Source organism: Colletotrichum orchidophilum, assembly GCF_001831195.1.
Source record: "Colletotrichum orchidophilum strain IMI 309357 chromosome Unknown Scaffold_92.1, whole genome shotgun sequence".
Classification (NCBI taxonomy): domain Eukaryota; kingdom Fungi; phylum Ascomycota; class Sordariomycetes; order Glomerellales; family Glomerellaceae; genus Colletotrichum; species Colletotrichum orchidophilum.
The window spans coordinates 7,940-80,028 of record NW_019173048.1 but is presented as its reverse complement, the minus strand read 5'-3'; the positions used below and the strand labels follow the sequence as shown (position 1 = coordinate 80,028).

General features: G+C 29.7%; 12 protein-coding genes across 12 annotated transcripts; 4 read left to right on the top strand and 8 right to left on the bottom strand.

Annotated features, from left to right (window-relative positions):
- Nucleotides 1-10,047: 10,047 nt before the first annotated feature.
- On the bottom strand, nt 10,048-18,156 carry CORC01_09853 (uncharacterized protein; the record flags this gene model as incomplete). The annotated part of the gene is made up of 3 exons (XM_022621482.1): nt 10,048-10,063; nt 17,909-18,053; nt 18,141-18,156. 3 exons carry the CDS (start codon nt 18,154-18,156, stop codon nt 10,048-10,050), a joined length of 177 nt encoding a protein of 58 aa, XP_022471997.1.
- Nucleotides 18,157-19,331: 1,175 nt separating this feature from the next.
- CORC01_09852 (uncharacterized protein) lies at nt 19,332-19,700 on the bottom strand (the record flags this gene model as incomplete). The annotated part of the gene is made up of 1 exon (XM_022621481.1): nt 19,332-19,700. One exon carries the CDS (start codon nt 19,698-19,700, stop codon nt 19,332-19,334), a length of 369 nt encoding a protein of 122 aa, XP_022471996.1.
- A 2,598-nt stretch (nt 19,701-22,298) lies between these two features.
- On the bottom strand, nt 22,299-22,604 carry CORC01_09851 (uncharacterized protein; the record flags this gene model as incomplete). The annotated part of the gene is made up of 1 exon (XM_022621480.1): nt 22,299-22,604. The coding sequence occupies one exon, from the start codon at nt 22,602-22,604 to the stop codon at nt 22,299-22,301; it is 306 nt and encodes a 101-aa protein (XP_022471995.1).
- A 659-nt stretch (nt 22,605-23,263) lies between these two features.
- On the top strand, nt 23,264-25,439 carry CORC01_09850 (uncharacterized protein; the record flags this gene model as incomplete). The annotated part of the gene is made up of 6 exons (XM_022621479.1): nt 23,264-23,290; nt 23,581-23,633; nt 23,679-23,853; nt 24,049-24,326; nt 24,616-25,087; nt 25,311-25,439. The coding sequence occupies 6 exons, from the start codon at nt 23,264-23,266 to the stop codon at nt 25,437-25,439; spliced, it is 1,134 nt and encodes a 377-aa protein (XP_022471994.1).
- A 15,192-nt stretch (nt 25,440-40,631) lies between these two features.
- On the bottom strand, nt 40,632-41,798 carry CORC01_09849 (uncharacterized protein; the record flags this gene model as incomplete). Its single annotated transcript, XM_022621478.1, has 4 exons — nt 40,632-40,658; nt 40,747-40,812; nt 41,095-41,222; nt 41,546-41,798. The coding sequence occupies 4 exons, from the start codon at nt 41,796-41,798 to the stop codon at nt 40,632-40,634; spliced, it is 474 nt and encodes a 157-aa protein (XP_022471993.1).
- A 3,279-nt stretch (nt 41,799-45,077) lies between these two features.
- Nucleotides 45,078-46,426, bottom strand: CORC01_09848 (uncharacterized protein; the record flags this gene model as incomplete). Its single annotated transcript, XM_022621477.1, has 4 exons — nt 45,078-45,153; nt 45,264-45,442; nt 45,702-45,827; nt 46,412-46,426. 4 exons carry the CDS (start codon nt 46,424-46,426, stop codon nt 45,078-45,080), a joined length of 396 nt encoding a protein of 131 aa, XP_022471992.1.
- A 576-nt stretch (nt 46,427-47,002) lies between these two features.
- CORC01_09847 (uncharacterized protein) lies at nt 47,003-47,869 on the top strand (the record flags this gene model as incomplete). Its single annotated transcript, XM_022621476.1, has 2 exons — nt 47,003-47,268; nt 47,332-47,869. 2 exons carry the CDS (start codon nt 47,003-47,005, stop codon nt 47,867-47,869), a joined length of 804 nt encoding a protein of 267 aa, XP_022471991.1.
- Nucleotides 47,870-48,346: 477 nt separating this feature from the next.
- CORC01_09846 (uncharacterized protein) lies at nt 48,347-48,496 on the top strand (the record flags this gene model as incomplete). The annotated part of the gene is made up of 1 exon (XM_022621475.1): nt 48,347-48,496. The coding sequence occupies one exon, from the start codon at nt 48,347-48,349 to the stop codon at nt 48,494-48,496; it is 150 nt and encodes a 49-aa protein (XP_022471990.1).
- Nucleotides 48,497-49,995: 1,499 nt separating this feature from the next.
- Nucleotides 49,996-50,789, bottom strand: CORC01_09845 (uncharacterized protein; the record flags this gene model as incomplete). Its single annotated transcript, XM_022621474.1, has 3 exons — nt 49,996-50,356; nt 50,445-50,510; nt 50,587-50,789. The coding sequence occupies 3 exons, from the start codon at nt 50,787-50,789 to the stop codon at nt 49,996-49,998; spliced, it is 630 nt and encodes a 209-aa protein (XP_022471989.1).
- An 8,035-nt stretch (nt 50,790-58,824) lies between these two features.
- On the top strand, nt 58,825-58,995 carry CORC01_09844 (zinc knuckle; the record flags this gene model as incomplete). The annotated part of the gene is made up of 1 exon (XM_022621473.1): nt 58,825-58,995. The coding sequence occupies one exon, from the start codon at nt 58,825-58,827 to the stop codon at nt 58,993-58,995; it is 171 nt and encodes a 56-aa protein (XP_022471988.1).
- A 1,393-nt stretch (nt 58,996-60,388) lies between these two features.
- On the bottom strand, nt 60,389-60,553 carry CORC01_09843 (uncharacterized protein; the record flags this gene model as incomplete). The annotated part of the gene is made up of 1 exon (XM_022621472.1): nt 60,389-60,553. One exon carries the CDS (start codon nt 60,551-60,553, stop codon nt 60,389-60,391), a length of 165 nt encoding a protein of 54 aa, XP_022471987.1.
- A 542-nt stretch (nt 60,554-61,095) lies between these two features.
- Nucleotides 61,096-61,245, bottom strand: CORC01_09842 (uncharacterized protein; the record flags this gene model as incomplete). The annotated part of the gene is made up of 1 exon (XM_022621471.1): nt 61,096-61,245. A coding segment is annotated over one exon (150 nt), but the record flags the coding sequence as incomplete, so codon positions are not given.
- Between the last annotated feature and the right edge of the window lie 10,844 nt (nt 61,246-72,089).

Sequence of the window (72,089 nt, the reverse complement as noted above, 5' to 3'; positions counted from 1 at the left end):
ATTAATTTTAATTACGAATTTAATATATTAAAAGAAATCGTCTAGTTCGTCGATTTTAATAAGTTCGTCCTTAACCTTATCCTTTAGTCCTCAATAAAATATAAAAATCTTAATATCGTTAATAAAATTAAATTAAATATTAAAATGTTTAAACTTAGCTAAATAGTCCTTTATTAATTTAATTTATTAGAGTTATAATATATTACGCTCGGCTTATCGTTTCTTATTTAGATTTTAAAAAAGTAATTTAAAAGCTTTTTTAAACCTATTAAAATTATAATAAATATCTTATATTTCAATAAAATATTCATTAAAAGTTTTTTTTTTAAAATACTTTTTTTAAAAAAGTTCGAATTATTTAAAAGCTCGTTTTTTAAAAAAGCTAGTGGTATATATAACTTTCTTAATTTGGTTATTAAAATCTTTTTAATAAAAGTTTTAAAAGTTTTTAATTTAAATTAAAAATCTTTTTAAGGTTTTAAAAATCTTATTAAAAGTAATAAATATATTAAATTTAAATTTTTATTATCCTTTATTAAAAAAGGTAATAACGATATTAACGGCATTTTAAAGCCTATTTACTTAGTCGGCGAGGTTTAAGGCCTTTTAATATTCGTTTTTAAATCTTTTAAACGTAATATTAAATATTTTTTATATTTTAGTAATATTACGGTCGTTTTTAATTTAAACTTTTCTTAATTAAGTAATAATAATATTAAAAAAGTCTATTAGTTTTTTATTATATTAAGTACCTTAATTAACGATACGGCGTATTTAAATATATATTATTTTATTAAGGACCGTGTCCTTATTAAAGTTATATTTAACGTTAAGTATCTTTACGTCTTTTTCGGCTTAGGCTAGCTCGGCGTTTAAAACTTAAGGCTTTTTATTTTTATTAAAAAAGGATTCGATAAATATCGTTTATATTATTTAGTAAGTTTTCATAAAATCGATTTATTAAATAAGAGTAATTAAAATATTATAGTTAATTAATCGTAATAAAGTTTATATTAATAAAAGTCAGGGCTACGATATTTATAAATAATAATCGTCTTAAAAATAGTTTTAATAAAACTATTATTTATAAATTATAAAATAAGTAAAACTTTAGTAATTAATCATAGTTTTATTAAATAAGTTTTTAATAAAAATAGTTAAAAGCGATTATTAAACCTAATATAAGAATTAATTATTAAAAAAGCTATAGAAATCTATCCTCAAGCTTAGCTTAGGCTATCTTATATATAAATTCTAATTATAAATATATTTTTTATAATATTTTATTTATTATTATTTAACCGTTTATTAAATAGTCGTTCGTTTTATATTTTTATAATCGCCTGTTTTATTTATTTATAAACGTTCGTTTTTTATTTTATTATATAATCGTAGTTATATAATTTATTTATAGTTCTTTTATCCTAAGGGAGGCCGTTTAAATTTTTATTATTATATATATAGTATAGTAGCCGCCGTAGGTCTTGTGGGGCAGGGCCCTGGTTTGGCAATGCGAGTTGGGTCGTAACACGACGATATTATCTATTTCTTTTAGGATTTTAATATTATTTTTTTATTTAAGGATACCGATTAAGCTATTTAATTAATTAATTATTATATTTAGAATTATTACCGGCTTAAGGTATTTAACTAATTAACCGCCTTTATTATTTTAATTTTATATATCGTTAAAATAGCTATCGAATTTAAAAAGAGTATTTAAATATATTAAAAAAAATTTATATATAAACATAGGGTATATACTTATCGAGATTTAAAGTTACGTTTTTTAAACATTTTAAAAATAAAAACGAATATTAAAACGAAATATATTTTTATTTATAATAACGTAAAGCGCTTTTATTTTTTTTATTATAAATATTATAAATATTATAAAAGAAATTTTATTTAGTTTATTTTTATATAAACTAAAGCTATTATTAAAACGAATAAAAGAGATTCCCTTAGCGTTAAAAATAAATATTAATCTATTTATCCTTTTTATTATAAAGTAGCTAGAAACCTTAGTATTATTATTTTTTATTAATTAAAAAAAAAGTATTTAAAAAAGAATATTTTTTATTTTAAATTAATTTAATAAAGAAAAAGTTATAAAGTTCGATATAAGGTTTTATTTAACTTATTAATTTCATATTAAATATAACGTATTTATTTAATAACTTTTTATTTTTATAAATAGAAAATAAATTACGTTCCTTTTTACCGAACTAAAGAATTTTAATTTAAAAAAGAAAAAGATCGTTTATTTTTTAAAAAACTTTATATTAAATTATACTTAATTATATTAAAATTTATATGAAAAAAAAACGTGAAAGATAATAAAGTTATAACCGTTACGACTTTTTATATTACGTAATATTAAATAAATTATCTAAGTAAATTAATTAAAAATAATACTAAAATAATTTAAATTAATAAGTTTAATAAGAAACAGATTATAAATAATTAAAAAACTTTAATATTAAGTTCGATTATAAATACGACTTTTTATATTATAAAATAAAATACTTATTTTTTTTTAATAATAAAATAAAACTTTTAAAACCCGTTATTTCGTTATTTATTATAAAATTTTAGAAACTTTTTTAATAATAACCTAAATAATAATAAGAATTTATAATTTTTTTTAATAACAAAAAGTTTTATAATAAATTTCCGTTTTTAAATGAAAAATATTAAATAATTTAAATTTATAATTAAATATAATAATACCCGTAATATAAAAATAGAAAATATAAAAATGATTTAAATTAATATTAATTATTTTATTAACGTTTTTCAATAATATGTAAAATAATTTCCTGTTTATATAAAAGTTATTATTTTTAACTTAAATAAATATTTATTAAAAATTATAAATAAATAATATACCGGTAATTTAAAAATATAATAAGAAAAAGAATTTAAAAACGTTAAATATAATCTTAAAACCTAAGCTTTTTTCTTTTATTAACGTTTTAAAATATTAAAAACTATCGTTATATAATAACTTAACCGGCTATATTATAGCTTAAAAAATAATTAAAAATAATATAAATATTAAATATTTCTCGGCTAAAGTTAATTAACTAACTTAAAATACGGAATATTTATTTAATTATTTTTTAAAATTAGTTTATAATAAAATAAATATTAATTTTATTATTAATAAACTTCGTTCGAACAAAATAATCGATTAAAATAAATAGTTTTAAAAAATAATAAATTATTAAAAAGGATAAAAGGGAAATATATATTAAAAATAAAAATTATAATCAAAAGTTAGAATTAACTTTTCTACCGAATCTAAAAATTAATATCTTAAATCTACTTATTTTTAATTATTAAAAGCTTTAAAAGAAATTATAAATTAAATAAAAAACCCTTTTTATCGACTACGACCGTTTATAAATTAATTTAATTAATAAATATAACGGCTATAATAAAAATCTATTTATTAATAAAAAACCTATCTATAACTTTTAAAAAATAACCTAAATTATTTAAAATAAAAACAATTTATTTATAAATATTAAAAAAAAAGAATATAAATTATTTAAGATGTATATATTTAAAATAAAGACGGTATAATAAATATAACTATTTAAAAATAAATATAAAATAAAAGTTTTTATATAATTAATATATTTTATATTAATTTATAAATAAACGTTATAAACTTATTAAATTAAAAGGATTTAATTATTAAAGATAAAGAGCCTAAAAACGTAAATATTTTTAATAACGTTATTATTTTATTAAATTATTAATATATTTTAAAATATAATAATATTTATTTCCTTTTTTTAAATTATAAATCTTATAATATCGTTTTAAATAAAAAGAAAGAATATTAATAAAATTATTATTTAATTTATTAAAATACGATTAAAATCAACCTATAATTAAAAGTAATAAAAAGTTTATTATAATAAACCGCTAACCCGTATTTAATATTATATAATTATATTTATATGAAAATTATAATTAACCTCGGCTTTTACGACTTATAAAAATAAGCCTACATAAATTTAAAAATAAAACAATTAATTATTTATAAAAATACCTTATTTTATATATTAAATTATATAATTAACCGTATTTTTAATTAATTTTTTATTAATATTAAATAAATAAAAACCCTAGGATAAGGATTATTTAATTTACATATTATAAACTAATTTAAAAGAAAAACCGTTATTATAAAATTATACTTCGGAGCCTAAGTATTTAAGAATTTATAAATAAAAATCCTTATTAGCTAAAAGTTTAATATCTTTAATTAAATAAATATTTTTAATTTAAAGAATAATCCGTATTAAAAGTTATAATAATCTTAAAATATTAATAATAATTTTTACTAAGCGATCTTTAAGAACTTACGTTATTAAAACGATATAAAACTAAATTATCCCGCCCTTTTTTAATACATTTATATTAATACGAATAATAAAAAGTTTAAAATAAATTTATTATTATTTAAACCTAATTATAGTAACGAAATATATTACGTAATAAGTTATTAATTAGTAATATATATTAAAAACTATTTATTATACTTTTTAAAGCTTTATTATAACTAACGATTTAGTTTTTTATAATAAATAAAAGCCGATATTATAATCCGGCCTCTATTTTATATTAACTATTTAGCTAATATATTAATATTTTTATAATTTATAACTTAGCACTAAATAAAAGTATTTTTAACAAATATTTTAATTAAAATTTAAAAATAAAAATTAAATAAAATAAAAAAAACGATTTTATTAAAACTTAAGAAAACGTTATTATATCTAATTAAAATGAATAATTTGTATATTAAATAATAATAATCGTTTCCGATTTCTTTTTTATATAAAGATTTATTAAGTTTATATAAGTTAAATTAAAAAAAAATAATTATTCTATTTATTTTAAATTATTATAAATATAAAATAAACTAATAAGTTTTTTTATAAAATATTAAAAATTAATAATTTATTAATAATAAAATAAACGATATATATATAAAAAAATAAGCTAAATAAGTTAATTTTTTTATACTATATAGAACTCTTTTTTTTATAATATAAAAACAAATAAATAAAAAACGTAAAAAATATATAATAATAGATTTTTAAATATTTAATAAAATTTTAATTCCGGACGTATACTTATTACTATTATAATCTAAAATTATAAAAAATTAAAAAAAAAGCTTTTATTATTAAAATCGATATAAAAATATTCTTTTACTAATTTTTAATTAAAGAAAAATATTACAAATAATTAATAATAATTAATTATTATAAATAAGAAATTTTAATAATTATATTAATAAGTTTTTATAATTCGCTAGCTTATACCTAAAAGTTTATTAATAATCTTTTTTTTAAATATTAAAAATATACTTAAGTATTTATAAATAATATTATTATCGTTTTAAATATAAAAAAAAAGTATATATTTATTTATAATAAATATTTTTTATTTTAAAAAAAAGAGATATTATATTTTTTTAATAAGTTACTTATCGGTTTTTTATTTATTAAACTCTTAAGTTTTAATATAAACGTATTTAAATTTTAAAATATTAAAAATCGTATGAAAATATTTAAGCTTATATATTTTTTTAAAAACCTTTTAATTTTAAAAAAATAAGTAAATTTTATAAATTATTTTTAATATTTTATCCTTTATTATATTATAAAAATTAACTTTTTTTAATAATAAAAAACTAATTTATTAATAAAAGCCTAAATAAAAAAGAAATATTAAAAATCGATTAGGAAATATTTTTATAATATAATAATTATTAACTTAATTAATGTCCTTTTTAAGTATTAAATAAGCTTTTATAAAATCTATTATTTTATTTTATTATAATCCTTTTTATATATTATTTATATAATTAAATACTTTTTATAAAAAAGGATATAATATAATACTTTTTTATTTTAAACCCGGTATAAAATAGAGTTTAAAAACCTTGATTTTTTATATATTAATTTAATTTATTATATATTTTAATAAAGTATTTTTAAATATTAAAAAGAAATACTAATTTATAAAACTCGAGGTAATATACCTTATATAAATTATTTATAAAACGAGAATAATAGTTTAATTAATTAAAAAGAATTTAATTATTATTTTTACCAACTACGCTTTTATATATAAAGCTAAGTAGTAAATAATTTTATTTATAACTAATTATAAATGTATTAATTTTTAATTCGTTTTAGCTATTAAATATCTTTTATAATTTTAATTTATATATATTTATATCCTAAAAGTAAATAATATTATCCTAAATATATTTTTAAAAATACTTTTAAATAATAAATATTTAAACTTAAATAATGAAAGATAATTAAATAAAATTTAAATCGAATTATTAATATATTAATTTACAAACGTATTAATTTCTTTTAATATAAAAAAACGGATTTATTAAAAATATAAAAAAACTTTTAGATAAAAATAATATTATAAAATATTATAATAAATAGATTTAAATTTTTATTTATTATTTAATTTAAATTAAAGATTTTTTATTATTTAAATTATAATAAAAAGTAAAAATTATATATTTTAAACGATATAGTTACGGAACTTATTATTATAACTTATAATAAAAATTCATATTATAAAAATAAACGAGTTTAATATAAATTATAAAATAAATTCGTTATTAAAAACTTAATAATAAAAATTAAAAAGTATTATCGATATTATTTAATTTATAAATTTATAAAAAGGGATTACGGAAAATTAATTAAAGCTTTATAACTTATTTTAATACCGGCGATTCTTTTTTATATTATTATTATAAGTTTTATTATAAGTTTATTTAAAATATCCGTAAATAATATTTTATAAAAATTATTAAATTAATTTTTTTTAACTTAATAATAACTATTATAAATAAATTTCTAAAATCTATTATTATTATTTTTAGCTATATGACATATATTTTAATAAACTAAACTATTATATTTATATAAATATTTTAATTTTATAATTAAAGAATTTTTAAAAATATTATTTTAGATTAAGATTTAAAATTCTTATTTAAATTTTAATAAACTTTATAGAAAAACTTAATATAAATTTTAAGTTCTTAATAATTTATTACTTTTAAATAAATAAATAATTAAAATAAAAGAATTTAATCGTCGAAACCGTATTATAAATATAATATATATTATATTTAAATATAAATTAATTTAAAAGTATTATTATTATATAATTTAGCCTTAATAACGGATACGTTATGATAATAAAATATTGATTAAACGAATTATTTTATAAATTTAAAATTAACGGCTTATTAAACTTATTAAATAATATAAATACTATTTTTAATAAAAATATATTTTGAAAAAAAACTAAGACTTTTATTATAAAGGGGTAAATATAAATGGAAATAATATTTGGTTAGGAATATTATTGTATTATATTCGTTTTAAAAGATTTCGTTTACTTTTAATTAAAAAAAAGTTATAAACTATTTAAAAACCTATAGAAAAAAAATATCCTTTTAATATATTAAATTAATATAAATAATAAAACGAATTAATCCCTTAGTATATAACCTTAACTTTTTACTAATTATAAATATTCACTTAATAATATTAATAACCTATTTAATATTAATTTAAAATTTAAAAAAAAATCTTTTTTATTAAATAATACTACCGGCCGTATTAATAAACGTAAACGATTTATAATATATAAAATAAAAAGATTAATTTAGTTATTATAAAATAAAAATAATTTTAAATAAACGTATTTTAATTAAAAACTAAAAGCCATAAAAGATTTAATATTTTATTAAATAAAAGAATTACTCTTATATTTATAATATTTAAATAAATATAAATATAATAAAAATATTAAATTTAATAAGAATTTATAATCGATAATTAACCGACGTTAAAAATAAATATATATATAATATATTATAATAAAGTTAAAAGCTATTTAATTAATATTAAAAAAACTTAACAAATTATTATTTAATATATAAAAAAAAGATAAAAATTACGACGGTTAAAAAGAATAATATAATAAGAAGTCTTTAAAAAAATTTCTTTAAAAATTAATAAAAATAAAAAAATAATAGTTTTTTAATTTCTTTAAGAAATTAAAAAAATATTAAAATATTATTTTTACCTTTTAATAAAGTAATTATTAAAAACTAGCCCCGCTATTTATATAAACTAGCCGTTAATTAATAAAAAAGCTTAAATAATAATTTACTTTTTAAAACTTTATTATTAAATAATAACGTAATAATACTATTATTTATTATTACGAAATCTTAAAAGATTTTTTAAAAAAAAGGTTATTAAAATTTATATTTATAAAAACTTACGATTTTTTATATAATCTTTTTTGTATATTTTTATTTATTATTTATTTATTTTTTCTTTTTTTTAATTTTTAATTTATTATTATTATTATTTTTATTTAGTAATATATTATTTAATATATAAAAAGATTTCTTTTTATAACCCCTTTTTTAATTATAAAATATAAATATAATATTTTATTTTTAATATTATATATTAATATTTTTTAAAAAATTACGATTTTAAAAGATGTCTTTATATATTTTATAAGAACGGCCGGTATTTAAAAGATTTTAAATTTCGTAACTATTTTTATATATTATATATTTATAATAAAAAGATTTTTTATTAAAAGTATTAAATTAAATAAATATATAAGCGAATATTTTTATAAAAACAAAGCTTTTATTTATTATTTATAAAGCTAAGCTATTAAATATAAATATATATAATTAAATATTTTTATTATGTAATATATTATTTTTTAAAATCGTTTAGATTTTAATATTAATTTTAATAAAAAGTATATTTAATAAGTTTTTTTTAAAGACCTTTAGCTATTTTATATTATTAAGCTCGGCTAAGATAATATTTTTATATATAAAAATTAAATATTATTAAATTATATTTAGAAACTGGTAATTTTTATAAATCTCGACCCTTTTTTTTAAAAACTTAATAACGATAAGGAATTATTAAACGTATTAAATACCGATATCGATATTAAAATAATTTTATAAACTTTTAATTTTTTTATTATTTTTATTAAAATACCGGTTATAATTATAATTAATTAAAACCGTAACGTTAATAATATATATATTACCCTTTTTTAATATATTAATAAGAATAATTTTAAACAAATTAACGGCGGAGGTATATAAATTATTTTATTTCTTTAAAGTAATATAAAACTTAATTAAGACCTTAATTATTAATAATATAATTAAAAAAGACTTCGTTATTATTATATTAAACTTATAAAATAATAACCTAAGAATAGGAAATATATTCCGAGAATCTTTTAATAAAGCTATCGCTATTAAACTTTTAAGACTAAAATTCGTTAATTAATTATTTAATAGCTCTTATTAAACTTTCTATAAGCGTATCGCTATTAATTTTATTAATAAATTTATAAATAACAATTTATTTTAAAATATTTAATAATAACTCTTTATTAATATTTTTACCCTTTATTTTTTAAAAATAAATATTATATTTACGGGCATAAGTATTATTATAGCCGTAAAGAAAGCTCGTATTTTAATAATTAAAAAAGTTTTTTATAAGTTTTTATCTAAGGAAATAACTTATAAATTCGAGCCTAAGCCGGATATAATCGATTAAAAAAATAATAAATATATATTATTTTTTATAATAAAAGTATTATTAATATAATTATTATATATTATATAATTTATATGATTTTTATAAACTTTATTATAAACGAATTCGCTATTTTATACTTTTATTTAATAAAAGTCTTTATTATATTTAAATTCATAATAAATATAGTTAAATTTATTTATTTTATAAATAAAACCGTTTAAAAAAAATACTATTATAATTAAGACTTTGTTTTAATTTCTTACATTAATAAATACGAAACTATTATTATAATAATTATAATAGTCGGAAGTTATTTTTATAATATTAAGTTTAATTAACGTATATACATAGCGAGTCGCCTATCATAGCGAGTCGCCTACTTTCCTTTCTTTCTATACCTTCTATTTTAATAACTATTTTTCTTTACATACGATTATAAATTCTTTTTTAAATAAAAATCGTATTATCTTTATACTTTAAACTATTAAAAAAGACTTAAATTTATCTATACGAAAAATAGCTTTTATTTATAATATTTTAAAAATAATACTTCGCGACCGACGTGCTAACTTATTATTTTAATATAAAATTTATACGAATTTAAAAAAAATAACTTTTTTAAAAAAAACCGTAATTCTTAAACGAGTTATTAATTTAATTAATTAAGGATTTTTATTACGATTTAATAACGTACGAGATATAACCGATTACCTCTTTACTAAACGCAACATAATATATATCGAACCGCGATAAATAGAGAACTTTATACCATATTAATTATAATTAAAAACGTATTTTCGATATAGAATCGATTATTAAAAAGTATTAGTTAAGGATTTTATAATTATTTAAGCTTAGTTTACTTTCGTACGAAATACGATTACGAAGTACGGAATATATAATTATAATATTTATAATTTTAATAAGACGGGCTTTTTAATAAAAATATTTTTATATATAAAGGTTATTATAATTTTTAATTATTATAAAAGGCTTCGTACGAAACAGCTTAGTAATTAAGAATAGGTTTCTATTATTTAAAATATATATACGGATAGCTAAGCGCTACCTCCGTACGTTATTATAAAAAGTAAATATTATTTCTTTTCGTAATATATTAATAGCTAATTCCCCCCTAAATAACGTATTTACCTTAGCGAAAATAAATAGATTATAAATAAAATCGGCCTAGATTAATTAAAGTATTTTAAAAAATATATAAAGTCTTATACGAAGAGTATTAAACGGCTTTTAATCCTTAATAACTATAATAGTTATAAATCGACTAAATTTAATAATTATTATAAAAAGCATAGTATTATCGCTCTTTATATACCTCCCTATTTATTATACGAATTTTAGTTTTTTAATATTAATTATTTTAACCTACTAAAGGCTTCGTATAATAAAAAAATTAAAAAAATAATACGGATATAAATTACGTATATTACTAAGGACGACTTCTTTTTTATTTTTAAAATAGCCTTTTTTATTTTAATAAGTAAAGAAAATATACGAGTTAGTTTTAAATAAGTTAGAATTATATTTTTTAACTTAAAAGTAGTTATTTCCCGCCTAGATTTTAAACTCAAAACGTTAATACTATCTAACTTACGCCTAAATAGCTAGGGCTCTTAGGACCTAAAAATACTAACTATAATATATAACGCCGTACAAAGCTTTATTTCACTTAAGAAACGGATCCATAGCTATTAATATAGCTTATTAATATATTTATATAAAATTATTAATTTATAAATTAAAAATATTAATAAGTTAATATATAAATTAGCTTTTATTAAAGCTAAGTACCGCGGGCTTTATATAGTAAATAAAATATTAAGTAAATACCGGAGGGCTAAAAAAACATAATTACGTCTTAAAGGCTTATTTAATATTACTAAGGCCGAGGTAATCCAAATAAAAAAAGGGGTTATTAATATTAAAAGCGAAAATATATATTAAAAAGATGCTCGTACGGAGGGGGTTAAATCGCGCAGGCGGTAATATAATAACTACAGAAAGACTAGATATAATATATAAATATATTAAGTAGTTTAAGAGATTTTTAAAAAAGAGGCTAATAAATAGTTTTAATTAATTTCATATGATATAGCTTAATTAATTTATATAAATAATAAGAGGGTATTTAGAAGTAAGCGACTCGCTATAATAAGCGACTCGCTATGTATATACGTTGAGCTAATTTTTATTATATAACTACGGTCGAGCTAAACGTTTAGATTATAAATAATATATTTTTTAATAATATTACTATTTTATTTTTTTATATTATTAATAAAATAACCGAAATATTAAAAAATACTATAATAAAAAAGCCTATAAATAAAAATTTAAATTAAAAGTTTCAATACTATTTAAAATTTTATACGTAATAAATATTAATATAAAATAAAATAAAAATTATTTTTATATTTAAAAGCGATATTTTTAAAAAGAATAAATTAATATATATATATTTATTGTTTTTATATTTTTTATAAAGTTATATATTTATTATTATATTATTATATTAATTTCTTTATATATCTATTTATTTTATATATTAAACCCTATTTTATAATAAAGCTTTTTAAAATATAGTTTTTATAATAATATAAATTATTATATTTATAAAGATTTTATAATCGAAATTAATTTTTATATAATAATAATTATTATAATTTATAATTAAATTTCTTATTTTTTTATATATAATTATTTAAAAAAAAGGGTTATAAAATTTTTAAAATTCTTTAAAAAATCCTTTTAAAAAAGACATTTAAAAAAGCTTAAGATTTTTTTAAAAAACTTTTAAAAACTTTTTAAAAAAAATTATAAAAAAACTTTTAAATCTTTTTTTATTTTTTATAAAAGAAATTATAAAGAAATCCTTAAAAAAATTTAAAAGCTTTTTTTAAAATTTTTATAATATATTTAAAAGATTTTATTAAGAAATTTATAAGAAAATATTAAGAAAGATTATTAATATATTATTTTATTCTTATTATATAAAAAGCGTATAATATAACTTTATTATTTATTATTTACGCTTTAGTTATTATAAATAATATAAGCTTAATTAATTAATTAGCCTTTTTTAAATAAAGCTAATTATAATAAAATAAGCTATATTATATTTTTTAACTTATTATAAAGGGATATAATAATTTTAAAATTAAAAATCCGCCGATATAAATTTAAAAAAAACGTCTTTTAGAAATATTATTAAAAATATATTTTTTATTTATTAAAAATAATTAAATTTATTATTTTAAAATAGATTTTATAATAATAAAAAATACTTAGTTTAATTAAAATAATATAATTAAAATTATAATTTTTAAAAAAGCTAAAAATAGTTTTTTATTAAATAGTATTACTTTTTATATTAATCGATATTATTTTTTAATTAATATGAAATATTTTAAAAAAGGGATTATTAAAAGTTCGTTTAAATATTTAAAAGAAAGATTATATACTCTTAGCTTATAAATATTTTGTTTTTAATATAAGCTTATTTAAAACGTATTTTTTAATTATTAATTATATCTTATATAATATTAATAAATTAATATAAATAATTAAAACTGTTTAAAAAATAACTCTTAATATTAGTATTATTTAATTTAATATTAAAAATAATATATATATTAAAATTTAAATATTTTTAAATAGAATAGCGGGCTTATTATATTTTTAAAAATAAGTATATAATATAAAGGTATTAAAAAATTAAATATTAATGATTAAACTTTTTATAAAGCTTAGTTTAAGTTTTTTTAAAAACGTATTTAATATTAATAAAAATAATAAGTTTTTATATTATAAAAACCCTATAATATATATAAAAAAGGGGCTTATTAATAAGTATATTAATATAAGCTTCATCTTTATTATTTAATATAGCTATTATTTATTTTAATAGTTAATATCTTTTATTATTAAACCTATTATTATTATTATTATAGTTACGTTTTTTAACCTATTTTTATTTAGCCTTATGTATAATATTAAAATTAATATAATAAATATAGAGTTATTATTAAATGTTTAAGAACTATTAATTTAATATAGCCTTTATTTATTTATTATTATTTATAATAATCATAATAAAGTAACGGACTAAATATTAGTTTATAAATTAGCGGATACTTATTAAAAGAAATTGAAAACCTTTTAATCTTTTATTATTAATAAAACTCAACGTAATATTATAAATAAATTTAAAATAGGTTTATTTAATAATTTAAAAAAAAGAGCTTAAAATAATTAATATTATAAATATTTTTAAAACTAATTACCTTAAAAAATCGCTTTTATATTTAAAAATAATAAAAAAAAGTCTAGATAAGGTTAATAAAACGGTTTAACTTATCGTTTATTTATTTTATTATATATAAGATATTTTATTTATTAACTCGCTTAATTAATATTATAATTAATAAATATTTAATTATTTTTTTTTAATTTATATAAGCCTTAACGTTATAAATATCTTATTAAATAAATAAAAACTTTAAAAACTATTTTTAAATAATAATACGTATATTATAAACTTAAATCCTAATTTATTAACTTATAATTTTAATAATATCTTAAATTATTTAAATAAGCTTACGATATAGAAAATATATAAAGATTTTTAAAATTAAAACTATAATTATATTAATTATATTAAAAGTCTAAATAATAATATAAAAGCTATTTATTTTCTTTTTAAACCTCGATAATAATTTACTATTTATAACTATATTTATAAAATTTATATTATTAAATATTAATATTTTATATAAGCTTAAGCTTATTAAACCGATTATATTAAAAAGTATATTAAATAATTCAGCCTTAAGCTTTATACTTATTCCGCTTTATAATACTAAATCTATTAACTTTTATAAAAATATTAATTTAGTTAAAAAAGAATATTATAAATTTATTTAAATTATAAAAAATCAATAAATTTAAAGTTTTAATTATAAAAATTAAAACAAATCGGTTATTTAAAATATAATAAAAAGTTATAATTTAAAAAAACGCTTTATTTTAAAAAAAAAGATTAATATAAAAATAAATAAAATAATAAATTAATTTAAAAACCTTATATTTTTTATTATTAATAAATATATTTTTATTATTAAAAGAGTACTATTATTAATTATTAATTAATTTTAATAACTTATAAAATAAACTAAAAAGCACTATTAAACTACTTTATTATAAAATAAAAAAGTTATTAAAACTATTTATTAAAAAAAAAAACTATATTTTAAAAAAAAATCGTAAAAAAATAATCCGTTACGTTTTTATTTTTCTTTTCAAAAAATAATAAATAAAGTATAATATAAGTTTTATATTAGGATAATTATTTATAAAACGTCGCGTATTTTATAATATATTAATTAAAAGTTCGATAATAAAATTATATTATTTTTAAAAATTATTAATTTTATAAAATTAATTAACGTTTAGGCGGTTATTTTTTAAAAAAAGAGATAATAGCGATTAATTAAATAATAATAAAAAGCCGTAATTAATTAATAATTACTTTTATAAAAAAGGAGGTTAATTAATATAAATTCTATTTTAAAATTAGCTTTATAAAACATTTTTAATTTTAATTAAAAAAGCTATTATAAATTAATAATATAAATTAAATTTAAAATCTTAATAATATAACTTTAAATTAAAGGGATTAATAAAATAAAAAGGTTAAAATATTTTATAAATATTTAATAAAATTTTATTATATTAATAATATTTTTTTAAATTAATTAAAAATTTAAATAGCGATGTCGGTATAAAAGCGACGCCGGTATATTAATTTACGACGCCGGTATATTAATTCTTTTATTTAAATTTAGAAAGCCTTAGGCTTTTTATTAATTCTTAAGGCTTAAAATTCTATGATCGGACTTTTAGATTACTTTTTTATTATTAAAATTTTTATTATATTAATTACTTATAAAGAAGTTTTTTTTAAAATAAGTTATAAATTTTATAATAGTATTTATAACAATAAGAACGCTACATTAATTTAATATTGCAATATAAATCGTAAAAATAAACATTATTAAATAATTTATAAGATAAAGAAAATAGCTTTTCTTTTTATAAAAGCAATAAAAAATGTTTATTATTTATTATACCGTTTTAAATTATTATATTTATTAATAAAGATTAAATAAATTATAAATATTTATTTAAGTATAACGGTAAAAATAGTCTTATTAATACAAAATCTTTTTTACCGACTTATAAGGAATATATTAATATTAAATTAAATATAATAATCGAGCGAAAAGAACTTTTATTATTAAATATTAATTATGATAATTTAAAATTTAAAAAGGTTAAGCGAATTTATTAAGTTTAATTAAGATAAAATTAAAAAAAGAATATTAATATTAAAAAAGACGGAGGCCGCTTATAATAAAATTGAAAGCTATTACCTATACGAATAAAATAGTATAATATATATAATCGCTAGGTTATCTAAGGTTTATTAATTAGCCGCACCTTTTAACCGCGAGGATGGATCTTTTTTAACGTTTACTCCCTGTATAATAGGTATGGCTCCAGGGGCTGATACCTTGATCTGGCTCTGACATGGCCAAAGGTGGCCTGATAAGCAAATCCAGAAGGAGCTCTCTTTTACACACATACCGAACAGGAGAGCAGCTTCTGGGTCAGAGAACGATCCACTGGTCCAGCAACGGCTTCGACGAGAGCTCCCAATAGGAGAGTTGTAGATATGAGCTAGACATCGGTGTTCCAGTGCTCCGTGTAAATACTATCTAACAACGGCATTTTCACTTCCAAAGCGTTGCCAGCCAACCATAATGTCCCCAAAAACTTTACATTCTTTCGACGTCGTGAGTAAATAGGTTTCTTCCATGTCGCCCCACGTAGAGAGGCCTCAGCCAACGCCCCTTACATCTAGCCCCCCAAAGACGTCTCGCTCTACGCCGGTCTCAAAGGCACCATCAAGGCAATTTCAACACCACGTCATCCACAGCAACCGACCTTTGTCTCGTCAATCTACGTTGGAGGCTCGCCAGGCTTCACCCGCCGTATTCCGTAACAAGAAACGCCAAACACGGCGTCCCACGGAAACTACCAGAGTAGAAATTGAGCACGATACTTCTGGTCGCACTCTCAATATATACTCTATTATCAACGTAGATGAAATGGCAGAATGCGAGGACTCCTGCGAAGCCAGCAAGCCAGCTATAGAACCTCTTTAGTTTGTCCGTCGCGTGGACTTGGACGGCACGGCGGCCGGTCATTCTTTAATTAGAAGCATATTAGAGAGGTTCTGAGTTGATTAAGATAGGAACACGGCTGCGAGCGCGGGATAAAAGACAAGAGCATTAGTATAAACACTGACGTCACGTCGTCGCGAGTTATGGCACGCACGGAAAGACATAGGAGGTGCATTACAATGGCTTATGTCTAGTCAAAACGAACGGAAAGAAGAACAACAAGGTCTATAAACGGAGTGAAATTCGCCAGATAATACACGTGACAGACGTTTCGTAGAGTGTTGACACTATTCCCGGTTCTTGCCGGATGTTGATTTTGAAACTACTTGTGAATTCAGAAAATCGCTTTGACATGGAAGGGAAAGGGTTTTTAAATCGCCGCTCTTAGAAAAATCTAGCCATTATTTGTAGTCTTATTCCAAATTCAAATACCACCGCCTATATGGTATAGTATGGCACAGAACCGTACGTAGACAAAATAGGGCAAGAAAGATAAAGCCTCTCAACCGTTTAAGGCGGTTATCTACCCTAGAAAGGTCGATGATGGAACAGTAGTAGGCCCGAGACCCTCCCCAGCTACACCCCAATCGCCGCCGTTTTCTAAAACAAATTCCTGTTGCGGGATAGGTTAACCATCAAAGCCATAGACCCACGGGTAGAGCGGCTCGTCTGCTACAGCATGGGCAGAGTCAGCAGCATCTGTCAAATATCCATTCGTGTATCCGGTTTTGAGATACGTAGTCTCCGCGCAATAGCCGCTCGGTATACTATGCTCTACTAGCTTGAACAAATAACTACCACATCCAGCATACCATCAGCAATAGCAGTTGTGAGCTAGATAAAGGAAGACCAGGTCGCAGCCGCCTGAGCTAAGAGCGTCGAAACATTGTTGACTATATAGCGATCTGAGAACACAAGGACTTGGACGTATTAGTAGTTATCCACCGCTTCACCGTATCCGGGTTGACTTACTTCATGAACACAGTATGTAAACAATTAGGGCACATCTGAGCTGAATGGCCGGCGGAGCCCTTGTTACCACAACCGCTGAACATCTGTTCCTGGAGAGCCATACTCGAAGATATGACGTCCGAGGACTGCCGCGTATATACCGAGACTATATCGTTGAAGGTGGGTTGTCTAAAGGACGTCAGCTTTGCGGGGGATAATAACGAGCACTCCGCCGTAGCAAGGCTTGTCGTACCATAGTACGATTTCATGTCCGCTTGTTAGTACTATACATCTACCGATAGTGACATAGCATCTGCTGGCGGGGTGTGCGGTCCGGCCAATTCTTCTCGGAAAGCCTCGGTCTGGTCAAAGGCCTGCGTGGCCGAACTGGACGACACTAGACGCCGTATTAAGATTCGAAAAGGCATTGCCGTCGGAGGGTTCGCTGAGTATGTTGTCGAGCGTTAGGGTATACTAGAGCAGGATGTGAAGTATATAACTGGGGAGGTTGCCGCGCTATTTATATCGATTCAATAGGCATTTATAGACCTTTGTCAAATTACACAACCCGGGCCTACGCAGGGGGTGCTCTGTTCTGGTCGCAACAGCTATGGAGGTACTCTCTATTCTTAATGCCAGCTCGCAGAGACCTAGGAAGCTAACAAGCGTTCGGGCAAGCGAAAAGCAAGCGCCGTAGGCGATGGAAGGTCAAATACAGGGTAATAATAACTAACGAGCAGCTAGCAGGTTAGGCTGCCCTACTACGACGACGATAAGTGCCCGGGTAAAGGGGTTGGCCGACATTTGGCACGAATCGACGCTAACCAGCGTCTGAAGCGCAGTCGAGTACGCCATCGTACGGGGGCTTTCTACCCGTCTTACTTCTTCACAGCCATTTCTAGATGAGTAGTCCGTTTGTTAAAAATAATTCGGCGCGGCACGCCCCTGTAACTATACACCATACAATATTAAACGAAAAGGCTCTCTTACGCAATTCTCGCCTTTCATCTCCAAAAAGAAACAGCAGCCGATGCGCGCCGAGGTCTGTCGCAGCAGCTACCAAGACGCCGTTTAAAGATGTTTCTATGTTATGGCCTGAAAGCACAAGGGCCAACCGCTCTTAATAGTCACCAACTACAAAAAGACATTATGACGGTAAAAAAATAAACGTGCCCCCTCCGGATATCTCATAGAACCGCAGTAGAATAGGATCTCTTCGGAAACAGTGCCTTCTAGCCGTACCGGGTCAAAAGTCTCTACAACGCTACCGACCGTTTATAGGTTAAGCGCGACGGCGGCCCGGTAGCAGCCGCCGCTTTCCCAGTCTCATCCAGCTTTTACGAAGAACGGCCTTCTATTATTAACCTAGACCCAATGGCGGCGCCACCCTAGCGAACGTAGGCGATAATAGCATCCCAGACATCAGAAGACCCCTCCCTCAGGGCTACATAGATAATACCCACAGTAGTCTCAGGCGGCCGGACCCTAACAGAAACAATACTTTTGGCCAACGTTTCCGCGCCGGCGGCGAAGGCGTTAACCATAATAGGTCCCGGAACGGGCTAGGAAGGACAAGGGCGTGCGTCAACTGCGGCCTATGCGCCAAGAGAATAGACGCCTTGTCATTAATAGGGTCCCGTACCGCACGTAGAAGACCTTTATCATAAACCTCGGCCACGACACCGATATGACGTACGTATACGTATCCATAGTAACGATAAGAGGAGTTGATATTAGCGACCTTAAGCTTAGGAAGGATGTCGTTAAGGGTGGGGAGCACGAAGGCTACAAGTTTAAAGGTAAAAGTGCTCATTAGTGGCGTTATAGGTATTGCAAACCAATAGCCAGGCAGCGGGAGTCTTTATTCTCATAAAGGGGTATTTATTTATCGAATTACTTCATTTTAATCTCTTCGCTAACCCATAATGGTTGGAAGGCTTTCAGAGCCCTGCATCTAGCTTAGCTGAACTTAGCCTCAATCGTCTCGCGTATTTATTTCATCATACTATCCTTGACTGATTCGGGCTTGTCCTCTTCCAATTCCTCTCTACGGTCCTTTAACTTCTTTTTAAGATCCGCCATCTCATCATAGACGTCCGGTATCTACATCTCGAGCGTATCGCACTTAGCTTAAAATTCGTCCACCGCAATATCGAGATTGCCGACAGCCTCCACGCTTTCAAATTAACTATCTTCTACCTCACTACATTTTTTCTCCAAGTCATCGCACCGCGCTTCGAGCTCCTTATTATATTCCTATAGTTCCTTTACCGTTTATCGTAAATTATCGATCTATTATTGCTACTATTGCTGCTGCTCAAATACACGTATTAATAGACTGTCGGGGTCGGCTGACGGTAACCGTTACGATTTATTCCGATAAGTGGCGTCTCGTGTAGGCGTCGTTACGGTGTATACGGTAGTAAGTAAACGTTTTCGTTTCAAAGGTTGTATATAGATATCTGCGTTTCCTAAAGGGAAGACGCCCTAAAAGGAATCCGACTAATCATTCTACCGGTCAGCATCGCTATAACCCGGCGGGTCGCGGTCGTAATTATAATCGTAATCGCGTCTGAAGCTTTCGGCCACAATAGCTACGGCGTTTAAGATAGCCTTCGGCGACTATTCCTCGCTTAAACATTCATCGTACGGCGGGGGTAAGCCTCGCTCGGGTAGCACATCCTCAAAAGGAAGAGTGCTACCACACGATATAGGCATGGCCGGGCCGGGGGAATTGAGATATTCTTTTATGGACGGAGAATCCTCCTGGTCATAAGGCCTATCCACCTTGCCGCCAGCGCTATAATACAGCCTACCCACGTCCACCATATACTCATACGCATTCTTATCCCTTTCTATCAAAAAAAAGAAACCTAAAATAGCCTTTTAATAAATCGCAAACGTCTTTCGCTATAAAATATTATACCAGAAATATATAAAAAACCGCAAGGCTGTCGCAAGGGACACTAATAATACCTAAATATCCAAAATAAGTTCGTTAGGCGTATTTTTATTATTAAAGTCGATTAGCGTAACTAAGTCGATCTTACCCTCGCTATATAATTAAAATTAAAAATAAACTACCGATTATATACCGTGGAGGAGCTAGCGAATAATTTTAAAGTAAAATAGAACTAAGCCGTTAATACCGGTTTTATTGTAAAGCGTTTTGTTTAATAACTTAATACAATTCGCTCAGATCTATAGCTAAGTCGTAATATTAATTAATATACCGTTAGGTATTAAAAAAAATCGGAAATAAATAAGGCCGGGGGAATAGTATCGGGCGCGGAGTTATAGACGCTGCTCAATCACTTCAAGTAATTAGCCCTCATCTTCACACACCGCGATAACTTCGTGGACATCAAAATCGGGATCGTCCGGGTCACAAGGCGGTATATTAAAACCTTTCTCGACTGCTTTTATAAGGTTAAAAGAACACGGAGAAGCGCAATAGCCGACACCGAGCAAGAGAGGAGCCGGTACTTACCTATAGTCATACTAGCATCGTCCTTTCTCGCCCTTCGCAGCATTTCCTCAGCGCGGTCCTCCTAAACGAGACGCATCCGGCAAGGCTCCGACCCGGCTCAAAGTGCATGTATAGCTATTATGCGAACAGTAAAATGACCGGGGTGTCTAGTCACGAACTCAAACGTGAAGCTGCGAATGCTGCGCTCTAAATTAATTCCGACGAGTACCCGATCCCGCTCGCACAATAAGTCACGCCAGCAAATAAACGGTCGGAACGGTTAGGACAGGCCTCGTCAACAAGGACGCGCAGGAGAGATAAAAAGCTAAAAAGGGGAGGCTAACGTTAAAAATAAAGTTGCTAAGGTCGTCAATTTACAAAGGATGAGAAACGGAAAAGGCTAGGATTCAGCAAGCAAGAAGAAGACAGCCCAAAAAAAGGGCAGGACGCGGTAGGTTTTTATTCCGCGAATGAATCCACTAACAAAAAGGCGATCGATTAGCTGGTTTTGCTTCAATTTACCCAGTGCCTAAGTAGGGCTAATTGCGGACGTCGTTGGCGCGCTGGAGCCTGGGACACACCGGCCCACCACACCGGAACACCACGGCTAGAGCGACCCCAGAAACGCCAGTCAAGACGATACGCGTCGTCTGGTTACCAAGGAGGCATCGCTCTTCGCTTCCCAATCAATTTGATCTATCGACACGAAGCTATTTGGACCTGGCGTTCACGGCCGGCCACCTACTTGCGTCACTGGCTACGCCGAGCTCCGAGGGGTAACCCTAAAACATCTCATTTAGCGCGTGCGGCAACGGTCTATTAGCCGGGGACCAAACGAGAAGCCTACAACTCTCGATTACAGAAGTGTCCCACGACAATGACAGCGATGATGCATTTGTAAGCATGGGCATGAAGGCTCAATCTCATTCTATGGCATCACGGTCAGAGCCAACCTCCAGGGTTGTATGGTGGCCTGGTCCGCTTGATCTCCGGCTTGACAGCCTCGAATTCATACCCTTCTCGGCCCCGCCTGACTAGAGCAAAGAGTACACCAAGATCATCCTCTGCTACTAGCAAGTCTAGCTCGTCTAAAGCCTGTCCCTCCACCCCTTTGCTCGACCCAGATCCAAACGGATAACCATCACCTATACTTTCCTCTGCAGACACAGCGTTTGTCTCATTCATGACGCTCTCGAAACGGCTGACAATATCTCGAAGCCGCACCACAGCTTGTTCGACGTCGGACATGAAGGCGGTCCCTGTGAGGGCCACACCTTTCCAATAACCAAGCTCTTGCCTGAGGCGGCCGGAATCTCTCACGAGTTCTTCTAGACGTTCCTCCTTACTGACCGGTGCCTTCTGAGACTATATGGTACTGTCCGTAAGGTCGGTTGCATAGGTTCTCCCGCCCAAGGCCGCGACGGCGTTATCTATATCGGTTAGTAGGCGCGGCAAGCCGTTTGACCGACGAGGGCGCTTTAAAGGTCTAGCTACTATAGTATTACCATCGCAATGCGGCGGGGTGCCGGTGCGTTACCGAAGCAGGTGGGCGTCGTGGATCGTTTTATATAAGGACAACTGCTGAGCGCGAAATGGAAGCCAGATATAGATGAGATATACTTCTCGTAAGCCGTGACAAGATTCTAAACGCCATATCGGGCTATTTCCGTCGCCAACTCGATAAGTGGAGAAATAAGCTAGAGCTTTCACGGGTGAATAAGCCGCGAGGTAATCTCATTTCGACACAGCAGACTCCATTAATATCGTGCGGTTCAGTATCAACTTCGAGACTACCTCTATAGTCCTGGCGTCGTTGCGGAAACGGCCATCAACGCCAACCGCTGCCCGCCGAGCCGATAATGGCTTCTCAAAGTCCGGTCGCGTGGAGATACGCTTCTTGGGAGACAATGTCGGACGTCAACATGGGACGACACGTACGAAAAGCACAATGTGCCTTGTTCAAAGAGAAAGGTAGTCTGGAGCCACGGTGCTGACGATATAAATCTCGTTATTAGCAAAGGCGTAAGCTGGGCTGCTAAGTCGCCATGGACGCGCTAGGAGGAGTCATGGATTCTATATAGTGAGCGGCGCTCTATCACAATGCCACAGGAGTATCCTGCTAATGGGACCTAGGACCAACCTGCTGAGACAAAATGAGCGGTGCTGCCTCGCCATCTGCCTAGCGGTCAATTACCCTCACAACGGGCTAACCGACGACACGTAGTACCCGCCGCTAAACAGGGTCAGAGAGGATATGAACAGCACCGCGGGAAACCGGTTCATCGCCTACATCATAAGCTGTCTTTGTGGGCCCTTATAAAGCAAAAAGTTTGTTATCAAGGTCGCCGCGCTTCTAGCGTGCCTAAAAGTCCGGGAGTCACCCGATGAAGGTGACGACGGCCCGTCGGATAATAGGACCAACCTGTTGTTCGAGTTCGACAAGGCACTGAACTTTGAATTTGGAAACATGCCTATTGCCACCAAAGTGCTGGAGCAGGTCTTGATGTTTGCCGCGCGCATCTAGGAAATCGATGCGCCGGAAGACGCTGTTCACCCCGGGATCTTACCGGCGACTTTCGATCTTTGCGACGATTCAATATTAAGAAAAATGCTTAATATGTACTGCTGCGTGCGAATCTTGTTTCCCGACACCTATAAGTCGACCATGCACCGGACATGAGCAATCTTCCAGATAAGCTCTGTAGACCCGGCGGAGCTACTCCTCGACACGCTCAGCGACGATGAGCTAGAGTCGGCGGGCCACTCCATGTGTGACGTGGATGATGATCTGTTCAACGACAAGGACGACGAGCCTTCCCGTTCTGACATTGAATCTGGCGAAGGCTCAGACCTATCGGATACGGGGCGGTTAGACGACGAGCACGGCGGTGCCGAATCCGACTTTGCGGAGGGCTCAGACGTGTCGGATAAAAGCTATGCGTCTGACGCAGAGGATGACAGCGACACAGAGTAGTTGTTGAGTTTATTACGTAGGAGGGTGTGTTGTTTTATACATGTAATTTGCTCGTGACTATTCCTGGAAAAAGATTTCGTCTTCCTTCCATCCCGCTCACGCGTGAGGAGCCGACCTGCCCCAGTATCTATCAAACGTCCAGGGAGTGGTCTACATGCAATGTCCTATGCTCTTTACTGAGCGACGCAAGCTCTACCTTTACGACGATGACAGAAGCGACACATTAGTGATGCCGGCGATGGCTTGCATGGAGTCCCAGAGCACCTCGCTCACCTTTACTTAAAGCCAAGCGGCGAAGCACGAAGCATCGAAAGACGGAGCCCAACGCTACCGTAAAACTCCCGGCGAAGGAGCGGAAGCAAAAAATGAGGGATTCGTCCGCAAAGTGCCCACCAGCGGCGTAAATAGCTCCTTATCATTCTCGCGCCTCAGCGCAAGAAACAAGTTTCGTCGACTGTACTACGATCAAAACCAGAAACGTCTTCTCGTACCGTACTATACGCATCCCATCTATTTCATTAAGTCTCTCCCGCAGCGGATCGACCACCAGCTGCAGGATGCCAACTCGACCAGCGTCGAAACACCGGTGGTACCACCGGCAACGTCTGCACCAGCATTCTCGCGCCCTCCCGTCGGACTTCCCTATATAATGTCTCGTCGATCGTCGGCTCTCGCAGTGCTGGTCCTCCAGCTTGCTGTTGCCGCCGTGAAAGCAACATCGGCCGCCGAGATCCTCTCGCAAGTTCCGTCGTGCGCCGTAAGTACTCGTAGCATCGGCCGGGCTTTCGTCACGCTAACGGGCCATCTATCATCCACTCTAAGTACATCAGCAAAACATTCATCACGTCCGCCTACGATCCAAAAGACGCGACTACGTACATCTGTCCCAACATTGCTATCCAATCGCAGCTTTCGACATATGTACAGACAAACTGCCCGTTCGACGATCAACTAAGTTGGCCCCGCCGTTTCCTATTTAGTCTGGAAGCCCATCTAACCTTATAAAGCTGCAACGACGGTGGAGGGAGCCCTATACAAAGCGTATCCAAAAGCATCGCGAAGGACGGAAGTCCAACGGGCGCTTATCATCAGCTGCAGCCTCGTCTTAGTCATTGTGACACTTCGTCTATTCACAAGCAAACAATACGCCGGTGGGCTTTAGAAGGACGACTACATGACCATTTTTGCAGTAGTACTTAGCCCCGAACCCGTAGGCGTAGGTGAACCTCGCTGATGTTAGCTTCCAAGCACTTCTCATTGCTCTTGCTGCGGTCTATCTATACCGGCAGGTGAATTGGGAAATACCAATCCAGCAATCTAGTTAGACTAGAGGATGATACCGTTGGGAGGGCTAATAAACAAAGACAGTCTATCTCTAATAATGACCTTTTTGAGTCTTAGCGAGTGGATGATACTTTTGTTTATAAATTTAGCTCCGTTTACGACCTTGAGAATTAACTACTTATTCTCGTTGATTATTATTAGTATGCTTTCTACTTATGAGGATATCTTAGCCGCCTTAGTTTCCTTTAATCTCTTAGTAGAATAGCTATTTTTTTTTTTGCCGTAGTTGCATCCGCGATTCTTATTTATGTTTCGATAGATAGATGGATAACTTCCGGCCGGTAGCTGCGCTATATGCTAGAGCTGTATGTAGTGTAAGATTTTATCTGTGCCGTTGTGCCGGTTAAGGGGTGTAACGGCCCGCTTTGCCCCGTTTGTTTGACTGCCTTTGTTACGAGTATGTAAGGTCTAAGTCGTAGTGGGGGTGGCGCTCTTTAGTTATATGGAGGGGGTGGCGTTGATTATTAGCCGATATAATTATCCCTTCGATTGCGAATTTTTAGGGTATATCGGTACCGCTATGAGTTAGGTAGGTATTTATTTTATGTGTCTATTGTTTAAAGTGATCTCGTTGTTTAAATATTAGTGAAAGTTAGATAGGTAATAGCCTGCGTTTTGGAATTTAGATATTTTGAAACGTTACGGCCGCTCTTGCCTTCTCCGTATTATACCTGTCGATTAGTAGGACTTAAATAGGGATCCGAAAGCCCGTCTTCCGAAGGTCTTGGAAAACTTTGCCTAGGTCGTATTTTAACGAAGTGTTCTTTATGAAGTGGACTGTTTTTTTGTTATAGTGTAAAATTGGCGTTTGATTAAGGCCGCTGTAGTTTAGGAACTCTTAGTCTTCTTGAAGTCCCTCTTTATTAGTATACTTGTTGATGATACGCTTAAGTTCGAGTAAGAGAGGTAAGATTAATTTTTGGTTTTCTGCGGTATTTACCGTGAGTGTTAGGAGCTATATGAGAGCCGGACCGTTTGTGACTACTTTTTTAAGGCCGAGGACGTTGCCGCCTCGTTCGTTGCTATGGGCTATTATCGATTTGGTTATAGGTTGGAATTGAGTGAGAAGCTCGAAGTCGGAGACTAGAGCTGCGAGCTGTATTTTCTTTATGTATTTGGGTACGGTATGAAGAATAAAGTTTATAATAGGGGCGTCGTATAAGGTTATACCGGTTTTTTAATCGGCGTTGTGTTATGGTTAGTTACGTCGCCCTTTTAGTGAATTTCGATATGAGACGTATTAAAGTCTTAGGGGAGTTGGTTCGGTGAACTTAGGAATTATATTTACGATAGATTCGACGCGAGCTATGTTCAAAACGTTGGTAATGTTAGTAAATTCTTAGAAGGCGGGTGCGGAACTTTTCGCGTTACTGTTTATTAATATTGCGACGAGGCTTAACCCTTACTGGCTATATAATAGAGTTATAATGGCCTGGCTAGCCGGGTTTTTGTTTATGTTATTGACGAAATTTACGTAAGCGTTGACTACGTTGCTTATTTTGCTTAAGTCGTAAGTTGTAATCCCGCCTTATTCTAGATCGAACGGACGACCTTTGTGGAAAAGTTAGTTATTATTGCGTTTTATTAGGTATGCTTACGATACGATATTATTCATTACTTATTGATATTAACTTGTGTAACGAAATTAAAGTTTCCTAAGCCCCCTTTAAAAGCTTTTTAAAGACTAGCGTTCTTATATACGTTAGCGTTAATAATAGTATTATTAGCGAGAATAACTTTAAAATTAATAATATTATCGTAAGCGAATCCTTTTTTATTGCTGTGGAAAAAGTATTATTAAGAGTTAGTTTTTTTTTATTAGGAAGAATTTAGTTTTTATTAGGTTTGCGACGGTCTTATACGCAGAGTAGTAAAGTATATATACCTTATCGCCTATAATAAAACCCTAACCCCGACGATAAAAGCTCGTTTTTTAATAGCCGTAATACTAAACGAATCTAGAGCGGAGTATATATCTCCTTAGTTTAAGCCTAGGCGGACGGAAGCGATGTCGGTGGTCGGTTTATATTTAATCGAGTTTATATAGCTTATTTTACATGAGTTTTAATAGTAAACGAAGAGGCGATACTTACCGAAATCGATTATAATCTTATCCTTAAGCCCGTTTAAACTATAAAACGCCGAGTAAGCCCCGTTTTTTATCTTAAAATGATAGTCTTAAGTAGATATAATTTAGATAGTCTTGGCGACGTTTTTAGCGGTCTAAAGTAATACTATATAGCGAGGTGGCTTAGCTATATTAGCGGAGTAATACGATTTTAAACGATAGTAAAAATCTTTATTGTACGGAGTTAAAACTTTTTTAAAAAATACGTCGTCTTTTAAGAGAGCGAAATATTTTTAACTTAGCGTTAGTATAAAAATAGTATATAGATTACCGATATATATATTTAATTTTAAAATATTTAACGGTGGCTAATTTGATAATAATAGCTGTTAAAATAAATACGACCATGAGATAAAAAAATTTTATAATTACTTAAGAGATGCGGAAGGAGACCGTGATTAATCGTAGAGGTTAAAAGGGATAGGGATAAAGTCGGGTTTTTATACTTACGACTTTTTAAATTCGCCCATATTTAGTTATAAGTATTTTGCTAAAGTGCTTACGATCGCTCACCGCTTAATTACGTAGGAAAGGATAGTTATGTTAACGAAACGAGGTCTGGGATAGCTATTATAGACGCTAGTGCTAGGCAGCCCCGGCCTTCGTATCTAGAGTGTAAGACTATGGCTCTATTGTAGAGGAGCGGGGTATTGTTTACGTTATTAGACTATTTGGGGTAGACGTTAGCGAAACCGGGTAAGCCGAATAGTAGCATACGTGTAGCGGCCGGTAGGGCTGGGTTCGGTAGTTATGTAATCTACCTTTTCTCGGCTAACCTGTTTAGATAGGGAGTTTGGCTCTGTCTGGCTACTTTCATATTGCACTATCCGCGCCGCTTGATTGACTTCTCGGGGCAAGGATTCTTAATTTTACATTGGTATTGCGTAATTGAACTTAACTTAAGCTTTCCAGAGGTGACCGTCTTGTCCCTGAGACTCGGTTTGTGAAGGTGGATCGACTTACTATAGAGGAGTCGGGCTTAAGGTCTTTAAAGAATTGGCGCACAGCGGGCATATAAGCGTAAATCAGAAGGAGATTGACTTTGAGGAACCTTTCGTTCGTTAGTAATTATTATAGGTTGTATTTCTGTAAAATGTACGAAGTGATATTAGCCGGCGCGGCGTCCTATGTTAGGTCCTCGCTGCCTTGAATCTGGATGAGAAGATATAGCCGGAGGGTAGAGATAATAGTGGTTCTGCGATCTATGTTAGTTCTTAATCGAAGCTCTAGTGTATGACGATATATAGGAAGCCTAGACCGAATAGTCCTGCGATAAGAAGCTTAGTATTAAGTGCTATCTAGAGGTTAAACATAGCGGGCATTGGGAGAATTAGCAACAAAATATTTATGATGATGTTTGAGGTAGCCGTTGTTAAAAAGAGCGCCACGGTATCGAGTAATAGACTTGATAAGCGCGAGAGGTATAGTAGCAGAGTGATAGCGACTGTGATCGTAATTACAACACCTTGTGTGATCTTTATAGCGGTGTTCAACAACAGCCCGGACCGCCCGAACAATTTTAGATAAAAGTAGAGTATGGATACCTTCGCATAGTTAATAGATAATATAAACGCCGGCGCCGTATTGTAACTGAGCTATGACTACTTATTAATTATGGTTATTTTGTTTAAAAAGGTTACGGTACGCACCTCGACGTATATCTGGAATCGATCGTCTGGAATGGATCCTTGCGGGAAGCAGATTATACCTATAGATATCGCGACTACGTCGACCTCGTTAGCACTTCTTCTCCGGTCTGCTATTGGGGGGTATACTTGCCTATTATTAGAACTTGCATGGCGGACGAAAATACCTAGCGTGCCGCAATAAGTCTTTGGTCTTATGAACGTGAACTCCTATCTCGTACTTACCTAAGAAAAGACCGCCTACACTAGGTATAGTACGTTAGTTATGTTTTCTGCTGTACGTCCTTCGGCTACGTGATTACTTATTATCGCTTAGCCTGAAATAATTTGAATAGTGCTTGTGGTAAAGCCGTAAAAGAACGAGGAGAGTGGAAACGTTATAATTAATACTAAATATAACGTAGTAAAGGTCGATTAGGTTCCCGGTTGCCGTTGGAGCGACGGTGTTCGCAGAGGTAAAGCTAGGCTTAGATATGATGTTCGTGTTGTTAACTTATTGATAACGGATTCTTTAGGTATTTAACTATTGCTAACGCAAGAGAACTCGGAGAACGTTACGTCTTATAAAGCCCCGGTAGGAATCGTATTCGGAGGACGGCCGGCCCTATACTTAGTGCGGTGTGATTGAAGTCCTAAGATATTTCTTAACGGGGGAATTAAACTTTATTTTGGTGGCGGCGGCGTTGTTGAAGAATTAGTAATACGAGTATATCCTGTCTCGAGATCCCTACTACGGATCGGCTACTATAATCTTGCTATGCCCCTAGGTTAATTAGGAACAGACGCGGGTTTCTTGTTAAGAAAGTTGCACCTACTCCTATACTCTCTTACTATGATCGCACTGGCTGTAATGCTCTCCGCGTGATGCTGCCGCTCGAAAGCATAAATCTAACTGAGCATTACTCGAGTTGAGAGAAGAAGCCTCTACGCCCTGTATATTGGTCTGTCGGGACATTGGCCTGGCTTATGCCCTATTTACTTCGGGAACTTATGCGTCCCTAAAAACCCTCGGCGCCTCTAAGAGCATCGGCAGTCACTTATTAGCTATCGAAACCCGTCTTCCCTATCGCGTCGAGCACTTCTAGTTTAGTGTATAATGAGGTAATGAAGTCGGCTGTAGCAAATATGATTGGCCCGCGAACGACGTCCTGATCCGGTTAGTGGACGATAGTACGCTAACTCGTCCGTCCGTCCCCTCTAATCGGGCCTAGACGTTACGGCTTGTACCGTCTGGTGTCCCTGGCGGGAATGGCCTCGGTGGGGGCCTGGGGGTGGGCGTAAACTCAGCGCAACAAAACAGTGCGGTACCTCTAGCTCGAACGACGCCACAGGGTGCTTTCCGATAGGGGCGTGAGAAAAACGTGAGAAAAACGCTTGGCGTTCACAGCCCGTTCGAGCTACGACCGTCCGTACCCGAGGCACGGACTTTGGGGTTGGCTAGTGACAGCGCCGGCGGCCCTTACATAAACCTTAAAACCCCTCCGGGGTCTCAGACCGGACCCCAGCCCGCAGACAGTGAGCTGCATAGGGCACAATATCCGACACGACGATCGGTCACCTTAGCTAATATCATTCAACTAAGACCGTCGACCACCAAGCGGCGACGAGACGGCGCGCCAAGGACGGCTGCTTGTCACTCTGATTCTTCTCAACTCGCTCGATAGTATATACTGCAGGGAACACCCGGCTATTGGTGCGGGGGTTCACCGGGATGCTCGATGTGTATTTTACACGTAAATTAATAAAAGCTTTTAAATAGTACCTCCGTAATATATGCTTTTAACTCCGTTTTAATTAGCTAAGCACTTAATAATTATTTACTTACGTAATAATATTTAAACTTTAAAATATTTTTTGAAGCTTTTTACCGTAATGTTACGACCTAATATATATAATAAGACTAGAGACTCGCCCCGCAGGCCTACGGCGGCTATTATATTATATATAATATAAAATACGGGAATATATATATTACCCTTATAAAACGGAAGAAGTATAGATAAGTTATATAATAATAAAATAAAAAACTCCGTATATTTAATATATAGAGTTCGTTTTTTAATTAAATAGATTTTATATCTTAATAATACGGGATCCGTTAAGGAAATATATAGACAAAAGATATATCTTTGATTAGGATTTATATATAAGATAGACTTAAGTAAGGCTTAAGAATAAGACTTCTATAACTTTTTTAATAATTAATTTCGTATTAGATCTTATAATTATTTTTAATTATTTTTATTAAGAACTTTACTTAATAAGACTATAATTAATTACTGAAGCCTTATTTATTTTACGATTTATAAATAATAGCCTTTTTAAAGCTATTTTAATAATAATTATTATTTATAAGTATCGTAGTCCCGACTTCTATTAATATAAACCCTTATTACGACTAGCTGGCCGTAATACGTAATTATAAATCTATTTCTGTTAGTTTACGTAATCACAGGGTGATTTATTCGATCGAACCGTGGTGACGAAAAGTCAATTACTCTTATATTAATCTCTACGTAAAGTAGAAAAGAGAAGTTCTAACCATTAATTAGATCGCCGGTTAAACGCTAATATAAAGACCCTCAAATAATCCCTACGCTAACGCTAACTCAAGGTCGAATTAAGCTTCTAATCCGATACTAACTATCTCTCTTTTATTATTAAACTCGTATAATTAAAAAAGCAATTCAATAATCTTATAATAGCATATAATACGCCGATAAAAATAATATTTATAATTCCTTTTCCGCTTCCTTCTTAAGCCCTTTCTATATAACTTATCCTTCTATATATACCATAATCGTTTCGTTATTAATAAATCGTTCTAAACCTAAGTTTAGGTTTTATTTAATAAAAATATCTATTAAATTATCTTCGCTATTAATTTAATAAATCTTAAAAATTTTACGTCGTTTATACGATTACTATAAGGTTATAATATTTATTATTAACCTCTTTTTTTTAATAATACTTAATTTAATAAGGCACTTATATAATAAATAAAAATCTATATAAACGATCGTTAATATTATAAATAAAATTAATCGATCTATAATCCGTTTAAATATAATAAAGATTACGTAGGTAAAGTTAATACCGTTAATTATTTTATAAACCTTAGAGGTTAAAACGCTTTTAATTACTTTTTTATTTTTAATTAATAAATAATAAACGATATTACTATATATCATAAACTTATTATCTTTTATAGCCTCGTTTATTAAGATAATAATATATCCGAGTTAAAAAGTTAAATTTATATTATTTATAAACGATTTATTAATAAAAATATAGAGCTTAGTAAAAACTAGATCTAATGGATAATAAGTTAACCCGCGATTAAGGTTTATTACTTATTAATTTAACCGTTTATTTAGTACAGTAACGTCTTTTTTAATTAGATCCGTAGCTTACGTTACTTTTATAGTATTAAATATTACTTTTAATTAGTAGATATTAATAATATACGATCCTTTTATTTATTCTACCCGATATTTTTTTTATTAATTACGTAATATAAAGCTAACGAGGGTAATTTTCTTTTTTTACCCTTTTTAATAGAAAATAATAATATCGCTTTTAATTATAAAGATCCCGCTATTAAATATTAATAAATAATTAGCAATAAAAATCTTTTTCGGTTTAGTAATAAATCCGGCCTTTTTAAGCTTTTTATTTTTTTTTTATATAAATTCGATATTAGATACGCTTAGTATATCGTCGGTTTATATATTAATAATCTTATAAAGTCCTTTTAAATAATTAAAAATTAATAAATATAAATCGTTAATTAACGTAATTATATTTAACTATTTAATATAGAAATCGTAATAAGTCGCCTATTAATAGGTTCCCGATTCTATTAACTTATATAGTAATTTAAATATTTCGATAATTATGCCCTTTAAATACTTATTAATTATTTTTTTTAAGAGGTAAGTAAAGATCTTTTGTATTAAATTAATAGCGGATTATATATACGCTTACGTAATATCCCTATTCTATACGTAATATCTATCTTTAATAAAGGAAAGGATTAAAACTAATATTAACCGTTAGTTACTCTTTTAAACCGTCGGCAATTATATAAATAATTTTGCTTTTTTAATATCGCTATATCTTTAAATTACGTAACGAGATTTTTTATACAGCGCATTAATTCCTTTATTTTTAATCTCTTAAATTATATATAATTTAAAAATCCGTAGATTAGCGTACTTATTTAAATCGTATAAAACAAAGCGATATACGCCTCGATCTTATAAAGTTTTTATTTTAATAATATCTAAGGCCTCGTAAGGCTTACCCTCTACAGTAATAATCCCTTTTTTTTATAATTTAAAAACTAATTTAAAGTCTATTTTCTTTTTAATTAAATAAAAAATATTAATATAATTATCGATTAATCTATTATAATTAAAAAGCTATAGAATTAAGTTTTTTTAAAGCCGACCTCGCCGCCGTCATAGCGGATTTAGTAATTAATTATCCGATTTATTAATTATAATAATTTTGTTAAAAACGATTTTTAATTAATCAATTTAATCTTTACCTTTTTAAATAAAAGGTGATTATTCGACCTCCCTTAGCTTTTCTTTTTTTTCCCTATAAATTATTTTTTTATTTACTTAATTATATAATCGGATCGCCGTTATCGCAATTTTAAGTAATTTATTTTAATCCTTTACGACTATATAAGAGCGCTTATTAATAAAAATTAGTTTATACGGTCCGGTTTATTTATTTATAATATCTCTCTGGACTTATATATTTAAATTTAATAAGATATTAAAATTCTATAATATATTAAGCTTATTACGTACCGCTAAGGCTTTATTAACTTACCTTTTTACCTTTAGATTTTATAAAGCTCGTATTACTTTTTTAATCGCTTACGCTTTTTAAATAATATCGGGCGACGGCGACGATAAAGTAATAGTTCTAAAGTACAATCCGAATATTAAAAGTATTAAAATTAGACTTTATAGTCCGGTAATATTATTATAATACTTCAACGTTACTTATAAATAATCGTCGTTTATAAAATCTAAGCTTTTATTTTTAATAATTTTAAACGCTCTTTTTAACTATTAATAAGCTCGTTCGATCTTACCGATATTATAATAAGCCTTAATTAGCATTATTTTTAACTTAATCTTATATAATCTAACGTTTTTTTTAAATTTAATAAATTTAAAACTAGTTCCGGTATTAATTTATATACCGTTAAATAGGCTTTAATATATATCGATCTATTACGCTTTTAACGCTACCTAAACCGTTTTTATTTAAAAATCGGTAAAAAACTACCCTATTTTAAAAAAAAATAGCTAAATCGATTATATAAAAAACTAACCGGCTATTTAAATAAAAAACGTTTATTACTATTTTTTAATTAAAATTAAGCTCGTCGTAGATTTTAAACTTAAATCGTTATAGGCTCTATGTATTTATTTAATATTAATAATAAAATTTAGTTAAATATTTTATTACCGCGATCTTAATGTCGTTATTTAACTATTTAAATAAAATATAAAGCTTTTAAACCGATAAGTAATTAAACTTTTAATAAAAGCGCCGTAATTCGGTTTTTATAAAATAATAAATTAATAAATACCGGTCTTAAGCTTTATAAAAGCGTAGCCCTATCGTTATTTAACGGTTTTAAATACTTTACCGTTAATAATCCTATTTATAAAGTTTTTAAATATAATATTAAAGCGATCTATATCTATTAAGTATAAAAAAAAAGGCGTATTAATAAGTAATATATAGAAAGTTATAATGCCGAACTAGGTTTAAATATTAATTATTTCGATCTTAACGATCTATTCGTTTAGTTTAAACGTAATTTTAACGATACCGGCCTTAGCGGTGTTAAATTTAGCTAAATAAATCTTTTTTAAAGCTTAGAACTATTTTTCTCCCCCTATTAACTATTTTAAAACTCCCGTATTTAAAATAATCTTTTAAAAAATCTTTAATCTATATCGATTATTAATGAAATAAGTTTATATAATCCTTTCTATTTAGTTAATTAGATCGTATAAAAAAAGTCTTAACACTATTACTAAGCCTATTTCTTTTTTAAAATTACCTCCTTTTTTATTTATTTAAAGTTAAAAATAAGAGGTTTTTATTTTAAATTAAACTAAAAAGTCTTAAAATTAAGTAATCTCTTTATTAATAAATCGTAACTAGCCGTAAAAGAAAGCCTATTTATTTAAAACTTTTATAACTTACTTCTTATTAAACGTTAAATAGCTAATTATTAATAAAATAAAATAAAACTATTAAGTCTTATCTAAAACATCTAGATCCTCGTCGTCATTAATTAAATAAACGGTTAGATCTTCTATATTTTTAAACCTTATAATAAAGTTTATAATCTCGAGCGATCTACCCTTATAATCGACAAAAAACTAATTATATTTAACTAAATTAATTTTATTAACGGTTCCCTTCGCCCTTTTATATCGCTCGTATACTTTGATTCTTTCTTTTTTTAAATAACTATTAGACTAATAACCCTCTTTTTAATATACGTAGTATTTTTAAGGTTTACGGAACCCTACTATAAAAGGCTTTTAAAAGCTATTTAGAGCTGTTCTTCCGTTTTAACCTTACGATCGGGCGCCGTATTTAGCTTCTCTTCCCTTATCGTTATAAATACGGTTAACTTAGTACTATCAATACGGTTCTTTATTAATTTAAAACTATTATTATTTAAATATCTTAATTTTAATATTAAAACCGGTTTTAAATTAAATATAAAGCGCTTTATAATCGTTAAGCTAGCTTTATAAAATAAATCTTACCTTATTAACCTATTAAACTATAGTTAATAAATAATCGACTTTTCGTTCGTTAATTCCCTTTATTAATAAGGTTTTATTAATTTTATTAATCCGTAAAATAAGCTTTTTAAAAATCTTTATTTTCGGTTTACCTTCTATTTCTTTTATTACCGATCTAAACAATAAGGCTTTAAGTTTAATAAAAAGCCTTTTTTTTTAATTGTTAATTTTAAAACGGCTTTAAAGGGCGTTAATAATCGTAATAAAGTCGTTTTAATCGACTATTATATATACGACTTAATAATAATATTCCTTAACCTTTTTAATAAAAACGATAATAATCGCTAAATAATATTAATAATCTTAAATCCTAGTCTTTTTATAATTAATATAGAATATAGTTAAAGTTTTTTATAAAACCTTATACTTTCCCTTTAAGTACTTCTTTTTTTTAAAGAAGATTTTATTTAAATCGGTTAATTACTATATATTAGCCGCTTCTAAGCTTAAATCTTTACGGCCTATTTAAAAAAAAAGATTAAGGCCGCGTTAGCTATAGTTAATTAATTATAATTTAATACTCATATTTAATTAAATAAGGCTAAATAGCCTCGTTTTTATTAACGATCCGTTAGCTATAAAAGAGGTTTATAAAAATAATAATAACTTTATTTTTAATAATATCCTTTTAATTAATATAAATCTTAAAACCGAGATAGCTCCGTTTATAATTTTAAATAAGAATTCAGGTTTTTTAGTCCGCTAAGTAAATTATTTAAATTAACTTACTACCCGGTTAACTTACGCTTTAAACTAAATTAAAAAATTAATTATTTAAACTATTGTTATAAAGGTCTTATAAAGCTACTTTACTAACGTTTAGTTTAGTAAAACCTTATTATTATAAATAAACTTATTAAATTCTTTAATAATCCGTTTATTTATAAATTTAAATTAATCGTTAGGCTAATAACCTAAATTATTAATTATATAATAAAATAAGGTTCGCTCGGCTAAGTTTTATTTATAATATATTTTAATTATAAATAATAACGCCGTATTAATTTAATTGTTATTAAGATCGTCCGTATCGTCGTATAGCTACTTTCTTTAATATATTTAGATATTAATAATAATTTATTAATCCGGGATAGGCACTCTTATTTACGCCTGGCTTAACTCGCTTAAAATCATATTACGGCTTATATTAAAATTTAAAATAATCGTCGTATTAGTTTTTAATATATTAAAATTTAACCTATTTAAAAGCAATGGTAGTAGTTTTTTATCGTCGCTCGACTTATTATTAAAAGTTAAATCGGTTCTTATACCCTAAGTTTACCTTATAATATTCTTTATATTTATCCCTTATTTTATAAATAAACTTTTAACACCGTTTTTAATTATTATAAGCTCCTTTTACTTAATTTAAATAGTTTTACTATACTTTAATAAAATAAATTATAGTTAATTTAATAACGTTTTAAACATATACGTTTCTCTTTAAATAAATACCTAAGAAGCGTATACGTTCGTTAAATAAATTATTACTATTCGGTAATCTACTTCCCTTTAATAAGTATAAAAAAACCGTTTTAAATCCGTTTTTAATTTTCTCTTCTTTAGGATTACCTTAGCCCTAGCCTCTTCTTTTAACGCCCGTTACTAAATTATAAAAATACTTATTACTTTCGTACGGTAAATACTTATAATAGGCTAATTAAGCTTAAAAATCTCGTAATAATTTTATTTTTACTTATAAATCGTCGTTAAAGCAGTATTTTATTCATTTATTTAAAAAGATAATAAAAAAGCCGAAAAAAAAGTTAAATTAAATAAGATTTTACGAAGTTTATTTATATTTTTGATTTCTTTTTTAATTTAATTGTTATATAATTTAAATTCGTTAGGGTTATTTCCTTTACTTTTACTTTTATTAAAAAACGTAAATATAATCTATTTAAAAAATCTTTTTAATTCTTAATTGCGCGGCGCTTTAATATATTTTTATTAAAAGCTTATTCTTTACGTTTTTAAAATTAAATAGATTATATAATTTATTTTTTATATTTTTTTTTATATTTATATTTCGTAGGCCGTAAAATAAACATAAATATTACGCGATCCGGTCGTAATTAATATAAATATAAAATAAATAGATTCGCGTATTTATTATAAAAAATAAATAAAAAAAAAATAAAAAAAAAAGTTTTTTAAAATTAAAAAAAGTATAAAAAAAAAGGACTTTTTTAACGGTCAGTAGTTAATTTAAATAGTTCTATTAATAAATTATTTAAAAGCGTTATTAACGTAGTAAACACCTCCTTTTTAATAAAAATTTAAAAGATCGGAAATCTTTTATTTTATACGGTGTTAAAAAGTCGTTTTTTTTTTTTTAATCTTTATAAAAGGTTAAAATAGCGTAATTCTTTTATCCCGTGCGGTATTAAAAGGTCGCCTTTTTTATTTTATAATAGCTTTATTAATTTACGATAATAATTAAATTATTAATTAATATTAGTTTACGTAATCATAAAGTAATTTATTTAATCGAACCGTAATAACGAAAGGTTAATTACTTTTATATTAATCTCTACGTAAAATAGAAAAAAAAGGTTCTAACCATTAGTTAAATCGCCGGTCAAACGCTAATATAAAGACCCTTAGATAGTCCCTACGCTGGCGCTAACTCGAGGTCGAATTAGGCTTCTAATCCGACAATTTCTTTATTAATAGACCTAATAATTACTTAAATTAATAAATAATAGTATGTTAATTATTTCTTATAAAAACGGCTTTCTTAAATTATTAAGCTTATTTCGCCGTTTATAAAAAATAATATATATTTCAAAAGTATTATTAATAAAAACTTAAAGTTTTTTTAACTATTATACCTTCTTAATTATTATTAAAAATATTTTCGAAAAAAAGTTATATATATTTTAGAATTTCAAATTAGTCTTAATATTAAAAATAATTTTTAATAATATTTTAGCGTTAAGAACTTTCGAAAATATATACTATATTATTAAAGTATATATATTATATTGTTTTTATAAATAGCATACTTATTAATAAACTACCCCGTATAAACGAAATATTCTCTTATTAAAGCTTACGAATAAGTGAGATAATTAACTAACGATTTAATAAAAATAATATATTTATAATAGCGTAAGCTACGTCGAAGAATATACTTCTTATTTAATTAGTAAAGCTAAGCGGTCGCTAATAATTAGCGATCCTCGTTATCGTCGATCTCTTAATATAACCGATAATCGCCGTCTTTTAATTGTGATTATTGGCTGATTTTTTAATCCGAATTAAGTAATATTAAGTATAAGACTTGATTCTACCTTAAGAGTCGCCATATTCTTACTGTCGGGCGGTAGGACTGACAGGCGCCGTGGGGCTGGACATTTGCGGCTGAGGTGAGTGGCGTTCCTAGCTTGGAGCTTGGGGCGCCTGGCGCACGTTTCTTGGCGATAAGCTGGTGAGTTGTCTCATGGTGGCAGATGGGGTAAGAGGTTTCATGCACGTTGAGCTGAAGTGGCCGGACGGCATCTGTCCCCGTTTAGTAAACTTACACGTTCCTCCTCACTTAATATGGCAAGGCCGGATAACATGGAAAACTTTAGCCTGTTTTACTTTGAAATCTGAAGCTACCGTCATTTAAGAGACCGACTCTGGCAGCGAACGACTTCGATGCCTTGGGTACACATTGCCCGGATCTATAGTTGCTTCGTGCTGTTCCCGAGAGCCCAAATACATGTACATGGTTAGAATATTTGATCAGAAAGAGTGTTTTGTGAACATGCAGCAAGTAGTACGCTCCAGAGACCTTAATTGTGGGATGACCCCAGCTTGGCGTTATACAAATTAAAGAAAGAGGCTCGTAAGATATCATTAATCGTCGTTTAATGGTGAATAGTCAATTGGCTACTTAAAGTATGTTTAATGCCTCATCCACGTATCAGAGATATGCCTACGCTACACGAATAGTATCCTCTTCCTCTCCAAATGGTTCAGGATGTTTTCACTGGTACTTATAGCAGAAAGGGCCGCCATGAATATCCACCATGTCAGCAACAATCAGATCGTGGCTGAAATTAGTGAAAGACAGCAGGTACTCCAGAGTGACGTTCTGGTAGGCAGGATTAGTTGTACAAACACGTGAACAGGTAGCCGGATATCACATTAGGGCCACAAATATCCGTCTTACGCGCCGGCCGGTCTGCGAAAAGGGATTTAGTTGTCAGTATCGGAACTTCAAAACAGACTGGGCTATAAAGATGCAGTGGAAGATTGTTGTAAGTAAACATATCTTTATGTTGCCAGTCATTCCATATCTCATCCAGGGCACCATGTACCAAGTAGAAGACGGGGTCACAGGGACGAGTACATGTCAGCGCACTATCGGGGAATCACAAGTTAGCTTAACCATCAAAGAGGAATAGAGGTTACATTTATCATGAGAGGCATCTCTTCCTACATCTCTTACACCGCCGCCAATGTCAATGCGCAAACCCGCATGCAAGTTCATGTCGCTAACCTGCATGCCATAACTCTGTATGGCCAAATTGAATTCGGAAAAAGAGGATGCTGAAAGAGTCCGACTGATGGCATCGTCGCTAAGGGCGCTTTTAATGATAGGCAGACTGAAGTCGCGACGGAGGCATTGGGGTGTAGATTTGACAGAGTATCCTTGACTGGTCAACGTTGCAAAAGTTTACACCCGGCCATCGTATTAAAAGTAGAGACTGGAACTTACCGAGGCCATGGGAACAGTGTGCTTAGTAAAACGCCCCTCCACAATGCAGCCTTGTTACTCAAGTCAGCTAGATCTCACCTTGTAAACGTCTCTGATAAAATGACCACCACCGCTTCTGCCCGGGATCTCGATCAGTTTCTGGACAGGAAACTCATCTTTGTCGCTCACATCCTCAATGAATGAGCCGTTGCCCATTACACCGTATACTTAATCAAAGACTGGAGAGTTGAAAAAGCCCTCGGCAGTGATATCAAGGCTGAAGCCCCAGTATGGAAGTGTACCGCTATATCAGCATGTGTTGCGGAGCTCGGATTCCTACAGATAAAGCATCCCCCGACGCCACCTGTGTACTATCAGTTGATACGAGCAGATTTGCAGGTTTAGGGACTGGACATCTTTCACTCACGGGAGAAAAGGACCCTGTCATGGTGAAAAATTAGACATCTCATCTCAATTTCGACTCTCGGGATGTCCAACGGCACAAAACTTGCATTGAAGTGCACCTTGTGCATCGCGTAAATGTGCATACCCTGGAAATTGTCGTAATAAGACTTTGCACCGGGCCATATGTCGTTTCCCTCGGACGGCAGAGCCATTAGACTTTTTACGGATCGGATGTAGTCCCGGCGCTGGTCCAGAGACAGCTGTCGCCACTCGTGTCTGACGAGAGGGTTTTTGCAGTATCCTGAGTGGGTTGCATTCGAGGGGGCGGCAGCGACGCCGTGCTGCTGTAGGCTCGCGAGGGACCTGGCAGCTAGAACCGCAGACGTGAAGGACTTCATGGCGGGAGCTATGGAGGTAGGGGGAAGGCCAGTGTGAGACACTCGAGATCAATGAAACGACAAGCCTGCTCAAGTGAAAGCGAAGGAGGCTTCTGGAGTGACCTTGCTGGATGGATATATACAATGCCATGGTCAAAAAGCACCTTAGCTCAGGTGGCATCGGGCCCTCCACCCCGAGAGACATGGGTATTTTGTGGCAATGTATCGCAGCCCTAGTTGCAGGACGCCGGGTTGTGGGATGGAACACTTGTCCTGGACTACTGTCATTGGCAAAGGGGTGTTTGGACAGCGGTTGAGCTGTCACTTGGTCGGCCCACCCTGAATATCTCTCACATTCATACACCCCTCACGAAATCTCTTGGGATTTAACGCAATATGCCCAAGGGAACCCTACTCCTGGCTTCTCCTCGCAAATTACCGCCGATTTTGAAAGATTTTCTCCTGTGGCAAACCTGCAATGAGAATCATCAAGGGTTGGCCATGTTGTGGATGTGAAGACATTTCGTTGCTGGCTCTCCCGAGTCTCTTCTTATCCGACAGATAAATGGGAGCTAAAGAAGGGGAGCAAAGAGGAACACAATATCCCTGCAAGCGGCGGGAACGAACCGGATGCAGCGACGGCAAGAGGCTAGTATGCATGCGTTAGTGTGCGGCGTTAAAGAAAGGTTGGTATCCCGTCCCTGCCAACGTCTCAGGGGGTTTTGGTCGTGGCACTTTCCCAACGTTAGACTTCGCAGAGTGATTTTATTTTCCATCACGTCTATCTCGTTGAATATCAGACCAAGATCTAGATGGTGAGGATCTACTCACGACAAGAGGCCATTAGAAGAAGCCTGAACCCACTACATGCAGGTCACCACCATTGCTCGAAGCTTTCTATTCGCGAGTTACTTTTGTTACTGCTGCAGAAAATACATTGACCGTTTTATTCTCAAGGTGCTTTTGAGAACAAGGCGGGGCCGTGTTGGTTTGGGTTTGTTAGTGGAGTGATTTCGTGGCAACAAGCAATCCCATGAAAGTCGCCATCAGAAGGCCGCTTGGAAACTGATTCGTAAAAGGCACACAAAAATAAGCGAGAAATATGTCTGACGGTTGTCGGTATTTTAGTTTGGGTTGGTAGCAATAAGCACATCAACCAACGGAACATGCTGTTGGCAAGGGTTTGTGACTTGGCCTTCCGCGTTCAACCATCATCTCCGCTCACCTGTTGGAACCCAAGAAAAGGCAGTCAACTTTGTTGGCCGATAGGAAGGATTCCTGGGACCAATTGGTGAAAGAATCTGAGAACTAACAGTAATTTACGTACGGGATCGAGCAGATGCCCAGAATGTTGATGCGGCCAGCTGGAATATGGGAGGAACTGGCGTGCTCTGGGCCTGGCCATAGTTTGAGGTCCCTTTGCCAAGTTCAAGTTTTGTTGGTCGGTGACCAAGATCCTAGAAAGATGATATTGGCAAGTTCCGCATACCCGGAATTGAAGCTGACGAGCTTCTGTCCTTGATTGTGATTTCTGTGACAGGACAGTATATGGGCCCTCTTCATAGCTTCCAAGCTCTCAAAGACCAGTTGAAGGTTAAATGCACACTTTGGATAGCGGTGAAACAGAAAAACTTGGCAATGAACAAAGCTGTCATTCATGCATTTCAAATCTTTGCCCGCATGTACTCGACATTGCATAATGCAAATAATTCAAGACTGTTGCCGACGTACCAACACACCATCGGGATCCCGGAAATCAGGGGGCCATTCCTTGGCCACTCCTTTGGCAAAAGTAATCAACCTTTGGAGGTACGCGTGCGGCGCGGCCATAGTGAGAAAGGTCCTTGCTGGGTTTCTTTTCAAGTCTGGTAGATCCATGTGAGGTACATGAAGAAAACCCCAGATCCTGATCCTGGTATTCGTCTGGCTGGAAAAGAAATCCCCAACCAGACATTTCTTTTCCAATTCTTCTCCGTCCAGCTACGATGGGGGTTGTCTGCTCCCGGTCTTTCATCTTCAACTTTACACCAGTGTTCATCAATCTTTCGTTACTTCAATTTTTGAAGTCGTCTGGACCTGCAAGATGACGAAGAGGACAGCGACGCCGGAAACCCATTTCACGGACTCGCCAGACTATATTGGGGACAAGATATTGCAACTCAATATCGCGCTCACAGTCTGGACATCGATAATAGTGGGAATAAGATAGTATGTCCGCTCTTTCATCGCAAAGCCCTTAGGCCTGGAAGATATCCTGAAACTCCTGGCTGGGTGAGTCGGCTGTATCATTTCCCATTGGCGAAAAGCCTCCTTTACTCAAACAAGCGTAGGTGTTGTAGACAACACAGTCCGCTTTTGATATTCGTCGTGAGCACAAGAAATCTCGAATAATAGGCAATCCTGGCTGATGACATTTCAGTGGTCCGGTATGGAAGCGGTGCGCAACTCGGATACATCCCGACGGCGGACTTTACGATATGGCACGATGTAAGTGGAAAACGATCCGTCTCTCACTATAGTAGGAATAGAGCTCATGGTTCTTTAATATCCACACGGATTTGTCAAGAACGGCATGCTTTACATTATTGGTACCGGTCTAATGAGACTTTCGATCGTTGCTTTTCTGCCCCGTCTGAGCCAAGACAGTATGCGTTCCTATTCAACCATGCTACCTGGATCACCCGATCGTTGAATTCCTGATTAGGAACCTATCTAATCATCAGTTACACAACTGGGTTCTTCGTCGTAGTGCAGACGCTGGGATGCTTCATCTACCGCCTGACCGAGTGCAACCCTGTGTCGTACGTTCCCCACCATCTCGCCCACCGAGAGCACGACAGCTTCTGACCATTGTACCTCACAGACATTTATAGAAGCCGCCATTCTTTCCCAGAAAGAACTGCGTACCGTCCAAGCACCAAAATACCATAATGATGGTGTACTAGATCGTCGGCTTTATTCCAGACTTCTATCTTATAGGATTACCTATCTAGGTGGTCTATACCAAGATGCTCTGGTCCAAAAGAGCGTTTTAAATGATTTTTATTTTAAGAGTAGAATCTGAATTATAACAACCGGCTGCGTTCATCTAACAATAATCAATAAATACTACTTCCATATTAACCCATCAATCTAATTAAATCAACATCGTAATTACTTACAAAAGAAATAAGGCGAAGCTAAGAAATAAAAAATAATATATTTCATATGTTTATAATTAGAATCTGGAATAATTTCAAAGGACACGTTGGGCTCTAGGTCGCCTCCTCCCCAGCGCTCCAGCCCGTCTTCCGCATCATGTTATTCAAGATCGGCTTCCGTAGCAAGTTGGATAGCTATGAGAAAGATGGGCCATCTGTACTGGTGGCGGTGGTATCTGTTAAAAGACAGGGTCATGGTTAAGTATGCTTAGAAGCAAGGCCGGTTATACGTGTAATGGGAGTGACTTTGATAGGGCCGATATTTATAGCGAGCGGCATCTTGTACCCTATGCTAGGGAGGGCGGCGGTATGCCGATGAAAGTTGTTCGGCCTTTTCAGGGCGGTCCTTGAGTCCCGTAAGGTCTCAAGGAGCTCTTCCTGCAAACGGAGCGTGAGGTCCGAGTTCCTTGGACTGTCCTGTTGGCTCTTCGAGCCGAGCTCTTGGAGCATGCGGTTGTTGTAACTCTGTGCTCTGGTGCTGTGTTAGTTTTTGTGCCGTGTAGGCTGTGATAATACGATCTACCAATCTTTTCAATCATCTTTGCGACGTTGTACGCCGTCCCGCTCAAGTCCTTTGCTTGTAGGAACGACGTTGGGTAAAATAACTATATTGTGCGCGTAGCTTTGATAAATGCGAGAGGGTATGTGGTCTTTCGCTTGGCCGCGGCGCCGAACCCCCCGTGCGCCTGGCGCATTTTTTTGGTGTCTCTGATGGGGAGCATACGGCCAGGGTGATTATGAGCATCAGGTGGTAGAGCGCGTCGTCGATCTTGTTGGCGAGGCAGTTCTTGGCCATCTGGCAGTGGTCCAGCACCTTGGTGTCGCCCTTGGCGGAGAAGAGCGCCTCGGCCTGCTCAAGACGGGGAGGAGGAGGAGGCCGGGGATGTTATTGAGGGGCATAGGGCAGCCGAAGTCGATACGGCGGCGGTGCTCCTGACGCTGCAGCCGTTCTCTCGGCGTTCTTTTGTGCTTGCTTTTTGCCTCCGAGGCCGCCTCCGTCGCGGCCTTGCCCCCAAGGGGTACGATGCTCCTCGAGGTGAGCCGGCCGCGGACGGAGTCCGGTACCACTTGATGCCGGCGGCGAGGAGACAACCCGAGACGGCAGCAACTCACGTGGCCGGGTCGCCCAGTCCCCCACCCGATAGCCCGACAGCACCGGGGCAAGCGCCGCATGCTACTACTGCTACTACTGCTACTAATAGTACTACTACTGATATACAACGTCCCCAGGGTGTAACCCGAGCTCCATTAAGGGGATCAGGGATCGATTAACTTTGCTTAAGATACAAGTCAGCTGGCATACGACCACAGACTAATTCCACCCTAGACGGGGGTACTGCTTTCGTACCTTATACCCGATACTTTCGAGAGGGTAAGCAAGAGCATTCAATATCATTATAAACCCAAGTCCCCAGCTGCCGCTAGTACCCTTACGTATCCGGGCAGCATCCTTCCTGATCACTGGGGTCGGTTCCCACTGGTAGCGCCGTTTTTGTTTTTCACGGATGGCCGAAACTTAAGCACGTCTAGCCTACAACAGAGTCGTCAGCGTTGGAAGAGGGCTACGTCGTTATGCAGAGGGCGACGCCCGGTCCCGGAGCGACGTGTAGGTTTGGGAAAGAAGGTTTGATTTAGTATCCGTACAAGAACTAACAAACGGCATAGACCCCAGACCCCGACATTTTTAGCTTCGGGCACTGGAAAAGTAGTATTGGGCACAGGGTGCGTCCGAATGGGACAAACAATTCCAGGAGCCGTGATCCACCATCTATCGTCCGACAGGTACATACCTCCTGCCTAGGACTGGCCCAACCCCCGACACGTCTTTGCATAGCTTGAGTACTTTGCATAGCTTGAATACCAGGTTATTTATACCGCCCGATTCTCCTCCTCGTCTGGCCGAAAACGATAACTACCTATGTGTTGGTCACAGTTCGGTTTCGCCGTGTCCCAAGCAGCCCCAAGGCGCACCTCCCACCCGCTTGTTCCGTCGCTTTCATCGCCCGTCCATAAGCCCCCGTCCATATGGCAACTCCACAACGGTCGGTCCCACGCCAACCTACAGGCTGGTGGGCCTTTGGCCTCGGCGACCATCCCACCTGGACGCTTCCGTTGATCGGCACACTGCTCGCCGCTTTGCTCCTCGGCCACGACCATTATCTGTCTCCACACACGCGGCCTGTCCCGTCCCCAGCATCATACTCGATTCGTCTCCTAAGCTGGGATCCTCTCATTATATACATCATCGACTTTATATCCCCAGCCGAACGCAAGGCCCTCTTGAATCTCGGGTACGCCTAACCACCAGTTCCCACATGCCATCCAACCTAAGTACTTAGACATCTGACATCCAGTGTCGGCAGGGAAACGCTGTTCGAGAGATCGAAGGTCTACTATGACGGAGAGGACAGCATAGATCCTGCGCGTAGTAGTACCACCGCATTCCTGCCTGATGCAGACCCTATTACGGAGAGAATTATCGCGCGAGCGTCAGAGCTACAGGGGTACACCCCCAGGCATCTCAGCGAATCCCTCCAGCTCACCCGGTATAATGTGGGACAATACTTCTATCCTCATTTCGACCCGTTAGAGGTCGAGGGCAGCCTATCCGTTCACAGGTTGACTACTATATTCGCTTTCCTAGAGGCCACCTGCACCGAATGTGGTACCCAGTTCCCAAACATCCATCTCAATTGGTCTGCAGAACATCCCAGCTGGTGTGACTACGTCGACTGCCAAAAAAGGGCTTTAACCGTCAAGGCAATTCCAGGCAACGCCGTTTTGTGGAAGAGCTGGAACAGTTCCGGGCATGTAGACGTGAGGACTCTGCATGCCGGACTGCCCCCCGAAAAGGGCGTTAAAACGGGGCTTAATATCTGGACCAATGGGTAGACGATCACACTCGCGGTCCCGTACTGCTCCACCCAGGTCATCATCCACCAAGGCAGAAGGGAGAAAGAGCGCAAAGATTGGAGGAAACTGGGATCGGTGGCGGAAAGGGGCAAGGGTCAAGGAGGGGGGGGGGGGGGGGGGGGGGGGGGGAAAACCCCGCCCCCCCCCCCCCCGCGAACGATAAAGGCAGAGGGGAGGGGGGGGGACGAGAAAGAGAGGGGGGTGAGGGGGGGGGGGGGGGAGGGGGGGGGGGGTGGGTGGGGGGGGGGGGGGGGGGGGGGGGTGTCAAGAGAACCGCTCCCACTCTTTCCCAACATCACGGCTAACGCTTACCTAAGGGGGTCTATACACCAACTGTCAATACGATACCCGTGTTTACCAAGGAGTACCGTGCACGCTGGTAAATATATTTCTTAAGTATGAATAGGTTTAGCCACATTATTTATTATTCTATTGTGGACGGCACAGCGGACTCGGATGCTCCAACAGACGGAAACGCGGAGAGGAAACCTGTCATACTTCCTAGGAGGAAAGCGCGCGTCCGACCCTAAGGATTGGTCGCCAAGCGTAGATGTTGTTAAAGAGACGATTAAGTTCGCCATGAGCATGGAGAGGCTAGATGTATAGATTAGCTAGCAGCGAAACCACACGTAACTAACATCATTAAATTAACCGGAGACACCCTTACGCATCCTCGTACCATCGATAACTGGACTAGCTTCGGCCGCCGACGATAGGACGTCGAATACTTTAAGAAATAACTCCGAAATGGCCTGCTATTAACCCCACGAGCAACCGTAGCATCGGCATGTAAAACTTCAAAAGACGAACAAGACTTGTATGGGCTTCTGGGAGGCAAGGATATGAACGAATGTGGTGAATATGTAGATAATCATGCGAGCCCTAAACAGCTTAGCCGGGGCGTAATAAACTATGTATGTATGCATGTATTATTCTATTTTGAAACTCTAATTCTTAGTAATCCTAAACCCCACCCTAACTCACAACTTAACTTACGTGCCGACCTTATCTATTATCCTCAATCAGGCTAGAGACCCCACTGACATCTCAGAAATGCACGTACCAACGTGTACGGTACTCCTAAGTGAACTGTGGATGCGCATTGTCAGGAGGTCGTATCACTCCAGGTCAACCGACTATACCTTACCTATCCTACTTCAACTCACACGACCATCAAAGTGTACATTAAATATGTAAAAGGGACACGGGACCAATGAAATGAGGTAGGGTTTCTATGACACTAAACAACCTAACTAAAGCAATTCCCCAATCAGCTAACATCAGGGATCAAATCTTCCTAGATCGCCATCCTGAGGTCTGAAAACAAGATCCTTTGGTAGGGAAATAACCTATTTAGCCGGCGCCGGGGGGCCAAGAAAACTTTCTTCCAGCAAGGAGGAAGTCTTACTGTAGCTTGGGGGAGAGGACATTCAGTCACAAAGAGAGGCAATAGCCCAGATTGAAAAAGAAACACGCCAGGATAGTGGTCGCCGGCTGAGGATTAAGAATGGTTAACGACGATACGGCATCTACGGGAACACAAGACAAAATGCGCAAACTTAACAATTTAGCGAAGAAATATATAAAGATAAAGATTCCGAATAGTTTACATTGAATTAACTGACGCCGCTGCTTGTATCTAATTGTGTTGTGGTTGCAATTTCGTAACACACTCGGGTATCTGCGTTAATCGTTTATCAACCACGTTGTACTACACAGGTCCTGAGTATAGCTTCTAGAAGTATAATATGGATATCTGTCGTTGTATTTCTTAAAATATCCTGCACTACCTGCAGCAGATCTATAGAAACGCATGGCATCTATCCTATATAGGGCTATCCTAAACTAACTATGCCTTATAGTAAGTAATGAATGTATCAGGTCAGGTTTACAGAAATGAGTAATGAATGCATGAGGTCAGGTTTACCTAAATGAGTAATGAATGTATCAGGTCAGATTTACCGAAATGAGGGTAGCCCAGGTTCTGTCACTATCTTTGCCATGTGCCGGTCTCGACGGGATAAGTCCTGGTAGCAAATCAAAGCACCCCTACCGTCCTTGCAATAGACCTCCGAGCCGGAGCAGAAGGGGGAAGTACTCCACCATTATGGCTTATCACAGGCCGCGATTCCGCTGCCGAAGACTCCGGCGGCAGCCGACATACAGGTGACTAGCTGCGATATGACAGCGGGCGTTCCAATTCCACCCGTCAGTATGTGGGTAGCGAGGGCGGCTCCCGCGCAAAGCACCTCCGCACCGGCCAGAACAACGGCCTCCCGGTTGACACATTTGGAACACTCGTCCTCTCCTTTCCCTTTGGCGCAGAACGGGTGGAGCTTTCGTCGAGTTGATACGGTTGCTGCGATTGCTGCGACTTGAGCTTTATAAGCTTTATTGACCTCGGTCGAACACTCCGAGTCGTCTTTGCACTCGACAGGGCTCTTCTCGGTGCTAGGGCCGGATGGGCTGTATATCTCTAGTCAGCAGCATATTCAATCATAAAGCAGGAACTAACAAGCATCAGCGGCACCTAGAGGGGTTAGTATTGACTTACGGTACAGATCCCTTTGGCTTGGATTCTTTGGGGTCCCCTGGCTGGGAAGAACCGGGTACGGTAGGCCTTTGCGCTGCGTTAGCTAAGTCGGCCTGGAAAGGGCTCCAGAAGCCGTGGGGCGATGTAAATAGGGGGTTCATACGGGGCGGCGGCTCTTGGCTCAGTCTTGGCTACGCCGAAGTCCAACCCCTTAATAAAGGAGTTCACTATCTCTTCGGCAACGGCGTCACCATCAACATGGGCATTGACGGGGGTCCAAGCGGGTTCGTCAGTGAGAACCGTCGGGACGGCCAAACCCTGGAGAGGAGCGAAGGCAGCAAGGATAAAGACGTAGTTGATGTACATGTTGATAGTCTGTGGGGACAAGAGGTGACTAGATTTAGTTAGTGCGTCTGATTGTTGGCGAGTCTCAATATTGGATAAAGATAGGTCTCTCAGGTCGTAACTCGATTGCTAGACAGCGTAGCGCAGATTTATATAGTAAAAAATCCGTCGCAGGGTACATACGTTGTAATTTGCTGCCCGCAATCAATAGCGTCGTTTTTGCGACAAACCACACCTGAAAACAATCCCTTTGGTGTTGAAGGGAAGATGGGCAACATGCTCATGGCGAAAGCGGCGAGATGGGTACACTTTGGTCTGTGTGAGACAGGCCAATCAGAATTCTCAGATTAGGACGTGCCATTTGAGGGTTTTCCTTGGAAACAAAGGGACAATGACAATACACAAGACCAATCAATAGACACATGGATAATCATCAACACTAGGCTCAACGTTCTGGAGGAAAGGGGCTAGCAAGCAAGTACAAACTCATTTTCAATTTCGTTAGAACTCCTTCAAGATAGTACATTTGAGGTACAATATTGCTGAATAATAATAAAAATAATATCTAATTTTAAAGGGATTATTTTCTATTTTCTTGTTTTTTTATATTTAATTTATATTTAAGATTAAAGAGAAAAATTAATTGTAAGGGGTTTAAAATGTTATTAATTGAGATTATATTTTAAATATATAGATACTTCCTTAACGCTTAATTTAATTCATTATTTTCAAGACCTCCTCTCATATTTTTTACTTTTAAAAACTCTTTGATAATTTACTTTTTATATTTATAAATCCTTAAAATTCCTAATTATTTATTAGTATACTTCTTATTAAATAAAAAAGTTACTATATTACTTTTTTACTAACTTTATAAAAGTTGTTTATTAGAAACTTTATAATGATTTAAAAGAATAAATGTTAATTGAAATCATAATTTAAACATATGAAACTTGATTAAAATAAAAAAAGAGTATTTTGTATACTTGAAGTACTAAATTATGAATTAAATATATAATCTGTACTATTTATCATATTTTATATAACTTATTATATTGAATTTATATACTAACAATAACTATTAAACTTTGATATTTAAAGATTTAAAAATATTATTTATTAAAAAGTTTTCATCTTGATTCAAATTAAAAATATATATTATTATTGCTTTTAAAGTTTTTCAATAAACTTTTTAGTTAATATGTCTTAATTTTAGTATTTCGATTAGCCTATTTTAATTTATTTCAAATAGGTCTTAGTTGCTGCTTTTATCATCAGCATTTTGCTTATCTTCTTTCTTACAACAGGCACTTTTACATAAAGAACTACCGCCGGGGCTGCTGGGCGTAGGCTGCTTTTCGAACACTAAATTTAAAACTCTCTCTCTCTCTCTTAGTTACGCTATTGTAGACGTTGCTAATAAACTTTGCCTTATCAATATATTTACTTTACGTTGTAGGTTTAGTATAATACCTAGTTAAAAGTCTAGTTATGGTAATTAACTTCACACCGATTACTCTATTTATTATTAAACTCTTTTTAAAAATAATAGGAGTGTAGGCAGTATTATTAAACCTTATTAAAAACCTTATTAATTGTATTTATGTATATTTTTTAGTCTTTATCTGTACTTAAAGTTAGTACAAAGAGAAATAAGAGCATCTCGGCTTTGTTAATTCTAGTGAGGGAATCCCTGTTACTTGTGCAGCTAGACTTTTGACTACTACTTATATTTTTTAAAGTATATTATATGAATAGAGATTTTCTTATCTAGTGCGATGACAAAATTCATACGGCCAGCTTGTTAGCAGTGAAGGTTTCTGTTATTGGAAAGGAGTGGGGCTTAACCTACGCACTTTATTAGGCAACTCCAGGAGCAATTCTTTATTAACTGGAGGAGGGAGCCTGAAGGGTCCATCATCATCCTAGGAACTAGAGAACGAACCACATGAATAGCAGGCAGACGTACTTAATTGTTATCACTTATTCACATCCATTTGAGCCTAATTATGCTCTCAGACCTTGATCATGCCCTGATCAGGACATGATTCCATCCCCTGGGGTGTAGCTGAGTCTCAGGAGTTGGGGTACTGGTTGTAGTTGGTGGTATCTAGTCAGCCTTCCGTCCGCCCATCCTTCCGACCAAATTCATTACCTACCCGGGATGGGGGGTTTTCAAAAAGGGTCTATGCCCATAGCCGACTTATGTATCTCTGCGCCTACTCCTATTCCTCATGATACTATGGTGGTATGGGTAAGTTTAGTCTCTATACCAGGTATTGTGGGTCTGACACACGTCCAGCTGGGACTCTAAATGGCCATATTTATGCGTGACGTACACGAGAATTTCAAAAGTAAATTGACCCTTCGTTACTACGGTTCGACTCGAACAATCATCCCTGTGATACGGGAACCAATAGTCTTGGCCCCCCGAGCCGCCTTGGGGAATACTACCTCTTATCGGAAACAGAACCCATAGCCGGGACCTCTCCGTAATCTCCTCCCTCGTGCAGCAAATACGACGTCGCAGCGAGACTAGGGAGCTTCTGAGGACCTTTCTCAATGGTGCCAACTCTGATCTGTCAGGCTTTATCTGCCCGGTATAGTAATCCTCGAAAGCTTGAGTTGCCGTCGGCCGGTCTTCCAAAATCCTTGGCAAAAGCTTGACCAGTTGACAATCTGCCTTCAGACGGAATCTATTAGATTTCCAGTTCTTCGTTGAGATTAATCCACTCGATGTTGATTTAATAAGGTTTTGCAGTGCCGTTAGAGCCGAATCAATACGGTGGCGCCTGGACTTCCCACTAGTGCTTGTTTGTAGTCCCAAGCCCGCGCACGCCACATAGAAATCAAGCACCTCCTATGCCATACCAAAGAACATAGAACAACTATGATACTCCTGCCAAATCTCTATGGCATACCGGTGCCTTGCTCAGTATTCTCTTTCATTGAGAAAAGTTGGCATTGACGATAGGACCAATAGTACGAGGTCTGTGGCAGTCTTGATCTAGTGTTGGGGAGACTAAGAAACGCTTATCGAAGTATGACCCACTTCCTGTCGTTATGGGATGCTCGTAGACTCCACCTTGCGTCGGAAATTATACATCTAGTGAAAAAGGTTAATGATAATGACCATCTGTAAGCCATTGAGCGGCTCTTACTAATACCTCCCAGTACTAGCCTCATATTACGAGCAGGTCAGGGCAACCCAACTGTGGCACGAAGCAAAAGCTTATCCCCTGTTCTGCGCTATTTAGTCCCGCCGGCCAGCACCCAACTGATTAGACCACGACACCCCACACAGTTTGAGGAGGTGGAACACACGGTACTACAAGTATATCCTAAGAAAAATCTTAAAAATACGGCATATTCTTGAATACTCTTTTTAGAATTCAAAATTGCAGTAATTTATAAACATTATTGATTTCAACTTTTTTTTACAAGGACCGGCGATCATATATTGTTATAAAGGATAGAGCGAGGTAGTATTTAGAAAAGCTCTCTTTTATAGAAAGTTCAAAAATGCGAAAGTAAAAGGATGATTCGAGCATAACCGTTAAACTTCATTATATTAGTAGGCGTTTAATTGGAACGCAATGTTCATTCTAGCCAGAAGATCAGAAGCCGTCTTTTCCTCAGTCAAGTACCCAGGGCAAAAATTCAATGTCGTGCACCGAGTCCATCTCGTCTTCCTCTCCGACCCGGCTTCTCTTTCTCTCCGAATTTCCACTGGCAGGAGCAATAAAATCGCCGGGTAATCGGGCTTCGTCGAAGTAAACGCCGCATGATGATAAACGGGACTCGGTACATCACGTGCTGTGCGTACAGTGACATGACGTTGAAGACGGCTAAGCCTTGCATTGAGAGAATGGAGCCCTTTACTGAAATCTGCCCGACTCATTCAACAGGAACGTCAGGTGAAGACGGTAGCCTATAACAAAGTTTAGATTAGCATAGACCATGCCGGCTTTTCCCGGCACGTCCCTCTTGCCTACAGACGTTGAATACATCATCATCATCATGTGAGAATGGAGCGAATGTGATTGTAGACAAAATGCCGCTCAACCGCGAATTGGGGTTTCCGAAATAATTTGACCACCGATCGGAGGGCACGAAGGCTCACAGTACGGATCATAACTGTGGTTGCAGGCCGAAGCACAAACACCTGCGAAGCATATAAACGGCGCGACGAGCAGTTTTTAATTTTCTAAACGGTAATATCAAATCTCCTTTCTAAAAAGTCTAGTCTTACAAACCTATAGATAAACATTCTTCCTAAGTTTAAACATTGTAAGGTTTTTTAACTATATTAATAATATATTAAAAAATAAAACTTTAAATTTATTAAAAACGACGTTAACTTTTTATTACTTATGTCGTATTTTAAAAATTACTTCAAAAGGCTTTAAAGTTATATTTTATTTTTATTATTGTTCGCGCGGTACGCGTTATAAAATATTGCTTAATTTAATAATTTACAATAAATACGTTCGTTTAAGTAAAACAATAAAGGAACATAATATATTATAAAATACTATTTATATTTATAATTAATACAAACCTATTTTTAAAAAAGTTATTAATTTATTTTTAATCGAGCGTATTTTAAATAAGGAACGACCGCCTGAGCCAACAGCTGACGAGCGGGGGAATATCCTGGTTTAGACACGTTATTTGGCTCTCGCAAGTGATCTCGTCACGTGACTCCGGCACCTGATTCTTGTGTATTAGTCTTAGCTCACCCGTACCGGCCGTGAAGCGTGAAAAAAAACATTTACAACAGCGAGAACGAAATTTTTGAAACCAGAGCAAATAACAGCGCCATAACACGATTTAACCGGTTAATTAGATAGCCTTTTATTCGTCGTGAAGCCTATAGCGACATAGGCATCATGGTAACCCTATGGCCTAACGATTAGGCCTAGCTAACGCTATACCGAGAGCACGCCGTAGAACTAAGTAGATATTTTTAAACAGCACTAAAGTCGATCGAGACCGTAAATAGTTAACCTATCTAGCCTTAAGGAGTCAAAGCCGCGTTCATCGGTGCCCTAGCGCTTATTGTTAAATTATAAAATATCCTTAATATCGGATACGTTTATTAAGTAATTAAAAATTTACGTATAGAGATAAAGGTAGTTAATAAGAACGCTATCCGAACTATTAGTAATATAAGGATCGTAATCTAGTAGAACATAGCCGAAATTAAAGAGAATACTAATACTAATAAGTCTATTAATATAGCTGCTAAGGAAATACTAAAATCTAATAAGCTGACTGTTAAAATAGTAAAGGATATTAAAGCGCTAAGATCGATAAATTATCGGAGTACTATATAGTCTTATATTAGTATGGCCGTTAAAAAAGGATTTATAATAAGTATTTATAACTCACAGAACTAAAAATTTACTTAAGTCTAAACTATACGTAAGGTCATTATAAATATTAAAAATCCTATTATTATTATTAATATTAAAGTTATAAACCCCCGTAATTTTAAAGCATATATAAACCGCACTATTAAATATAATAATAATAAGTATATCTATAAATTAAAAATTATATCCGCGAACTAATTTAAAAATAGCGACCTAAATATTAAAATAGCTACTATTATAAATATAAAAGCCTTACGCTAATTCGTAAAAGATTAAAAATACTATATTAATAACGGAGCCGTAATACGGATTTTAATTTATAAAATCTTAGTATACGGTCTACAAACTAGTTTAATAGATATAGAACGCTTTACGGAACTTTAAAAGGAACTACTATAGGATAATAGAGCTTTTATCCCTACTATAGAAATTAAATATATCGAATAGTTAATTAGATCCTCTATTATAAAGTCCGCTTTGTCTATTATTATCGAGTTCGTTAAAGTAAAAAATATTAATAAGCTTATCGACGAAGGACTTATTTAGTAAAGCGAGGTTTTTTAATACGAACGATACGATAAATAATGCCGTTTAAGATAATATTTTAAATATTATATATATAGCTATAAGAATTTAATATAAAGTAACGATAATATACGGCTATTATATATAAAAATATATAACCCGAAAGTGCCCTTTGAAAAGCGATACGGCTATACTATGGAAATGTATAGCGTACTACGGCGAATATGAAGTATAGCACGGCCGGTGCCCGACTAGGATTCGGGAGCTGGCTAAAATTAAAACAGTATATAAATAACGATTGAGATACTACCCGGTAGCCAACGCGGCTTTAGCTATTATAAGAACTATTCTACTAACTAGGACGATATTAAGATTAGTAATAGAAGTAGGCTAGAGCCAGAATATACGCCCGGAACGTAGCAGATTATTCGTAAAGAAAAAGATATAGAAACGTTAGTAACTAGCTGAGAACTAGATATAAGACGAGAACGAAGAGAGGACGATTACTATCGCCTTAGTGAAAGCCCGGCCGAGACGGGCGCTAGTGCCCTCTCGACGAGCGCTTAAAGCCATAGACGTAAATACGTAGATAATAAACTATAGCCACCATATAGAAATTATTAACGATAGCGAATAATAACATAAAATACACTTATAATACTATAATATAACATTAAAAAGTTAAGAGACGTAGTGATAGCTACGCTCCTACGTAACCTTAAGATTAATAACTACGACATCCTTATTATCTAAGAGCTATAAGCAAATCTATATAACATTATAATATACCACTTAGCAAAGGACCGTTTCTATTTTTATTACTTATTAAATAAAGAAGACGGCCCTATTAAGGTATACTTTTTTATAAATAAAAAACTAAACTACTCTAAGTAGTAATTTAAGGAGTATAGTAAAGATCTTTATATTCTTATTTTAAGACTTTGTATAGCTTAGAATATTAAAATCGCTATATATAATATCTATAACTTATAAAACTAAAAAAACGGTAAGATACGATCCCTATAATAATTACGGACAGCCCTAAACGCTAACTAATATATAGAATAGATAATAATAAGAGACTTTAATTTTTATTATGAGTTATAAAGAGGAATTAATATCCGGACGCTAGACGTAGAAGCGAAAAAACTAATAAAACTTATAAACGACCTTAACTTTATTAATTAAATACCTATAAGAACGATTATATATATATAAAGGAACGGCTACTCGATAATAGACTTTTACCTTTTTATAATAGGTTTAGTAAATAGGCTTATTAAATATAGAATAGATAATAACGTAAACTACGACTTAGACCACCTCTTTATAATAACGTCGCTAGACCTAACGATAACATAATTATAATAAAAAAAGATAAAAGATTAGAAGTTTTTAAACGCAATAATCTTTACAAAAACTATTAAATAAAAGCTACCCCTACTAAAGAGGCCGAGGATAAAAGCGGCACTAAATAAATATATTAATAAGATAATTAAAGCCCTTATAACAGCTATTAATAAAGGAGTACTAATAAAGACCCGTTCCCCTAAGTCAAGGCTAGGCTAAAATAAAAAATAAGCTAAAATCCTTATGGAAACTAAACGACTACGCCGATAATATAATATAAAACTTACTAAACAAAGCTAGTAAAAGTATTTTATATTATAAAATAAAAAAGGTAAAATTATTAAAAAGGTATTATAGAAAATACACCATAAGGTAGTAAAAATAGTAATAAAATCGCTAAAATTATTTTAAAGGATACCTAAATAAGTCTAAATTAAATAGAACTAAACGTTAACTATTATATTAAAAATTATAAACCTTAGCACGGCCTAGGTAGCTACTACGCTAAAAAAAAAACCGAGATTTTTAAAAAGACTTTTTGTTTAACGCCCCTAAAGGCCTATTTTAAAAATATAGAAAACGTAATATATAAGGAATAGATTAAACTCTTATTAATATTAGAAAACGAAATAAAAAAAGTGATATAAAAAACGGCACCGCTTAAGGCACCCGGCCCCGACGGAATTATAAATAAAGCGTTATAAATAGCTAAGCTATAAATTAGCCCCTATTTAACTTAGGTATTTAACTAGAGCCTCTAGCTCGGATACTATTTATAATACTTTAAAACGTTTATAATAATTATGCTACGGAAGCTTAGTAAAGATAACTATATAATACTTAAGTTACATAGACCGATAGTATTTTTAAATACTGTTAGGAAGATTATAAACGTAATTATAACGGAAAGATTAAGTTATATAACCGAAACGTATAAACTATTATTAAAAAATTATATAAGTAAAAAGAAATAAAGATTAATAAAAAACGCGTTAACGTACTTATATAGCGAGCGGGCTATTATAACGAGCAAGCTATTTATTACGGCCAACTAATCGTAATAAGGTTTATATTAATAAAAATCAAGGCTACGATACTCGTAAATAGTAATCGTTATAAAAATAATTTTAATAAAGTTATTATTTATAAGTCGTAAGGTAAGTAAGGTTTTAATAATTAATCGTAGTCTTATTAAATAAGTTCTTAATAAAAATAGTTAAAAACGATCGTTAAATTTAGTATAAAAATTAATTATTAAAGAAGCTATAGAAATCTATTTTTAAACCTAGCTTAGGCTATCCTATATATAAATCTTAATTATAAATATATTTTTTATAATATTTTATTTATTATTATCTAACGGTTTATCGAACGGTTATTCGTTTTATATTTTTATAATCGTTCGTTTTATTTATTTACGAACGTCCGTTTTTTATTTTATTATAAAATCGTAATTACGTAATTTATTTATAGTTTTTTTATTTTAAAAAGAGCTATTTAAGTTTTTATTATTATATATATAATATAATAGCCGCCGTAAATTTTATAAAATAAAGCCTTAATTTAGTAATACGTATTAAATCGTAATTTTAACTTTTCTTTTTAAAGTCTAATCCCTAGGCTTATAAATAGGTCGTTTATTTTTAAATTAAAGAATCGTTAAATATTTTTATTAAAATATATTAACGTTATATTAAATCCAATTAAAAAATTAAAATCGTAAATAGCTATATCTTATCGTTATTTATTACGTATTATTTATTTTTTTAATAAAAATATAAAAATAATATTATATTTAAATTATCGTTCTCGGGGCGTTCGTTATTTAGTTTTTTTTAATTTTAATATTCACGGGATATATTATTATTTAAGTATTTCGTACGATACTTTTATTAATATTATTTATATTTATAAGTTTTTTATAAATAGTTTCTTATAGATCCCGATTAATAAATATAATAAATTATTTAATAGTAAAGTTTAATCGTTTTAATTATAAAAAGTAAATAAAAGAGTTACGGTTTTAAAAAAAAGCTATAAAATTATAAAAAAAGGCTAAAGCTTATTAAAAAGCTTAGGTTAAATTAAATAAATCGTTATTTAAATTAAAACGCCTTTGTTTTTAGAAGTAAATAGTATTTAAAAAAAGTTATATTATATTAAAAAAATTTCTTAAGGATATTAAGAATATTTCTTTAGCGGCCCGGGAAACGTAAGTTAATAATATTTTTAATATTATTAATTAAAACGTCGTAATAGCTAAGAGTCTTAAGTTTAAATTTAATTTTAATATTTTTTAAGAAGCTATTAAGAGTTTTAAAGGTTCGTAACGGGTTTTTATATATTATTTTTATATTCGTAATCTTTTCATTTAATAAGGTATTTTTTACATTTTTTTTTAATTCGGTAATTAATAACTCGTTCGACTTCGTATTTTAGTTTATTAAGTTCAATAATAATACGATTTTTAATATATAAGCTTTTAAATACCGGTTTTAGGAATAAGATATAAAAAACCGGGTAATATCGCATCGTATCTAAGAGTTTTAATTTAAAATTAATTAATAAAACTTTTTTAATAATTTCGAAAAGTTTAAATTTTTTATAATTTAATTTATCGTTTAATCGTTTATTTTAATATTATAGCGAAAGAGATATATATTATTTCCTTTTTTTAAAATTAGTTTACTAATTTTTAATTTATTAATATATTTTTTTATTTATTACTATATAAATTTAAGGTCTAAAGAGGTTTCCTTTTAGATCTTTTTAAGTTTATTTACGTTTATTACGGCTTTTATAGCTTATAATCCTTCGCGTACTTCTTTATATATAATTAATTAAAATCTATAATTAAAATAAAAAAGGGATTCTTTTATACTTTTATTAACTACGTTATTATATATAAACTAAGTTATTAATAATAATATTACCTAATTATTTTAATTATAATTTATATAATAGCGGAAGTATATTTTAAAAATCTAATTCATTTTTTCTATTTATTTATTAATTTATAAATAAAAAAAGGTCGATAGTTTATAATTTATACCGAGTTACGAAATTAAAAAGCTTTAAAACTTAGTAATAAATAGCTTATTTTTATCGGAAACTATTTCTTTAAGTAAACCGTAGTTAATAATAACTATTTTAAAGAAAGTATATACCAATTCTTTAATATTACTTACTTTTTTATATAATATAAAATAAATAAATGTAATAAGTCGGTTGACGATAACTAAGATATTATCGTATTATATATTTATAAATAATTCCTTAGACTTTAATAGTTTAACAATAAAAGTTTAAAAAATTAAATATTATATTTTTAATAATACCGATAGAGGTTATAGCTCTTTATAAGGCTTATAAAAGCTATTTTTACTTTTTTTATAAATATTATAGTTTTTAATAGCTTTAGCGATTTTTATTTTTATAACGGTTTTATTATAATATTAATAAATCCGTTTTTATATCTTTATAATATTTTAGTAACTATATGCTCGAATATTATAAACTTTTATAATAAGCTTAAGAGTTATTTTTTTAAACGGGCTAATATTAACTTTTTTAATTATTATAAAAAGTTTTATAATAAATATAAAATTATTATTATCGTCGTATTTAAAGATTACTTATATTTTTTTAAGGATTATAACTTCGTAATTAAGTCGTTTATTAAAAACGTCTATTCTACCGTTTTTTAAACTTTTTTAATAAATAATTCGGAAATTAAATTCTAATAAGAATTTGCTCTATTCAATTTATTATTTATTTAAATTTTTATTTATTATAAAGTTCGTAAGGTTTTTATAATTTATATAGATAATAACTTCGTATTTAGTTCTTAAAAGCTATAATTTTTATTTTTTAAAAGCTTCGATTATAATTATTAATTCTTTATTATAAATTTATTAATTTAATTCTATTTTATAGAACGCTTTAAAATAAAATATATAAAAATAAAATACTTTTTATTAATCTTATTATTTTGAAATAGCTTTTATAGCGAAATCCAAAGCGTCGATCTCGACTTTAAACGGTTTCTTTAAATCCGGAATTATAATTATTAGTTCCGAAGTAACTAAATCTTTAACTTTATTAAAAATTTCTTTATATTTTTTATCCTAAATAAAGGTTATATTTTTTTTTATTAAGTTATTAAAAAGTCTAATAATATTAATATAGTTTTTAAAAAATCGCCGGTAAAAGTTAATAAATCTTAAAAATAATTATACGTTTTTAACGTTAATAAATATAGGCTAATTTTTAACTATTATTACTTTAAATACTTATATATAAATTTATTTTAATATAATCGTATAATTAAAGAAATTTACTTTTTATATATAAAATTCATATTTATTAAGCTTAGCAAAAAACTTTACATTTTAAAATTTTTAAAATATTATATAAACGTGTTTTTTATATATCTCAAAATTAAAAAAAAAAATAAAAATATCGTCGAAATAAATAATTATAAAAATATTAACGTACCTTTTAAATACGTAATTAACTATTATTTAAAATATAATAAATATATTAATAAGTCCGAAAAGTATAATTAGGTATTTATAAAGTCCTTTATAAGTTCGGAATACCGTCTTCTATTCGTCTCCTTTTTTAATTTTAATTTAGTTAAATACTCTTTTAAAATCTATTATAATAAATTATTAGGCTCTATATAATATTTCTTTAAATTTCATAATAAAAGGTAATAAATAGCAATTCTTTTTAATAATTTTATTAAATCCTTTATAATTAATTATAAATCTAAGTTCTTTTTTATTTTTTTTAAGTATAAAAAAGATTAGTATTTCTATTAAAAAAGATAATAATTTAATATAACCTTTTTTAAATTTATCGTCGATATACTTATTAAATTTATTATATTTAAATTAATTTATAAAATATAGTAAATAAAACTTAAGTTATATTCCTTTTTTTAATTCGATTTTTATATTTTAATTACTACATTTTAATAGTCCTATTTTCTTTTTTAAAATAAATAGTTTTATATAATCCGGTATTTTTTAAATATAGTTTAAAATAGGTCCGATTTTTAATTGTCCGTATTAAGTACGAATATTTTAATAAGTTTTATCGTTTTAATAAAAGCGATATATTTAGTTTATTTTTATTTATTAAGTATTATATAAAACTTATTTAAACCCTTTTCCTTAAGTCATTTAATAATTAAATCTATTTAATAAAGTTAGCCGGTTCTTTAATTTATTTATAAATTATATTTTCGTAATTACGAGATTTTTAAAATAACGTCGGTATCTCCAATCTTTATAATATTATATTTTAGTTATTTTAATTAATTATTAATATATATCGTAAGGTATATACTTTTTAATTAATATATCCGTTATTATAATTAACTTATTTTTTTTTTACTATTTATAAAATATATAAATTCGTTTTTTATATTTATAATAATTTATATTTATTTACCATTTTAATAAAATAAAAAGTTTTTAAACGCTATTATCGATAATAATATTTATATTATATCCGTTTATTTAAAATTTAAATCGTAAATATTTTTTATTAAAAAGTATTATAAAATATAAAAATTTATTTATTTTAGCCGCTTTTTATTGTTTTTTTATAATTATTATATTTAGTTTTTTAATATTTTAAAGGCTAATACTCGTCCTTTTTTTATAAACTGTTCGTAATTAATTATTAAATCGGGGCGCTTTTATTTTTAATAAGTGAATATAATACGTTAATAATATTATAGATATTATTTATTTCTTTATTAATAGGTTTTCTCCTTTTAAAAAACAATTTATAATTTCTAAATGTTTTAATATTAAATTATATATTTAAAATATATTAGTTATATAAGTAGTCTTTTAAATCCTTAGTAAGTTAATTTAATTCTTTTTAAAAGCTTATAGATTCTTATTATTTTAATTACCTATTTAAATCGGCTTCCTTTTTAATAATAAAATCGTTAATATTAAATAATATCCTATAATCGATTTTTAATTAAATACGTCGTTAAGCGACGTCGCGAGGTTCGTTTAAGTTATAAAGTAATTATTAACTTATTAATTATTTATAATTTAATATATTAATATTATCTAAAAAGGGGTCGTAATTTAATCCCTTAATACTAAATTTTATAAATATATCGTTAATAATTCCTTCGCTTAAGTTTTTTAATTTAGTATTTTTTTTAAACGTAGGAAAGTTTTATTTTAAACGGAGTATATTATCTTTTATTATTATTTTAAATTATTTATATAATCTTTATTATAAAATAATAAAAATTATTTTTATAATTAAATATTAAAAAATATAAGCGTTTATTATATAATAAGCCTCGCTTAGTTCCTTAATATATTAATAATAACGTTTTTTTAACATCTAAAATCCGTATATTAAATATATAATATCTATTTCTTTATTAATTTTATATTTTAATTAAAAAAGATTTTTTTTCGTTTTAACTTTTAATCGTTTTTAAAATCGTTATTAAAATAAAACGAGTATTATTTTTATATTTAGTCGCTTTTTTTTTAATAATCGGCCGGTTTTATAATAACTAATCAAAATATAAATATAATCTTTATTATAATCCTTTATTATTAAAAAGCGCTATTTTTAATATTAAATTATTTTATTAAGTATTCGTTATATTATATAAATAGATTTATTTAGAATCCGTATTTTATAAATTAAAATCTTGTTTTTTAATTAAAATAAGTCGTTTTTATTTTTAATTACTATCTTTTTTTTTAATCTATTTCTTATTATTATAAGGGTTTACGCTCGCTTAGGAAAACTAATAGGTTATATTTTAACTATTTTATATATTATTAATAATATTTAGATATACTTTTTATTATAGTCTTTAATAATTTTAAGGCGTTAAACTACTTTTTATTCATTTATTATAATAAATGTTTTTTAAAGTATTATTTTAATTATTTTTTACTATCTCGATAAATAAAATAGTTATTATCGTAATATATAATCTAAAAAAGTAATTTATAAAATACTTCTTTAGAAGTAATATTAATTTATTTCTTAAGGATAGGTCGTTATTAAATTCGTTTAGGTTATTTATAATTTTTAATTATATATTTTAGTTTATTATAATTATAATATTTAAATTTCTTTTTTTAATAGGATTAGTCTCGTTTCGTTATATTAAGGTTTATAAATCCGTTATATTATTTATAAATAATAGTTTGTTAAAAGTTATTATTCTTATTATAATAATATCTTTAATTAAAGTTACGTTAAAATTATTATTAATATTTATATCCTAAGTTAAGTTTTTATCGTTATTCTTTTTTTTCTTTTTTTTTTTTATAAAAGCGGTTATCGATCTTAATTACGAATTTAATATATTAAAAGAAATTATCTAATTTATCGATTTTAATAAGTTTGTTTTTAATTTTATCTTTTAATCCTTAATAAAATATAAAAATCTTAATATCGTTAATAAAATTAAGTTAAATATTAAAACATCTAAACTCAACTAAATAGTCTTTTATTAATTTCATTTATCGGAATTATAATATATTACGCTTAGCTTATCGTTTTTTATTTAAATTTTAAAAAAGTAATTTAAAAACTTTTTTAAACCTATCGAAATTATAATAAATATCTTATATTTGAATAAAGTATTTATTAAAAGTCTTTTTTTTAAAATACTTTTCTTAAAAAAATTTAAACTATTTAAAAGCTCGTTTTTTAAAAAAACTAATAGTATATACGATTTTTTTAATTTTATTATTAAAATTCTTTTAATAAAAATTTTAAAAATTCTTAACTTAGATTAAGAATCTTTTTAAAGTTCTAAAGGTCTCGTCGAAAATAATAAGTATATTAAATTTAAATTTTTATCGTCCTTTATTAAGAAGGATAATAATAATATTAATGATATTTTAAAACGTATTTATTTAATTAGCGAAATTTAAAGCTTTTTAGCGTTTATTTTTAAATCTTTTAAACATAGCGTTAAATATTTTTTATATTTTAATAATATCGTAATCGTTTTTAACTTAAGCTTTTATTAATCGAGCGGTATTAATATTAAAAAGTTTATTTAATTTTTTATTATATTTAACGTTTTTTTTAACGGCTTTACGTATTTAAGTATATATTATTTAGTTAAGGATTACGTTTTTATCGGAATCGAATTTAATATTAAGTATTTTTAAATCTTTTTTAGTTTAAAAAAGTTCGGTATTTAAAACTTAAGGCTATTTATTTTTATTAAAAAAAGATTAAATAAATATTATTCGTCTTATTTAATAAGTTTTTATAAAGTCGATTTATTAAATAAAAGTAATTAAAATATTACGGCTAACTAATTATAATAAAGTTTATATTAATAAAAGTTAAAGCTACGATATTTATAAATAATAGTCGTTATAAAAATAATTTTAATAAAATTATTATTTATAAATCGTAAAGTAAGTAAAGTTTCCATAATTAATTGTAATTTTATTAAATAAGTTTTTAATAAAAATAATTAAAAGTAATTATTAAATTTAATATAAAAATTAATTATTAAAAAAATTATAAAAATCTATTTTTAAACTTAGCTCGGGCTATTTTATATATAAGTCTTAATTATAAATATATTTTTTATAATATTTTATTTATTATTATTTAACGATTTATTAAACGGTCGTCCGTTTTATATTTTTATAATTATTCGTTTTATTTATTTATAAGCGTCCGTTTTTTATTTTATTATAAGATCGTAATTATATAATTTATTTATAGTTTTTTTATCTTAAGGGGAGCTATTTAAGTTCTTATTATTATATATATAGTATAGTAGCCGCCGTAGGTCTTATAAGGCAGGGCCTTAGTTTAGTAATGCGTGTTGGGTTATAATACTATTATAACAAGCGGGCCATTTTTAAATACCCTTTTACTATTTATATAAATTAATTAAGCTATATCGTATAAAACTAATTAGAACTACTTATTAACTTTTTTTTTTAAAAGTTTTTTAAATTATTTAATATATTTATATACTATATTTAGTTTTTTTATAATCATTATATTACTGTTTACGTAATTTAACCCCTTTTATATAAATACTTTTTTAATATATATATACTTTTTTTAATATTAATAACCCCTTTTTTTATTTATATCATTTTAGCCTTAATAATATTAAATAACTTTTTAAAATATAATTATATTTTTTTAGTTTTTTAATATTTATTTAATATTTTATTTATTTTATAAAGCCCGCGGTATTTAGTTTTAATAAAAGCTAGTTTATTATTACGATCGGCTAGTCGTAATAAGGTTTATATTAATAAAAGGCAGGGCTACGATACTCATAAATAATAGTCGTTATTAAAATAGCTTTAGGGAAGCTATTATTTATAAATTATAAAGTAAAAAAGCTTCGGTAATTAATCATAATCTTATTAAATAAATTCTTAATAAAAATAATTAAAAGCGATTGTAAAATTTAATACGAAATTAATTATTAAAAAAGCTATAAGAGTTTATTTTTAAACCTAGTTCGTAGCTACTTTATATATAAATCTTCATTGTAAATATATTTTTTATTTATTTATTTATTTAACGGTTTTTATATTTTTAGAATATATGATTTATTTAATTAAAAAGCGGATTTCGTATATTAAATATATAGAGTTTTTTATTTTATTATTATTTAACTTATTTATAATTCTTTTATTTTATAAAAATAATATATATATTTTTATATTATATATAATATATAATATAATAGCCGTTGTAAACCTATAAGGCGAGTCCTTAGTTTTATTATATATATTAAATTATAATATTAAATCTCTTTTTTAAAAGTCTAGTTTTATAAACCTATAAACATACGTTCGTTACTTAAGTTTATAAAGTAATTAATTATATTTATTGTAATATATTAATATAGAATTAAGTCGTATTAAAAAACGTATTTTAAATAAATCTAAATTAATAATATTTCGAACTATTTATAATAAAGTTTTTAATTATTTTAATTTTAATAACGTTATATTTTATACTTATTATTTTTATATAAAACCTATTTACTAAATAACTAAAAGTATAAAGACTTATGAAAATTATAAAAATCTAAAACGTATTTATAATAGTTTAGTTATATCGTTAAATTATAAATATATATTCCATTATTTATTATTATTTATAAAGCTAATTAATAATAATAAAAAGATTAAACAATTAGTATTAAAAAATAAAAAATAAAAAAGAGTAAAATAATAATATTTAATTAAATCTTTATAAAAAAACTAATTTAAATTTAGTCTAAGGTTGCCGAGGCGGCTAGTCGTTTTATTTAAATTCGTATTATTTATAAAAAGGGAAAAGAGTATTATATTAAAACCTTTACTTAAGGAATATAAAAATTAAAAAAGAAAGATATCCTTTTAATATTTAATATTTATAAAAGATAAATAATAAGCGATTTTTAAACTATTAATATTCTTAATGATCCTTTTTAAAACGATTACGGGTTTAGTAAAGAATTTCGGAGGTTAAGTTTATTAATTAAAGTTAACTTTTTTAATAATCGTAAAAAAGTTATTAAAAATATTAAAAATTCGTAATAAATTCCTATATATTATCTTCGTATCCGTAATTTTTCCATTTAATAAGGAATTTTTATTATTTATTTTTAGTTCGATAGTTAATAACTCGTTCGATTTTACATTTTAGTTTATTAAGTTCGATAATAATACGGTTTTTTATATATAAGCCCTTAAGTATTAATTTAAAAAATAAAATATAAAAAACTAAATAATATTATATCGTATTTAAAAGTTTTAATTTAAAATTAATTAATAAAACTTTTTTAATAATTTTAAAAGGTTTAAATTTTTTATAATTTAATTTCTTATTTAGTTATTTCGTTTTAATATTATAACGAAAAAAATATAAGCTATCTTTTGTTTTAAAATTAATTTATTAATTTTTAATTTATTAGCGTATTCTTTTATATATTATTATATAAACTTAAGGTTTAAAAAAGCTTTTTTTTAAATTTTCTTAAGTTTATTTATATTTATTATGGCCTTTATAGCTTATAATCCTTTACGTACTTCTCTATATATAGTTAATTAAAATCCGTAATTAAAATAAAAAAAGAATTCTTTTATATTTTTATTAACTATATTATTATATATAAACTAAGCTAATAATAATAGTAATACCTAATTATTTTAGTTATAATTTATATAGTAATAAAAATATATTTTAAAAATCTAATTAAATCTTTCCGTTTATTTATCGGTTTTTAAATAAAATAAAATTAATAATTTATAATTTATACTGAGCTACGAAATTAAAAATCTTTAAAACTTAATAATAAATAGCTTATTTTTATTAAAAACTATTTTTTTTAAATAAGTTTTAATTAATAATAATTATTTTAAGAAAAGTATATATTAATTTTTTAATATTATTCATTTTTTTATATAATATAAAATAAGTAAATTTAATAAATTGATCGACGATAATTAAAATATTATTATATTATATATTAATAAATAATTCTTTAGACTTTAATAATTTAATAATAAAGTCTTAAGAAATTAAATACTATACTTTTAATAATATTAATAATAGTTATAGTTTTTTATAAAGCTTATAAAAGCTATTTTTATTTTTCTTATAGATATTATAATTTTTAATAGTTTGAACGATTTTTATTTTTATAACGGATTTATTATAATATTATCGGATCTTTTTTATATTTTTATACTATTTTAATAACTATATATTTAAATATTATAAACTTTTATAATAAATTTAAAGGTTATTTTTCTAAATAGGCTAATATTAACTTTTTTAATTATTATAAAAAGTTTTATAATAAATATAAAATTACCGTTATCGTCGTATTTAAAAATTACTTATATTTCCTTAAGGACTATAATTTCGTAATTAAGTTTTTTATTAAAAACGTTTAATTTTTTTTTTAAACCTTTTTAATAAAAAATTCGGAAATTAAATTTAAATAAGATGTCGCTTTATTTAAGTTATTATTTAGGTAAATCTTTATTTATTATAAAATTCGTAAAGGTTTTATAATTTAAATAAATAATAACTTCGTATTTAATATTTAAGACTTATAATTTTTATTTTTTAAAAGCTTTAATTACAATTATTAATTCTTTATTATAAATCTACTAATTTAATTTAGTTTTATAAAATATTTTAAAATAAAATATATAAAAATAAAGTATTTTTTATTAATTTTATTATTTTAAAATAGTTTTTATAGTAAAATTTAAAACGTCGATCTCGACTTTAAATAATTCTTTTAAGTCCGGAATTATAATTACTAATTCTAAAGTAATTAAATCCTAAACTTTATTAAAAGGTTTAATTATATTAATATAATTTTTAAAAGGTTATTAATAAAAGTTAACGAATCTTAAAAATAATTAAAAATTTTTAATATTAATAAATATAAGCTAGTTTTTAACTACTTTTATTTTAAATATTTATATATAAATCTACCTTAGCGTAATTATATAACTATAAAAATCCATTTTTATATATAAAATTCGTATTTTTTAAGCTTAATAAAGAGCTTTACGTTTTAAAGTTTTTAAAACACTATATAAACGTATTTTTTTATATATTCTAAGATTAAAAAAAATAGAAATATTATTAAAATAAACGATTATAAAAATATCAACGTACTCCCTAAATACGTAATTAATTATTGTTTGAAATATAATAAGTATATTAATAAGTTCAAAAAGTATAATTAAATATTTATAAAGTCTTTTACGGGTTTAAAATATTGTTTTTTATTCGTTCCTTTTTTTAATTTTAATTTAATTAAATACTTTTTTAAAATCTATTATAATAAACTATTAAGCTCCGTATAACGTTTCCTTAAGTTTTATAATAAAAGGTAATAAATAATAATTCTTTTTAATAACTTTATTAAATTTTCTATAATTAATTATAAATCTAAACTTTTTTTTACTTTTTTTAAATATAAAAAAAATCAATATTTTTATTAAAAAGAATAATAATTTAATATAACCCTTTTTAAATTCATTATTAATATACTTATTAAATTTATTATGTTTAAATTAATTTATAAAATATAATAAATAAAACTTAAGTCATATTCCTTTTTTTAATTCGATCTTTATATATTAATTATTATATTTTAATTATTTTATTTCTTTTTTTAAAATAAATAGTTCTATAAAAGTCCGGTACTTTTTAAATATAATTTAAAATAAGTTCGATTTTTAATCGTCCGTAATAAATATAAATATTTTAATAAATTCTATTATTTTAATAAAAATAATATACTTAATTTATTTTTATTTATTAAGTATTATATAAAACTCGTTTAAACTCTTTTTTTTAAATTATTTAATAACTAAATTCATTTATTAAAATTAGCTAGTTTTCTAATTTATTTATAAATTATATTTTTATAATTATAAAATTTTTAAAATAACGTCGGTGTTTCCGATTTTTATAATATTATATTTTAGTTATTTTAGTTAATTATAAATATATATTATAAAACATATAATCTCTTAGTTAATATATTTATTATTATATTTAATATATTTTTTTTTATTTATAAAATATATAAGTTTATTTTTTATATTTATAATAAGTTATATTTATTTACTATTTTTAATAAAATAAAAAACTTTTAAGCGCCGTTATTAATAATAACGCTTATATTATATCCGATTATTTAAAATTTAATTTATAAATACTCTTTATTAAAAAATATTATAAAATATAAAAACTTATTTATTTTAATCGTTTTTTATTATTTCTTTATAATTAGCGTATTTAAGTTTTTAATATTTTAAAAACTAATATTTATTTTTCTTTTACGAGCCGTTTATAATTAATTATTAAATTAAAACGCCTTTATTTTTTAATAAATAAATATAATATATTAGTAATATTACGGATATTATTTATTTTTTTGTTAAGAAGTTCTTTTTTTTTAAAAAATAATTTATAATTTTTAAATACTTTAATATTTAATTATATATTTTAAATATACTAGTTATATTAATAATCTTTTAAATCC